Source organism: Stegostoma tigrinum, chromosome 45 (genome assembly GCF_030684315.1).
Source record: "Stegostoma tigrinum isolate sSteTig4 chromosome 45, sSteTig4.hap1, whole genome shotgun sequence".
Taxonomy (NCBI): domain Eukaryota; kingdom Metazoa; phylum Chordata; class Chondrichthyes; order Orectolobiformes; family Stegostomatidae; genus Stegostoma; species Stegostoma tigrinum.
In genome coordinates this window covers 4,545,280-4,610,024 of record NC_081398.1, presented here as the reverse complement: position 1 = coordinate 4,610,024, position 64,745 = coordinate 4,545,280, and the positions used below count along the sequence as shown (strand labels likewise).

The following is a 64,745-nucleotide window of genomic DNA, read 5'->3' as shown; positions in this document are numbered from 1 at the left end:
ACTTTCCAGTCGGTTTACAACAGCGAGGGATTGTCTTCTGTTTCCATTCTCAACGAGTTTGTGGAAAGAGAGCTGTCCCCTGACATCCCTCACTTGCCCAGGCTTCTTAATTCTGCTTCGAGTTTCCATTACCAGTGTTCCCTCATGGACTAGGATGCCTCTCAGCAGGGGAGGTCCATGCAGACCTACATAGCCAGCGCAGGCTCTGTTACATTTGGGGCAGCTGCTGGGTCGTACGAGAGAGGGATCGATGGGGTGTCACTGTGGTTGGCACTGCTCCTTTCGCTCGGCTTCAGTTTTTTCCTTCCCAGTCAGCGAGCCTGGAGGCTCCTGACCCCTCCACGGACGCCGCTGCTGCGCGCTGGACAGTCTCGGGCCAGCGATTCCCGGGCGGAATGCCACGCTTCACCAGTGAGGCCTGGAGGTTCTCACCAAAGCATTTCCTCTGTCGGCCTGGGCCTGTTTCGGAGCTTGGGGGCTGGAGAGAACCCGCTTGGGGAGCCTCGTAGCCAGCCGGCTGTAGCTGACCATGGATTGGGCAGTGCCTCGCTGCTGGGCATGGTGTGGTCAAGATGTTGGTGAGTCTGTTCCCTCTCTTTAACCCCCCCCACAAGAAGTGGGACTGCTGCAGCACCTTGAGATGCCAGGTAGGAGAATGGGAGCCACCACAGCTTTGTACACCACAAGCTAGGAGGCGCAGCTGAATTTTATTTACTGTCACGTGTATTTTGCAGTGAATAACACAGTAATAGACAGTGAGAAGTTTCAACAGCCTGGTGCCATTTTGGACAGTTTAATAACTGGAACAGTGTCTGTCATCGACTCCACTGCCTCCCTCACGAGTCCCGAGCCCACTCTCCACCGACACCCATGCCTTCCCCCACCTGCCTCCCCCACCTCGCCTACAATGGACCCTCCAACATGTTCTTCAGGTGCCATCTCTTCGTCTCTGGGCCCACCTCATTCAGCTTTACCAAGTGATTACGTTTACTTAATTTAATTCACAGGATGTGTGCACCGCTGGCCGGGCCCAGCATTTATTGCCCATCCCTAATTACCCAGAGGGCAGTTAAGAGTCAACCACATTGCTGCTGGTCTGGAGTCACATGGAGGCCAGACCAGGTAAGGATGGCAGTTTCCTCCCCTAAAGGGCAGTAGTGACCCAGATGGGTTTTGCCCCCAACAATCGGTTCAGGGTCATCATTGCACTTCAATTCCAGATATTTTAACCGAATTCAAATTCCACCAAGTGCGTAGCGGGATTCGAACCCGGGTCCCCAGAACATTATCTGGGTCTCTGGATAAGACACCTCCCCTGCTGAACCTCACTAACGTAGCATGAGGACATTGATTTTTCCCCGTTTGCCCTGCCCTGACTGTAAAGGTCCACGCTGTGAGGTCATTCCAGACCCTGACCTCAGCGGCCTGTGCAATCAGTGAATTAGCAAATATCTGCCCCCACCTCGTTTTATTTCAATTCTGAAACTCTCTCTTTGAGGGATAGTATGTGCCATGCACAGGGCTTCATGAAGGTGCAGCCAGGAACAGAAGGTGGGGAAATATCTCTGATCTCGTAGTAACCATATCCTCCTCCTGCAGCCTGTTTTAAAAGAAAAACAACAAAAAAAAATGCTCACGTTGAGCTATTATTGGCTCCAATTTGTCTAGTTGGTCACTGCCAAAGTTTCTCCTTAGCCACGAGCAGTTGCTGCTCCCCAGCTGAACACGTTCCCGATCTGTGTGGAGATGTGTATTCCTGCAGTCACTTTCTTTACACCAACTTTTGTACTTGCTTCATTTTAAATGTTTCATACTTCAATATATAACAGAATAAAGGACCTTTTTCCGACTACGTTATCTCTTGTGTCCATGTTCCCCTTGGTTCAAATATTTCAAAGATAAAGCCAAACCCTGGCTGGGTCTTTCTACATTCTAATTAATACAGTTACAATCTATTTATAATGCAGTGGATAGCTGACAGGTCATTGAGGCCAGAGTCCAAGCAATACAATCCAGAAGGAAGCCATTCAGTCTGCTTCAGCACCTTCAAGACCACAAAGGCAGCCATTCGACCCCTCAAGCCTGCTCTGCCATTTGATACTATCACAGCCTCTACTCCACTTTCCTGCCCACATTCCATAAGCCTTCAACCCATTGCTTGTTAGAAGATTCCGCTCTGTCTCCTTAAATTTACTCAACGTCCCAGCACTGCAGAGTAGCATAATTCTGAGGATTCATGACCGTGTGAAAGAGATAATTCCTTCTCATCTCTGCTTTAAATCTGCTGCTCCTTCTCTCCGAACTATGACCCCCCTTGCTCAAAGCCCAAGTGAGTTCTAAACCTCCCTATCCCTCACTGTCCCAGCCCACGCCGGCCATGTTCACAAACAGAACTAGCTCCCACCTGAGATAACGCAGGGTAGAGCTGGATGGACACAGCAGGCCGAGCAGGAAGGCTGACGTTTCAGGCTGAGAGCCTTCAGGAAAGGGGGTTCTGAAATAAATAGTGAGAGAGGGGGAGGCGGATAGAGGGGAAGATAGGTGGAGTGGAGACGGACCAGTCAAAGAGGTGGGGATAGAATCAGTAATGGTGAGTGTACTGTATTTGGACCATATCCCTCCAAACCTTTCCTGTTCATGAACTTATTTAAATGCTGTAATTGTACCAACATCCACCACTTCCTCTGGAAGCCCATTTCACACATGAGCCACTGTTTTTTACAATATAAAAATAAAGTTGCCCCTCATATCCTTTTTAAATCTTTACTCCTCTCACCTTAAAAATACGCCCTGGTTTCGAACCCCCCACGCCTTGGCGAAAGCGACCTAGCAGTTCACCTGATCTACCCCCTCGGATTTATTGGCGTCACTTATTCATTAATTTGTCATGTCTTCTTACAAAAATACAGCGAAAAGTGTCTCCGCTCTCCGGTGCCATTTTTGAACACAGAAACGTAGACCGAAACATGGAAATATAGAGGAGGAAAAGTAAAGAAATGATGTCCATCTTTACAGTTGCCTGCCATGGGCCCAGTGGTCAGGCACGAGTCCCCTTCGCTGTTCCCACTGGGATGTCCGTTGTCCCTGTTTGGCAACATCTTGCCTCCGGCGATGCCCTCGCCGATGCGGGTGCCACCGATGCCATGGGGGTACAGCACCAACCCAAACTCGACAACCTACCCCACCACGAGTCTGTTTATGTACAGCCCTGAGTTCAACGGTGCTGAATCCTGGAAAAATCACAATGTGGTTACAGAACAGTAGGAGGTCCATTTTCTCCACTTGCCATCGACAGAACTGATTTGTCTGATGTGGCTTTGCACCATGCACACCTCGCTTTAAACCCTGTAACCTTGCACCTTCTTCCAATTCAGATGGTAATCTAATTCTCCCTTGAGTTCTGTCTCCCTGCCTCCTCCATGCTCAGGCGGTGCGTTGCAAACCCTCATCGCCAGCAGGACGAGGCAGCCATCGTCTCACTATTGCCAGTTACATCCGATGCTCTGGTTCTCGATCCTTCCAGCGTCGGGGATTTCGCTTTCTCTCCTCTCCACTTTAACCAGGTGCCTTGTGATTTCTGAACACGAAATCTCAACGTAGCATCTCTGATGTTTAGTTTAACAACATCTTTCCTATGGCAGGGAGAACAGAGCAGAAGGGTAGCATTTCAAACGTGGCCCGACCAATGTACTGTTGCTACACTTTAAACTATAGCTAAGGTCCTGAAAAATTGTGGCTGACTTAAGCGACTTCAAGCAAATCGGTTTATTCGCACTAAAACCATTAGAGGCTTCCAGATACTGGGTGCTGAGTCATCACAAGTTTCCATTTTCCAGGTAGTATCCGCAGAGTCAGTGCATGAAGTTTTCTGCAAGGCGCAGTGCGTGATGCTGGAAAATCTGCGTCAGTATCCCCAACATCCCCTATGCTGCGTTCTCATCAGACAAACAGAGATTGTGCTACCCAGCACTTCAAGCCAGCTCCAACATTCAACATGATCGTTTTATTGTCTCGATCTGTTGCTATGACACCTCAAAGTGCAGTCCCACCGTGGGTAAACACTTTAGAAAGAATGCAACGTTTGAACCTTCAGCTTTATTTCTTAATTTCTGACTTAAAACTGAGAAAGTCTGTATCGTGTAACTTTTAAAGTTTGTCGTTCCCTTCTAACTTGTTGCTTGGCAACATTGAACACTTTCCACTTCTGCATTTGAATACGTGTGACAATCAAAATCCTGATCAAATTATGAAGCAGACCAAATCCCCTCAAAATTGTATCAGGGATAACGGGAACTGCAGATGCTGGAGAATCCGAGATAGTAAAGTGTGAGGCTGGATGAACACAGCAGGCCCAGCAGCATCTCAGGAGCACAAAAGCTGACGTTTCGGGCCTAGACCCGTCATCAGAGAGGGGGATGGAGAAAAGGTTCTGAAATGAATAGGGAGAGGCCTATCTTCTCGTCTATCCATCTTCGATCTGCCTCCCCCTCGCTCCCCATTTATTTCAGAACCCTCTCCCCATCCCCTTTTTCTGATGAAGGGTCTAGGTCTGAAACATCAACTTTGTGCTCCTAAAATGCTGCTTGGCCTGCTGTGTTCATTCAGCTCTACATTTTGTTGTCCCCTCAAAATGCATTCAGAGTTCAGTCCAGACCCTAACTTTTTCCTATTTTAAAGGTAAGTGTAACATTTTAGTCAAATTCAATTGGTCAAACTACTCAATATTAAGCAAAATGCACTTCATTCATAGTTAAAATACAGCAAAAATCAGAAGAAATTGGAATAACATAACACTGTTGGAAAACTTAACAGAATATTTGATTATTTAACTACGAAACTGTAGCTGCTCCATTATAGTAACATCCTGTAAATCACCCTTGGCAAAGGCAAATTTAGTAAAATTAGATTGTTTCATGTGCAGTTCTCCAGTCCAGGAAGAAAACCTATGAGAGAAATCTCTGCAAAAGAGAGAGAGTAGCAGGGAGAGATGGACTGCAGCTTCAAGACTCCAGCTTCAACTGCTACTGAATCACTAAAACTAAACATCCTGGTTCTGTGAGAGCTTGACCCCACTCGGCCAGGCTGCTTCTATTGTTACAACATTAAATAAAACAAAGGCCTCACAAGCTGTTTACTGTATTGGATTCAAATATACAGCTCGATATCTCTGTCTTAAAACCTCTCTTCAAAATCAAAACCGGGATAAAATACACCTGTCAAAGCCATAGTATTGTCACACTGTTTATGTGTGTATATGTACATAAGTAACAACATCATTTTTAACGTTTTTTTCTTTCAATCTGCTCAAATGTGTTCTGACACACCCTTGGAGCAGCAATCAAACCCAAGCCTACTGGTCCAGAGATAGGGACATTACTACTGCGCCAAGACATGATCATCCAACTCAGTCTATTGTTCACCCTATCACCTTTTGAATGCTTTAGTCCTAAGAGCTGTGTCTAACTCCTCCTTGAAAACATTCAGAGTTTGGGCCTCGACTGATTTCGGTGGCAGAGATGTTGTTTTATTCGTTCACGGGATGGGGAAGTCCCTGGGCAAGCCAGCATTTATTGCCCATCCCTAATCGCCCAGAGAGCTGTTACGGGTCAATCCACATTGGGTCTGGAGTCACATGTAGGCCAGGCCATGTGAAGGTGGCAGTTTCCTTCCCTAAAGGACATTACTGCACCAGATGGGTATTTCTGGCAATCAACAATGGGTTCATAGAGTCATAGACTCATAGAGATTTACAACACAGAGACAGACCCTTCGGTCCAACTTGTCCATGCTGACTAGATATCCTAGATAAATCTTGTGCCATTTGCCAGCATTTGGCAACTATCCCTCTAAACCCTTCCTATCCATGTCCCCATCCAGATGCCTTTTAAATGCTGTAACTGTACCAGCCTCCACCCCTTCCTCTGGCAGCTCATTCCATACACACACCACCCTCTGTGTGAAAAAGTTGCCGCTTAGTTTCCTTTTAAATCTTTCCCCTCTCACCTCAAACCCGTGCTCCTCTCGTTTTGGAGTCCCCCACCCTGGGGAAAAGACCTTGTCTATTCACCCTATCCATGTCCCCCATGATTTTATAAACCTCTATAAGGTCACCCCTCTGTCTGACGCTCCAGGGAAAATAGCCCCAGGCTATTCAGCCTCTCCCTGTAGCTCAAACCCTCCAACCCCGGCTACATCCTCGTAAATCTCTTCTGAACCCTTTCAAGTCTCTCAACATCCTTCCTACAGCAGGGAGAACAGAAGTTCACGCACTAACATTAGACTGTTAATTCCAGATTTCTGTTGAATTCAAATTCCACCATCTGATGTGGCCAAATTTGAACCCAGCTCCCTACAGCCCAGAATTCTACACTGTTGCTTGAGGACATATCCTCTCATTTTCAGACCTACCCAGCATCCTTAGACCAAGACCTGCTGGTTCTGAGCCCCCGCACCATTCCTGTCGCTACAAAATAAAAACCGAAAGGACTTGCAGATGCTGCAAATCAGAGAAAGAAACATAAGTCACTGGAAAAGCTCAGCAGGTCTGGCACCATCTGCGGAGAGAAATCAGGGTTAACATTTCGGGTCAGTTCTCAGGAAGGGTCACTCGATATGAAGTGTTAACTCTGATTTCTCTCCGCAGATGGTGCCAGACCTGCTGAGCTTTTCCAGCGACTTTTGTGTCTGTCTCTTGCAGTGTTTAATCTGTCTGGTCCTGCAGGATTTTACAGATTTCTATGGGATCTTCCCCAATCCCCATCCCCATTCCTTATGGGGCCTCACTATTAGATTTTCGTCCCACTAGCTCCTCTGTGAGGCTGCTTTTCTCTTGTTAAATCAATCTGTGACGGACAAATGCAAATGTTTTAATCAAACAACAACTTGAGCCAAAGATCCTGAGGTTTTGGACCATGAGTGATTGGACAGCGGGAGGGCGCTGCAACCCGACTGTTAAAAGGGCGGGTGTTTATTTCGTGGTTCGTCGGCGCTCACTCGCGGGCTGCGTGAGGCGGTCGGTTGGGAATTCGCGGCGCCATCTTGGAGCGGCCGGAGGCGGCGGCGGCGGCGGTTTGGGGGCTTCAGGTCAGTGCAGGGTCAGGGGTCAGGGGTCAGGCCATGTCCTTGGCTTCAGGAAACACACCCCCAAATAAACCAGGATTAACCCCCAAATAAACCAGGATTAACCCCCAAATAAACCAGGATTAATCCCCAAATAAACCAGGATAAACCCCCAAATAAACCAGGATAAACCCCCAAATAAACCAGGATTAATCCCCAAATAAACCAGGATTAACCCCCCAAATAAACCAGGATAAACCCCCAAATAAACCAGGATTAATCCCCAAATAAACCAGGATTAACCCCCCAAATAAACCAGGATAAACCCCCAAATAAACCAGGATTAATCCCCAAATAAACCAGGATTAACCCCCAAATAAACCAGGATTAATCCCCAAATAAACCAGGATTAACCCCCAAATAAACCAGGATTAATCCCCAAATAAACCAGGATTAACCCCCCAAATAAACCAGGATTAACCCCCAAATAAACCAGGGTTAACCCCCCAAATAAACCAGGATTAATCCCCAAATAAACCAGGATTAACCCCCAAATAAACCAGGGTTAACCCCCCAAATAAACCAGGAAATACACCCCCCAAATAAACCAGGATTAATCCCCAAATAAACCAGGATTAACCCCCAAATAAACCAGGATTAATCCCCAAATAAACCAGGATTAACCCCCAAATAAACCAGGATTAATCCCCAAATGAACCAGGATTAACCCCCCAAATAAACCAGGATAAACCCCCAAATAAACCAGGATTAATCCCCAAATAAACCAGGATTAACCCCCCAAATAAACCAGGATAAACCCCCAAATAAACCAGGATTAATCCCCAAATAAACCAGGATTAACCCCCAAATAAACCAGGATTAATCCCCAAATAAACCAGGATTAACCCCCAAATAAACCAGGATTAATCCCCAAATAAACCAGGATTAACCCCCCAAATAAACCAGGATTAACCCCCAAATAAACCAGGGTTAACCCCCCAAATAAACCAGGATTAATCCCCAAATAAACCAGGATTAACCCCCAAATAAACCAGGGTTAACCCCCCAAATAAACCAGGAAATACACCCCCCAAATAAACCAGGATTAATCCCCAAATAAACCAGGATTAACCCCCAAATAAACCAGGATTAACCCCCAAATAAACCAGGATTAACCCCCAAATAAACCAGGATTAATCCCCAAATAAACCAGGATTAACCCCCCAAATAAACCAGGATTAACCCCCAAATAAACCAGGGTTAACCCCCCAAATAAACCAGGATTAATCCCCAAATAAACCAGGATTAATCCCCAAATAAACCAGGATTAACCCCCAAATAAACCAGGGTTAACCCCCCAAATAAACCAGGAAATACACCCCCCAAATAAACCAGGATTAATCCCCAAATAAACCAGGATTAATCCCCAAATAAACCAGGATTAACCCCCAAATAAACCAGGATTAATCCCCAAATAAACCAGGATTAACCCCCAAATAAACCAGGATTAACCCCCAAATAAACCAGGATTAATCCCCAAATAAACCAGGATTAACCCCCCAAATAAACCAGGATTAACCCCCAAATAAACCAGGGTTAACCCCCCAAATAAACCAGGATTAATCCCCAAATAAACCAGGATTAACCCCCAAATAAACCAGGGTTAACCCCCCAAATAAACCAGGAAATACACCCCCCAAATAAACCAGGATTAATCCCCAAATAAACCAGGATTAACCCCCAAATAAACCAGGATAAACCCCCAAATAAACCAGGATTAACCCCCCAAATAAACCAGGATTAACCCCCAAATAAACCAGGATTAACCCCCCAAATAAACCAGGATTAACCCCCAAATAAACCAGGATTAATCCCCAAATAAACCAGGATTAACCCCCCAAATAAACCAGGATTAACCCCCAAATAAACCAGGGTTAACCCCCCAAATAAACCAGGATTAATCCCCAAATAAACCAGGATTAACCCCCAAATAAACCAGGGTTAACCCCCCAAATAAACCAGGAAATACACCCCCCAAATAAACCAGGATTAATCCCCAAATAAACCAGGATTAACCCCCAAATAAACCAGGATTAATCCCCAAATAAACCAGGATTAACCCCCCAAATAAACCAGGATTAACCCCCAAATAAACCAGGGTTAACCCCCCAAATAAACCAGGATTAATCCCCAAATAAACCAGGATTAACCCCCAAATAAACCAGGGTTAACCCCCCAAATAAACCAGGAAATACACCCCCCAAATAAACCAGGATTAATCCCCAAATAAACCAGGATTAACCCCCAAATAAACCAGGATAAACCCCCAAATAAACCAGGATTAACCACCCAAATAAACCAGGATAAACCCCCAAATAAACCAGGATTAACCCCCAAATAAACCAGGATTAATCCCCAAATAAACCAGGATTAACCCCCAAATAAACCAGGATTAACCCCCAAATAAACCAGGGTTAACCCCCCAAATAAACCAGGATTAATCCCCAAATAAACCAGGATTAACCCCCAAATAAACCAGGGTTAACCCCCCAAATAAACCAGGAAATACACCCCCCAAATAAACCAGGATTAATCCCCAAATAAACCAGGATTAACCCCCAAATAAACCAGGATTAATCCCCAAATAAACCAGGATTAACCCCCCAAATAAACCAGGATTAACCCCCAAATAAACCAGGATTAATCCCCAAATAAACCAGGATAAACCCCCAAATAAACCAGGATTAACCCCCAAATAAACCAGGATTAATCCCCAAATAAACCAGGATTAACCCCCAAATAAACCAGGATTAACCCCCAAATAAACCAGGGTTAACCCCCCAAATAAACCAGGATTAATCCCCAAATAAACCAGGATTAACCCCCAAATAAACCAGGGTTAACCCCCCAAATAAACCAGGAAATACACCCCCCAAATAAACCAGGATTAATCCCCAAATAAACCAGGATTAACCCCCAAATAAACCAGGATTAATCCCCAAATAAACCAGGATTAACCCCCCAAATAAACCAGGATTAACCCCCAAATAAACCAGGATTAATCCCCAAATAAACCAGGATTAACCCCCCAAATAAACCAGGATTAATCCCCAAATAAACCAGGATTAACCCCCAAATAAACCAGGGTTAACCCCCCAAATAAACCAGGAAATACACCCCCCAAATAAACCAGGATTAATCCCCAAATAAACCAGGATTAACCCCCAAATAAACCAGGATTAATCCCCAAATAAACCAGGATTAACCCCCCAAATAAACCAGGATTAACCCCCAAATAAACCAGGATTAATCCCCAAATAAACCAGGATTAACCCCCCAAATAAACCAGGATTAACCCCCAAATAAACCAGGGTTAACCCCCCAAATAAACCAGGGTTAACCCCCCAAATAAACCAGGATTAATCCCCAAATAAACCAGGATTAACCCCCAAATAAACCAGGGTTAACCCCCCAAATAAACCAGGAAATACACCCCCCAAATAAACCAGGATTAATCCCCAAATAAACCAGGATTAATCCCCAAATAAACCAGGATTAACCCCCCAAATAAACCAGGATTAACCCCCAAATAAACCAGGGTTAACCCCCCAAATAAACCAGGATTAATCCCCAAATAAACCAGGATTAACCCCCAAATAAACCAGGGTTAACCCCCCAAATAAACCAGGAAATACACCCCCCAAATAAACCAGGATTAATCCCCAAATAAACGAGGATTAACCCCCAAATAAACCAGGATAAACCCCCAAATAAACCAGGATTAACCCCCCAAATAAACCAGGATTAACCCCCAAATAAACCAGGATTAACCCCCCAAATAAACCAGGATTAATCCCCAAATAAACCAGGATTAACCCCCCAAATAAACCAGGGTTAACCCCCCAAATAAACCAGGGTTAACCCCCCAAATAAACCAGGATTAATCCCCAAATAAACCAGGATTAACCCCCAAATAAACCAGGGTTAACCCCCCAAATAAACCAGGAAATACACCCCCCAAATAAACCAGGATTAATCCGCAAATAAACCAGGATTAACCCCCAAATAAACCAGGATTAATCCCCAAATAAACCAGGATTAACCCCCCAAATAAACCAGGATTAACCCCCAAATAAACCAGGGTTAACCCCCCAAATAAACCAGGATTAATCCCCAAATAAACCAGGATTAACCCCCAAATAAACCAGGGTTAACCCCCCAAATAAACCAGGAAATACACCCCCCAAATAAACCAGGATTAACCCCCAAATAAACCAGGATTAACCCCCAAATAAACCAGGATAAACCCCCAAATAAACCAGGATTAACCCCCCAAATAAACCAGGATAAACCCCCAAATAAACCAGGATTAACCCCCAAATAAACCAGGATTAATCCCCAAATAAACCAGGATTAACCCCCAAATAAACCAGGATTAACCCCCCAAATAAACCAGGATTAACCCCCAAATAAACCAGGATTAATCCCCAAATAAACCAGGATTAACCCCCCAAATAAACCAGGATTAACCCCCAAATAAACCAGGGTTAACCCCCCAAATAAACCAGGATTAATCCCCAAATAAACCAGGATTAACCCCCAAATAAACCAGGGTTAACCCCCCAAATAAACCAGGAAATACACCCCCCAAATAAACCAGGATTAATCCCCAAATAAACCAGGATTAACCCCCCAATAAACCAGGATTAATCCCCAAATAAACCAGGATTAACCCCCCAAATAAACCAGGATTAACCCCCAAATAAACCAGGATTAATCCCCAAATAAACCAGGATTAACCCCCCAAATAAACCAGGATTAATCCCCAAATAAACCAGGGTTAACCCCCCAAATAAACCAGGAAATACACCCCCCAAATAAACCAGGATTAATCCCCAAATAAACCAGGATTAACCCCCAAATAAACCAGGATTAATCCCCAAATAAACCAGGATTAACCCCCCAAATAAACCAGGATTAACCCCCAAATAAACCAGGATTAATCCCCAAATAAACCAGGATTAACCCCCCAAATAAACCAGGATTAACCCCCAAATAAACCAGGGTTAACCCCCCAAATAAACCAGGGTTAACCCCCCAAATAAACCAGGATTAATCCCCAAATAAACCAGGATTAACCCCCAAATAAACCAGGGTTAACCCCCCAAATAAACCAGGAAATACACCCCCCAAATAAACCAGGATTAATCCCCAAATAAACCAGGATTAATCCCCAAATAAACCAGGATTAACCCCCCAAATAAACCAGGATTAACCCCCAAATAAACCAGGGTTAACCCCCCAAATAAACCAGGATTAATCCCCAAATAAACCAGGATTAACCCCCAAATAAACCAGGGTTAACCCCCCAAATAAACCAGGAAATACACCCCCCAAATAAACCAGGATTAATCCCCAAATAAACCAGGATTAACCCCCAAATAAACCAGGATAAACCCCCAAATAAACCAGGATTAACCCCCCAAATAAACCAGGATTAACCCCCAAATAAACCAGGATTAACCCCCCAAATAAACCAGGATTAACCCCCAAATAAACCAGGATTAATCCCCAAATAAACCAGGATTAACCCCCCAAATAAACCAGGATTAACCCCCAAATAAACCAGGGTTAACCCCCCAAATAAACCAGGATTAATCCCCAAATAAACCAGGATTAACCCCCAAATAAACCAGGGTTAACCCCCCAAATAAACCAGGAAATACACCCCCCAAATAAACCAGGATTAATCCCCAAATAAACCAGGATTAACCCCCAAATAAACCAGGATTAATCCCCAAATAAACCAGGATTAACCCCCCAAATAAACCAGGATTAACCCCCAAATAAACCAGGGTTAACCCCCCAAATAAACCAGGATTAATCCCCAAATAAACCAGGATTAACCCCCAAATAAACCAGGGTTAACCCCCCAAATAAACCAGGAAATACACCCCCCAAATAAACCAGGATTAATCCCCAAATAAACCAGGATTAACCCCCAAATAAACCAGGATAAACCCCCAAATAAACCAGGATTAACCCCCCAAATAAACCAGGATAAACCCCCAAATAAACCAGGATTAACCCCCAAATAAACCAGGATTAATCCCCAAATAAACCAGGATTAACCCCCAAATAAACCAGGATTAACCCCCAAATAAACCAGGATTAATCCCCAAATAAACCAGGATTAACCCCCCAAATAAACCAGGATTAACCCCCAAATAAACCAGGGTTAACCCCCCAAATAAACCAGGATTAATCCCCAAATAAACCAGGATTAACCCCCAAATAAACCAGGGTTAACCCCCCAAATAAACCAGGAAATACACCCCCCAAATAAACCAGGATTAATCCCCAAATAAACCAGGATTAACCCCCAAATAAACCAGGATTAATCCCCAAATAAACCAGGATTAACCCCCCAAATAAACCAGGATTAACCCCCAAATAAACCAGGATTAATCCCCAAATAAACCAGGATTAACCCCCCAAATAAACCAGGATTAATCCCCAAATAAACCAGGATTAACCCCCAAATAAACCAGGGTTAACCCCCCAAATAAACCAGGAAATACACCCCCCAAATAAACCAGGATTAATCCCCAAATAAACCAGGATTAACCCCCAAATAAACCAGGATTAATCCCCAAATAAACCAGGATTAACCCCCCAAATAAACCAGGATTAACCCCCAAATAAACCAGGATTAATCCCCAAATAAACCAGGATTAACCCCCCAAATAAACCAGGATTAACCCCCAAATAAACCAGGGTTAACCCCCCAAATAAACCAGGATTAATCCCCAAATAAACCAGGATTAACCCCCAAATAAACCAGGGTTAACCCCCCAAATAAACCAGGAAATACACCCCCCAAATAAACCAGGATTAATCCCCAAATAAACCAGGATTAATCCCCAAATAAACCAGGATTAACCCCCAAATAAACCAGGGTTAACCCCCCAAATAAACCAGGATAAACCCCCAAATAAACCAGGATTAACCCCCCAAATAAACCAGGATAAACCCCCAAATAAACCAGGATTAACCCCCAAATAAACCAGGATTAATCCCCAAATAAACCAGCATTAACCCCCAAATAAACCAGGATTAACCCCCCAAATAAACCAGGATTAACCCCCAAATAAACCAGGATTAATCCCCAAATAAACCAGGATTAACCCCCCAAATAAACCAGGATTAACCCCCAAATAAACCAGGGTTAACCCCCCAAATAAACCAGGATTAATCCCCAAATAAACCAGGATTAACCCCCAAATAAACCAGGGTTAACCCCCCAAATAAACCAGGAAATACACCCCCCAAATAAACCAGGATTAATCCCCAAATAAACCAGGATTAACCCCCCAAATAAACCAGGATTAACCCCCAAATAAACCAGGATTAATCCCCAAATAAACCAGGATTAACCCCCCAAATAAACCAGGATTAACCCCCAAATAAACCAGGGTTAACCCCCCAAATAAACCAGGATTAATCCCCAAATAAACCAGGATTAACCCCCAAATAAACCAGGGTTAACCCCCCAAATAAACCAGGAAATACACCCCCCAAATAAACCAGGATTAATCCCCAAATAAACCAGGATTAATCCCCAAATAAACCAGGATTAATCCCCAAATAAACCAGGATTAACCCCCAAATAAACCAGGATTAACCCCCCAAATAAACCAGGATTAACCCCCAAATAAACCAGGATTAATCCCCAAATAAACCAGGATTAACCCCCCAAATAAACCAGGATTAACCCCCAAATAAACCAGGGTTAACCCCCCAAATAAACCAGGATTAATCCCCAAATAAACCAGGATTAACCCCCAAATAAACCAGGGTTAACCCCCCAAATAAACCAGGAAATACACCCCCCAAATAAACCAGGATTAATCCCCAAATAAACCAGGATTAACCCCCAAATAAACCAGGATTAATCCCCAAATAAACCTGGAAATACACCCCCCAAATAAACCAGGATTAATCCCCAAATAAACCAGAATTAACCCCCAAATAAACCAGGGTTAACCCCCAAATAAACCAGGAAATACACCCCCCAAATAAACCAGGATTAACCCCCAAATAAACCAGGAAATACACCCCCCAAATAAACCAGGATTAACCCCCAAATAAACCAGGATTAACCCCCCAAATAAACCAGGAAATACACCCCCCAAATAAACCAGGATTAACCCCCAAATAAACCAGGAAATACACCCCCCAAATAAACCAGGATTAACCCCCCCAAATAAACCAGGATTAACCCCCCAAATAAACCAGGAAATACACCCCCCAAATAAACCAGGATTAATCCCCAAATAAACCAGGAAATACACCCCCCAAATAAACCAGGATTAATCCCCAAATAAACCAGGATTAACCCCACAAATAAACCAGGGTTAACTGCCAAATCGGACAAAAGATTAACTCCCAAAATAACTCCTAAATTTAACTAAGATTAACTTCCAAAATGTGTTCAGTTCTGGTCACCACAATACAGGAAGGATGTGGAGATCTGGAGCGAGTGAAGAGTTGGCGGGTATGAGCTACAAGGAGGGGCTGGAGAAACTCGGATTGTCGTCTGTGGAGTGGAGGAGGCCGGGGGTATACTTGGTAGAAGTCGATTAAAATTTGGAGATGCGTATGGTCAGATGTTTGATGGTCAGAATCTTTACCCAGAGCTGAAATGTTTAATGCTAACGGGCATGCATTTAAAATGATTTGGGAGGGAAAAATCCAAAGGAGATGTGAGGGGCAAGATTTTTTACACAGAGAGTGGCAGGAGTCTGGAACGCACTGTCAGTGATGGTGGTGGAGGCAGAGATGACGAAGGGCCCATCCCCATGCAACACCGTTCAAAGTTCTAACCCCCAAAATAAACCAGGAATAATTTCCTAATGACTCTCAAATTAAACCTAGATTATTCCCGCCCCACACCAAAATAACATGCAAATTAAACTGAGAGTAACCTCCGAAATAATCCTTGGAAGGAGTTCGGTTTGGGTTTACGAGAATGATACCAGGGGTTAAGTTACGAGGAGCGATTACACAAATTAGGCCTGTTTTCTCTAGAATTCCGAAAGTTAAAGGAGCCGGGGGGGATGAGGTCAATCTGGTCGATGTCTTCAGGATATGAACAGGAAGTGCCAGAGTAGTTGAAGATAAACCATTCTCAGCGTGTGGGCTTTCTATAACCCAGGGGCCCAGTCTGAGAATTGGAGCCAGTGTGCCCAGGAGAGAGATGTTAGGAAGCACTTCAACACACACAGGGTGAGGGAGGTTCGGAACGCTCGTCCAGCGTGGACGTTGAGTCAGTTGTTGATTTTAACTCTCAGATCGATAGGTTTTTGTTAAACAAAAGGGATTAAAGGATAGGAGCCACAGGCAGGAGTTTGGTGTCCGCTCCTGCTCCTGTTCTCGTTTTCCCCCTCCCTCCCTCTTTCTCTCTCCCGCTCTATCTCTCTCTTTTTCTCCAACGTGTCCTCTAACTCTGTTTCACTCTCCCCGACTCAGCTGTCGCCTTTCCTTGTGTTCTCTTGCCTTCCCCGACATAGGAGATAAACCCTGAGCTCGTATGATTCATCAAAGAATACACACACCAACTGAGGCTTTCTCTGGCTCTGTCCCTCAGTGAGAATAAACCCAGAAGGTAAATGGAAATGAGTCTTTAAAGTGTTAAATGGTGATCTACGTGGTTATGGTGCCATGCTGACTAATAGGTGAATTGTAGGGCCGTGCGACTGGGCTCGTAGCCCAAAGCCCAAGGCTAAACCTTCAGGTTCAAATCCATCAATGGCACCCATCTAATTACTAAAGTCTAGAATTAAAAGCTCCTCTTTGGAGCTGCTAAACTATCATTGGTTGTCGTAAAATCCCGCCTGGTTCGCTCATGCACTTTTACAGAGGGAAGACTGGGGTGGGTTTGCTGGTTAGTGCTGCTGCCTCGCGGTCAGGGACCCGGGTCCAATCCCACCCTCGGGCGACTGTATCTGTGTGGAGTTTGCACATTCTCTCCGTGTCTGCTTGGGTTTCCTCTGGGTGCTCCAGTTTCCTCCCACAGTCCTAAGATGTGCAGGTTAGGGTGGATTGGCTGTGCTAAATTGTCCCGTAGCACCCAGGGATGTGCGGGTTAGGGTGGGTTGGCCGTGCTAAATTGTCCCGTAGTGCCCAGGGATGTGCGGGTTAGGGTGGATTGGCCGTGCTAAATTGTCCCATAGTGCCCAGGGATGTGTGGGTTAGGGTGGGTTGGCCGTGCTAAATTGTCCCATAGTGCCCAGGGATGTGCGGGTTAGGGTGGGTTGGCCGTGCTAAATTGTCCCATAGTGTCCAGGGATGTGCAGGTTAGGGTGGGTTGGCCGTGCTAAATTGTCCCATAGTGCCCAGGGATGTGCGGGTTAGGGTGGGCTACCCGTGAAATATGCAGGGTTGCACTGGGGGGGAGGTGGTGTATTTGGGTGGGCTGCCCTTTTGCAGGGTCACTGCAGACTCAGTGAGCTGAATGGCCTCTCCCTGCATGGTAGAGATTCTGTGCCTAATTCTGCTGTTCCTACATATGGTTCTCGACCCACGGCTAATGTGGTTGCTGCAGAGGAGAGTCAGGGATGGGAAGGGTTTTTTGATTTGATTTATTGTTGTCACGTGTAGTGAGATATAGTGAAAAGTATTGTTTTGCGGGCTATCCAGACAAATCATACCTTACGTAAGTACGTCAGGGTAATAGAGCAGGATGCAGAATGTAACTACAGAGAAGGGGCTGAGAAAGATCAACTCTAACAGATGAGAGGCCCATTCGTAAATCTGAAAACAGCAGGGAAGAAGCTGTCCTTCAATCTGTTTGTAAGTGTTTTCAAACTGTTGTAACTTCTGCCTGATGCATGAGGGTGGAAGAGAGTGTAACTGGGGTGGGAGGGGTCTTAGATGATGTCGGCTACTCTCCCGAGATAGTGGGAGGTAGAGACGGAGCCAGTCGGTGGAAGGTTGGTTTGTGTGAGGGACTGGGCGGTGCTCGCACCTCTCCGCAGTTTCTTACAGCCCTGGGCAGAACAGTTGCCGTCCCAAACTGTACGGTGTATTTCTCTGGTGCATCTATAAAAATTGGTCAGAGTCCTTGTGGACACGCCGAATTTCCTTAGCCTCCTGTGGAAGTAGAGGCTTGTTGTACTTTCTTGACCGTAATGTCAATGTGGGTGGGGCAGGACAGACAGTTAGTAATAGTTATTTACAGGAACTTGAAGCTCTCGACCATCTCCACCTCAGCACCATCGATACAGATGCTCTGCTTCCTGAAGTCAATGACCAGCTGCTTTCGCTTTGCTGGCAGCAAGAGGGAGGGATTTTGCCTTTACACGGCGCAACTGAGCTCTCAATCTCTTTCCCGTACTCTGAATCCCCGTCATTTGAGGCCTGTCCCACCACAGCAGTGTCACCGGTGAACGGGGTTAGACTCGAAGTGGGCCACACAGTCGTGGAGTGGCCAGCACAGGTCCCACATGCCGTGAGCCGAATAGAAATCTATCTTCCCTGCCGTTTTCCCCGTAGCCCCTTGAAACATTTCGGACTTGCCCTCTCGAGCCTCAGTTGGACCTGCCTCTCTCATCGTGAGCGCGCTCTGGATCCCAACCGCTGGCTGCTACAAAAGTATATCCTCGCACTGTTACTGCTCCTTGAGTCAACCACTTAGCCAAGCGATGCCCACATCCCACAAATGAGTTAATTAAAATGTCATTGGTTCTGGGTGTATGAACAATTAAATAACCACAAACATTTTGTTTGAACCAGCAGCTGATGTACTGGCGCTCTTTAAAAAAAACTGGCAAAATTTATATACCTCGAATACTGCGAAGTTTACTGTATTATTCTCTCCCCCTTTTTATACAATTATTTACCCCAGCGTTAATATACTTACTGTTTAATTTTACAGCCGTGCAACATATCAACAGTTGAGTCAATTTCTCCTCAAAGACCAAAGTGTCCAAGTGGTCACCTGAGGGTGTGAGTGAGAAGGCTGTCTGCTGGTAAGTTTTGTTTAAGGCAAAGTTGAGTCATTATTTACATGATTTATGCTGTAACAGACCTCCCTGAAAGTGGAGCCGCAGGTAGACAGGGCGGTGAGGAAGGTGTTTGGGACGCTCGCCTTTATTGGTCAGTACGTTGAGTGTAGGAGTTGGGAGGGTCATGTTGCAGCTGAACAGGACATTGGTCAGGGCCACTTTTGGAATACTGCGTTCAGTCCTGGTCTCCCTGCTATAGGAAGGATGTTGTTTAAACATGAAAAAGATTTACAAGGATGTTGCTGGCTTTGGAGGGTTTGAGTTACAGGGAGAGGCTGGATAGACCGGGGCTATTTTCCCTGGAGTGTCGGGGTGACCTTATAGAGGTTTATAAAACTGTGAGGGGCATGGATAGGGTGAATAATCAAGGTCTTTTCTCCAGGGTGGGGGAGCCCCAAACTAGAGGTTTAAGGTGAGAGGGGGAAGTGAACAGAGGGGCAGCTTTTTCACACAGAGGGTGTATGGAACAAGAAGTGGTGGAGGCTGGTACAGTTACAGTATTTAAAAGGCATCTGGATGGGGACATGGATAGGAAGGGTTTAGAGGGATATGGGCTAAATACTGGCAAATGGGACTGGATTAATTTAGGAACAGAAACAAAGTTGCTGGAAAAGCTGGGCAGGTCTGGCAGCATCTGTGGAAGAGAAAACAGAGTTATCGTTTTGGGTCCGGTAACCCTTCCTGAGAACTAGATTAATTTAGGATGCCTGGCCGAGTTGGACCATAGTTTGTGAGCTGTGTAACTATGACTCTGTGTGTATACACGCTGCGTTATATGACAGAGGGCTCTTCGTTATCCAGAATGCCTGATGAACTCTCACCTTCCTGGCACCAGATTGTCTGACATTGTGTTTAAAAGGGGATGCTTTTGTCACTGAGTTTAATTCTTGTTTCTTTAGAGGATGGACTGAAAGCGCCGGGAGTAAGACGCGGGTGTGTGTGTGTGTGTGTCGAGTGGGAGGCCGCTATGAGCTCAGGGCCGAAGGTACGGACCCAGCCACTGGGGGCTTCAGCCATTCTGGGGAACCCCTACTCGGTCTTTGTGCTGAAAGAGGGCTACGCCTACACAGACAGTGACGGTAACACCCGAGCGGACGGCTCGATCACGCTGCTGAAGGGCCGGCACGCGGTTCTGGTGGACACCGGCACCCCTTGGGACAAGGATTACCTCCTGCAGGGCCTGCAGGCCCATGGGTTGGAGCCGGAAGGGGTCTCCTTCGTGGTCTGCACCCACGGCCACTCGGATCACGTCGGCAACCTCAACCTGTTCCCCGAGGCCACCGTCATCGTGTCGCGGGACATTTGCCGGCGCGGCGTGTACGTGCAGCACGATTTCGACGCCGGGCTTCCGTATCGGCTGGACGACGGCTTGGAGGTGCTGCCCACCCCCGGGCACTGCGCCGGCGATGTCAGCGTCCTGGTGAGGGGCACAGAGGAGGGCACGGTGGTGGTGGCCGGGGACCTGTTCGAAAGGGAGGGAGACGACGAGGGTGGGGCCGGCTGGCGGCTCCTAAGTGAAAACCCCGAGCTGCAGGCCGAGCAGCGCCAGAGGGTCCTGGCCTTGGCCGACATCATCGTTCCCGGGCACGGGCCGCCCTTCCGAGTGATAAAGGAGGCGTGAGCGTTGTGGTCGTGGTGGGGGGGGGAGCGGGGTGGGTGGGAGTGGCGACGGTGGGAACAAGGGATTGGCGCAAGATGGATTCTCGGGCTGACCCTCCCAGATGGGGGGTGGCGCTCGCGTGCTGGGTGTTTATCCCCCCACCATGTACTGGGTGTCCCCCCCCGCCACATGCTGGGTGTCAACCCCCCAACCACATGCTGGGTGTCAACCCCCCCAACCACATGCTGGGTGTGTCCCCCCCCCCCCACCACATGCTGGCTGTCCCTATCTGCAGCCCCCTCGACATTACTCCTCAGCCAGCTGCGAATGCTGTTCGGTGACTGAGCTGTAACCCAGGGATGGAACTGTACCCCCTCGATCCCCACACAGAACACAGCGCGGGAGGTCAGCACCGTCTGTGGAGATGATACAAGGTGCACACGGAGCGGGGCACAGTCTTTCTCAGATGATCCATTAAACTGAGGCCTCACCATTGGGTATAGCAGGCAGTGCTTTTGTGTTAGACTGTGAGTGTGTGTGAGAGAGAGAGTGTGTGTTTGTGTGTGTGTGTGTGTGTGTCTGAGTGTCTGTGTGTGAGAGGCAGAGAGAGTGTGTGTGTGTGAGAGAGAGAGTGTGTCTGTGTGAGTGTGTGTGTCGGTGTGTGTGTGTGTGTGTGAGAGAGAGAGAGAGTGGCTGTGTGTGTGAGAGTGTGTGTCTGTGTGTCTGTGTGAGAGAGAGTTTGTGTATCTGTGTGTGTATGTGTGTGTCTGTGTGTGTGTGTGTGTGTGTGTGTGTGTGTGAGAGAGAGAGTGTGTGTGTGTCTGTGTGTGTGAGTGTGTGTGTCTGTGTGTGTGAGAGAGAGAGAGAGTGTATGTGTCTGTGTGTCTGTGTGTGTGTGACCGAGAGAGAGTGTGTGTGTCTGTGTATGTGTGTGTCTGTGTATGTGTGTGTCTGTGTGTGTGTGTCTGTGAGAGAGAGAGTGTGTGTGTCTGTGTGTGTGTGTCTGTGAGAGAGAGAGTGTGTGTGTCTGTGTGAGTGTGTGTGTGTGAGAGAGAGGGTGTCTGTGTGTGTCGGTATGTGTGTGAGTGTCGGTATGTGTCTGTGTGTGAGTGTGTGTGTGTGTGTGTCTGTGTGAGTGTCGGTATGTGTCTGCCTGTGAGTGTGTGTGTGAGTGTCCGTATGTGTCTGTGTGTGAGTGTGTGTGAGTGTCGGTATGTGTCTGCCTGTGAGTGTGTGTGTGTGTCTGTGTCTGTGAGCGTGTGTGTGAGAGTGTCGGTATGTGTCTGTGAGCGTGTGTGTGTGTGTGAGTGTGTGTGTGTCTGTGAGCGTGTGTGTGAGAGTGTCGGTATGTGTCTGAGTGTGTGTGTGTCTGTTTGTGTGTGAGAGTGTGTGTGTGTGTGTGTGTGTGTGTGTGTGTGTGTGTGTGTGTCAGTGTGTGGGTGTGAGTGTCAGTGCTGGTATGTGTTATCTTGTCGGCTTTGTTGTGATGAGCAGTGTTTGGATGGGGTTTTTCTCTTTACAGTGTGCTCTCGGATCGCAGGCTATCTGTGTGCAATGTTTGTCACCCATTCTTTTAAATACCCTATAGCTGGGGTGCAGGTTAGCTCAGTGAGCTGGACGGCTGGTTTGCAATGCAGTGTGACACAAACAGCACAAGTTCAATTCCCAGGTTAGCAAAGTGTGGAGCTGGATGAACACAGCAGGCCAAGCAGCATCTTAGGAATTCTAGGCCTGAAATGTCAGCCTTCCTGCTCCTCTGATGCTGCTTGGCCTGCTGTGTTCATCCAGCAGGTTACACCTGGTTATCTCAGATTTTCCAGCATCTGCAGTTCCCATTGTCTCAGGTTCAATTCCCATCACTGGTTGAGGTTATCATGAAGGACTGTCCCCCTCACTCGAGGTATGGTGACCCTCCTTTCTGTCTCTCTCTCTATATGTCTGTGTGCGTGTCTCACTCTCTCTCTCTCTATACACACACACACACACAAACACACACACACACACACACACACACACACATATATATGTGTATCGCTCTCTCTCACACTCATAGAACAGTCTTTGGTCTGGTGGGATGACAGTGATTCTATTTTCTTTTTCTTTTGTTATTATTGGAGAGGGAATGGCCTGGTGGTATTATCACTGGACTGTTAAACCAGAGACCCACATTACATTCTGGGGACCCAGGTTCGAATCCCACCACGGCAGATGTTGGAATTTCAACTCAATAAAATACCTGGAATTAAGAATCTAATGATGACGGTGAACCCATTGTCAATTTGGGGGGAAAGCCCATCTGGTTCATCAGTGCCCTTTAGGGAAGGAAACTGTAATCCTTACCTGATCTGGCCTCCATGTGACTCCAGACCCACAGCAATGTGGTTGACTCTTAACTGCCCTCTGGGCAATTAGGGATGGGTAATAAATGCTGGGCCTAGTCAGCGACACCCTCATCCCATGAATGAGTAAAGAAGAAAAAAATATTTCCCTGGAGAAGTTGGGGGTGAGCTGCCTTCTTGAACCACTGCAGTCCCATGACGTGCAGGGGCACCCACACAGCGCCGTCAGGGAGGGGAGTTCCAGGATTCTGACCCAGCGACACTGAAGGAACGGCCGATACATTTCCAAATCAGGATGGGGAGTGGCTGGGGTGGGGAGTTATGTTTGGAATAGAGGAAACTTGCGGGAGATTTAACTGAGATGTATAAAATTATGGATGACCTAGATATAGTGGACAGGAAGGAACAATTTCCCTTAGCGGACTTCAGAATTTTCTACCTTCTGCCCTAGTAGAAGGGGGTGGAAGAGATAATAAACTGGGGTAGGAGGGGTCCTTGATGATGTTGGTTGCTTTCCTGAGGCAGTGGGAGGTAGAGATGGGGTCAGTAGCTGGGGGGCTGGCTTGTGTGATGGACTGGGGCTGTGGTCACACCTCTCTGTGAGTTTCTTGCGGCCCTGCGCAGAGCAGTTGCTGTACCAAGCGGGGATGCAACCAGACAGGATGATTTCTGTGGGGCATCTGTAAAAACTGGTGAGCAGAGAGGGAGTATCTGGTCGTGGGGGGATAGATTTAAAAATAGACCGCAGAGCGGTGAGAGAGGAGTTGAAGAGACAAATTTTCAGCCAAAGGCCAGTGAGCATCTGGAACTCAGAGAGAAGCCCTCTGTGTGTGTGTTTACAAAGTATTGGATGCATGCTTGAAGTGCTAAAAACCCACAGTGCTGCAGGCTTGAGTGGGATTACTTGTATTGCTAGGGGGCTGAATGGCCTCTTTCCCATGTTGCCAATTTATAGGTGCTCTGCAAATGAATCCAGCGCAGAGTGGGAGTGGCATTCTCATTGGGCTGTACCTTGTAACTTTAAGCATCAGCTTGGTCCAGGTGGAATGTTCTCAGTGGCAAACTACGATATACCTCCGAAAATCTGATGCAGAGCTTATCTGTAGTCAGGAAGATGCTGATAAACCTCCCGGAACATAAATACATCTGGAAATGATGAACCGCTGAAGGATCAGTGACCTATGCTCAGAGTACAAGTCCAATGAGAATGCTATCAGCCCTGGAACGCTCATATCAGCATTTATACCCATCTGTGCATTTAGGTTGGAATTTCCTTCATTGCCTGACCGATGTGTTTCTTAACAGAGTCGTAAAATCATAGGCCTACAGTACAGAAACAGACCCTTTGGCCCAACCAGTCCATGCCGACCATGTTCCTAAACCGAACTAGTCCTGCCCGCCCACTCCTGGCCCCTATCCCTCCAAACCTTTCCTATTCATGAACTTATCCAAATGTCTTTTAAATGTTGTAACTGTACCTCTGCATGGGGGAGGGGATGGCCTGGTGATTTATTACCAGGTAATATTCTTCAAATCCTACCACAGCAGATCGGGGGTATGAATTCAATGGAAAATATAAGGAATTAAGAGTCTAAATGATGACCACGAACCGATTTGTCAATTGTCAGAAAATGCCATCTGCTCACGAATGCCCTTTAGGGAAGGAAACTGCCATCCTGACCCGTTCTGGCCCACATGTGATTCCAGACCCCCTGCAATGTGGGTGACTCTTAACTGCCCCCTGGGCAATTAGGGGATGGGCAATAAATCCTCTGAATGAATTACTTCTCAAAATCTGCCTCTTCCTCGGGAAGTTAATCCCACTCTGCGTAAAAAAAATTGGTGCCACTCTTTCACCTCTCACCTTAAAAACGCGCCTCCTTGTCTCTAAATGCCCCACCCTAGGGAAAAGACACTTTAGCCTGTGAGGCTAGTGAGTCCTTCCAAAGGCACTGCACCTCAGATGGGAGACTCTCCGGGGGTTGTGGGCGTTGGTGAGGATCTCAGATCCTTCCGGGGTTGAAGCACTCCGTCACATCTTTCAAGACAGTCGAATTGAAATTAAACCTCAAGCTCCGCGTGAGAACTAGGAGCAGGAGGAGGCCATTCAGCCCATCAAACTTGCTCCACCATAACCCTTCAAGCTGTCACCAAAAGTCTATCTCCTCCTCAAATTTACTCGCAATCTCTGGCACCATCACACTCTGGGGGAGGGAGTTCCCTCAAGAGAAGTCCCTGCGGTAAACCTGCCACCGCTAATGCCAAAACTGGGAAACGACCTTTCCCTGCCCGCTTTCCGAACGCGGGACGGGACGCTGGCACCCGTCGATGGTTCCATGCCCCACGAGCGTTTAAGAGCTACCCGGTCTGGCCTATGTGACTGCCTATTATTTAGCCTCTGAGCGAATCGGACCAGCGACACCCTCATCGTGGGGGGGGACTATTAAAGAAGTAATTGAGGTCAGGGTAACAAAGTGTGGAGCTGGATGAACACAGCAGGCCCAGCAACATCTCAGGAGCACAAAATGCTGCTTGGCCTGCTGTGTTCATCCAGCTCCACACTTTGTTATCTCGGATTGTCCAGCATCTGCAGTTCCTGTTATCTCTAATTAGAGGTCAGAATAGGCAGCTCGAGGGATGGCGCTTAAATAAAAAATTAAACCCAGAAATTTGTTGAGAATCCTTTCAAGAATTACTCGATTATACACACCCAGGCAAAGGATGAATCAGTTTGATGACTGCAATGCTTTCATTATAGTTCATCAGATAATTAGCATGGCCTGTATAAAGTGTATTAATTGCTAACTATCTGAAAGATACTATCTCACAACGAGATTATAACACACCATTTCAAAATAGCCCTTGTAACCACTGAGATAGGAAGAACTGCAGATGCTGGAGTCGGAGATAACTCAGTGAGGAGCTGGATGCACACAGGAGGCCGGGCAGTATCAGAGGAGCAGGAAAGCTGACGTTTCGGTTCTGAACCCACCTTCAGAAACACAGGTTACGACAAACCACGGACTCCCCGCTCAGCTGTTCACTTCCGCGGAGTCTGTGGACCATGGACATATCAGTTGTGGGTGATTGCACTGCTTTTTTGGTTACTTGGAAAATAAAAGCCTTTTGTTATGGTTTGGGTTGCACCTCAGCCCCACATTTGATGACCTTTGGGCGCTCTGTGTGGAGGGTTGAGGGATGTTAGGAGGATCTCCTCGTGGCTCTGCTCCTGGGCCTGGTCAGCCTGGGCTACAAACAGGTCCAAGCAGCAGGCTGTGGAGTAGGGTGGGGGGGGGGGGGGTCATCTCTGCTGACTGCCTGCCCCTCCTCCGCGGTTATGTTCGAGCCCGGGGGACCTTGGAGAGCAAGCATGTGCTGTCCATTAACGCTGTTAATCCCTTCAGAGAGAGAGAGGTGGGCAGCAGGGGATATACAATGCTTTATCCACCCTTCCAACTGTGTTTTCATTTTGTCCGTTCCCCTCAACATTGATGACGTGCGTTGCTCCTGAACAGAGCAGGTGATGGCCCAGTGGTACTATTGTTAAACCAGAGGCCCAGGTAATGTCCTGGGGTCCCAGGCTATGGGAGACGGTGGAATTTGAATTCAATAAAATAACTGGAATTAAGAGTCTAATGATGAGCGTGAACCCATTGTCGATTTTTGGAAAAACCCATCTGGTTCACTAATGTCCTTTAGGGAAGGAAACTGCACTCCCTACCTGGTCTGGCCTACATGTGACTCTAGATCCACAGCAATGTGGGTGACTCTTAGCTGCCCTCTGGGCAATTGGGGATGGGCAAGAAATTCTGCCTGGCCAATGATGGCCTCATCCTGTGAATGAATTGAAAAATATAATGTTTTATTGGGGGTGGATAGTGTTTAAGAAGGAAATAAAACCAGACTCAGGAAGTTTTTGGTCGTGGGGAAGTTGCTGTGTTACTCATTAACAGCCGTGTGTCCCAGCTACAAGGTGCACTGCAGAAAGTCACTGAAGAATCTTCCGAGCCCACGGTCACGTCCCTCTGGAAGGACAAGCGCGGCAGATACATGGGAACACCAGACCCCACTGCAAGTTCCCCTCCGAGCCCCTCCCCATCCCGACTTGGAAGGATATTGGCCGTTCCTGCAGTGTTGCTGGGTCAGACTCCTGGAACTCGCCTCCCTCAGGGCACTGTGTGGGGATCCCTACACCACACGCAACTGCACCTCACCCCCACCTTCTCCGGGGCAGTTAGGGACAGGGCAATAAATGCTGGGTCCAGCCAGCGACATCTGATTCCCACGAGCAGAAATGTCCCAAAGTAGCAAAGGGAAGGCCACAAACAAAAGGAAATGGTGTTTATTTCTCCAAGAATGGGGGCCTGAAACTGCCAAAGGCAGATTATACTTGCATGTGTGGGTGCAGTGTGCACACAGCTCGAACCCTCACAGTTAGAAAAAAGGATATAGAGACGCTGGGGAAGATATACAGAAGATTTGTGAGGGTGACCCAAGATCCGAGGGAATTCCCCGCAGTGCGCAAGGGGGCAATTTGTCCAAGACCAACACCCCAAAGAGTGTACCACCCCTATCCCTGTAATTCTAACGGCCAATCCACCCTAACCCGCACATCCCTGGGCACTACGGGACAATTTAGCACGGCCAACCCACCCTAACCCACACATCCCTGGGCACTATGGGACAATTTAGCACGGCCAATCCACCCTAACCCGCACATCCCTGGACACTATGGGACAATTTAGCACGGCCAATCCACCCTAACCCGCACATCCCTGGGCACTACGGGACAATTTAGCACGGCCAACCCACCCTAACCCACACATCCCTGGGCACTACGGAACAATTTAGCACGGCCAACCCACCCTAACCCGCACATCCCTGGACACTATGGGACAATTTAGCACGGCCAATCCACCCTAACCCGCACATCCCTGGGCACTATGGGACAATTTAGCACGGCCAACCCACCCTAACCCGCACATCCCTGGGCACTACAGGACAATTTAGCACGGCCAACCCACCCTAACCCGCACATCCCTGGGCACTACGGGACAATTTAGCACGGCCAACCCACCCTAACCCTCATATCCCTGGGCACTACGGGACAATTTAGCACGGCCAACCCACCCTAACCCGCACATCCCTGGGCACTATGGGACAATTTAGCACGGCCAACCCACCCTAACCCGCACATCCCTGGGCACTACGGGACAATTTAGCACGGCCAATCCACCCTAACCCGCACATCCCTGGGCACTACGGGACAATTTAGCACGGCCAACCCACCCTAACCCGCACATCCCTGGGCACTACGGGACAATTTAGCACGGCCAGTCCACCCTAACCCGCACATCCCTGGGCACTACGGGGCAATTTAGCACGGCCAATCCACCCTAACCCGCACATCCCTGGGCACTACGGGACAATTTAGCACGGCCAATCCACCCTAACCCGCACATCCCTGGACACTATGGGACAATTTAGCACGGCCAATCCACCCTAACCCACACATCCCTGGGCACTACGGGACAATTTAGCACGGCCAACCCACCCTAACCCACACATCCCTGGGCACTACGGGACAATTTAGCACGGCCAACCCACCCTAACCTGCACATCCCTGGACACTATGGGACAATTTAGCACGGCCAATCCACCCTAACCCGCACATCCCTGGGCACTACGGGACAATTTAGCACGGCCAACCCACCCTAACCCGCACATCCCTGGGCACTACGGGACAATTTAGCACGGCCAACCCACCGTAACCCGCACATCCCTGGACACTATGGGACAATTTAGCACGGCCAATCCACCCTAACCCACACATCCCTGGGCACTACGGGACAATTTAGCACGGCCAACCCACCCTAACCCGCGCATCCCTGGGCACTACGGGACAATTTAGCACGGCCAACCCACCCTAACCTGCACATCCCTGGGCACTACGGGACAATTTAGCACGGCCAATCCACCCTAACCCGCACATCCCTGGGCACTATGGGACAATTTAGCATGGCCAATCCACCCTAACCTGCACATCCCTGGGCACTATGGGACAATTTAGCACGGCCAACCCACCCTAACCCGCACATCCCTGGGCACTACGGGACAATTTAGCACGGCCAATCCACCCTAACCCGCACATCCCTGGGCACTATGGGACAATTTAGCACGGCCAATCCACCCTAACCTGCACATCCCTGGGCACTATGGGACAATTTAGCACGGCCAATCCACCCTAACCTGCACATCCCTGGGCACTACGGGACAATTTAGCACGGCCAATCCACCCTAACCTGCACATCCCTGGGCACTACGGGACAATTTAGCACGGCCAATCCACCCTAACCCGCACATCCCTGGGCACTACGGGACAATTTAGCACGGCCAATCCACCCTAACCTGCACATCCCTGGGCACTACGGGACAATTTAGCACGGCCAATCCACCCTAACCTGCACATCCCTGGGCACTACGGGACAATTTAGCACGGCCAATCCACCCTAACCAGCACATCCCTGGGCACTACGGGACAATTTAGCACAGCCAATCCACCCTAACCCGCACATCCCTGGGCACTGTGGGAGGAAACCAGAGCACCCAGAGGAAACCCACGCAGACAGCAGGACTGGCAGAACCCGTAGCTGTTTTCTCTGCACTGTTGCTCCCAGACCTCCTGAGTTTCTCCAACAATTTCCGGGATTTTTCTCCATGTGTAGTTATTTTGACAGGGCAGCTGCTGAAGAGATACCCCTGAGGCAAGGTCCCACAATATGAGCTCACGAATAAACCCGGTGGGGAACTCCGAAGGAGCCTATATGTTCTGCGAAGGTGGGTGTGTCTCAAACACAGAAGGGACAAGGTGAGGTATATTTGAACGCATGCTGCATTGATAAAGGAGGGGCAGCTGGGTGGAGCAGAAACGCTAGCATGGAGTAGATGGGCCGCATGGCCGATTCCTGTGTTGGGGACTGGCGGGTCTGTCGGGGAGATGTGCACGGGAAAATGTGCCAAGTGTATCGGGGCTTCCTTGTACCCATTGGCATTCAGCTGCATCGTGGCAAACCTCCTGTTGTTCTTCCCCAACTTTCAACTGGACTATGTTCAGGCCCCTTTGAGAGACCTCACCCTTGGGCGATTCATACTATCCGGTTCAAACCTGCCATTGAGTCACCTCCTCCGCTAGACTCGCCAAGAATGAGGAAAGGGCGTGTGGGTGTTTTCTGGTGCACTCGGAACTGTTATGTCTATTACGAGGACGTATTGTTATTTTAAGGCGATTGGAGGAACGTGTAGGAGTAGGTTCTTTACACAGAGAGGGGTGGGAATGCAGTGGTAGTGGAGTCAGACACTTTAGAGACTTTTAAGAGACTCTTGGATAGGCACATGGAGGATAGTAAAATGTAGGGTACGCAGGGTAGATTGATCTTAGTGGGATAATAGGTCGGCACAACATCGTGGGCCGAAGGGCCTGTACTGTGCTGTACGGTTCTATGCTCAGCACAGGGGGAGTTCCGCCTAACTGCGCCGTGAGCTCAACCCGAGAGCATGTTAATCGTTTATGGGGCCGGGAGCATTGATCGCTTTTATCTGCAGGTTCAAGGTTTTCGCTCTGCAACCTTTCCACGTAATGCATCTGTCTGGTAACTGACATCCACCACCAAATGCAGACGAGCAGAGCAAACAGAGATAAGAAAGGAGAGAGAGAAAAAAAACCCTGCACAGTGCCCCATACCACTCACCGCTGACCTAATTTGGAAGCCATTTATCTGTTAACAGGAAATGTAACCACCCTATCGCTTATCAAAGCCCCGTGCTGTCCTGGCACTATAAATCCCCAGTAGCTTAAGCGTCTGGCTGCTCATTTTGGTGCGGACGCAGGACCAGCTCTGTCGGGGAGATGTGCACGGGAAAATGTGCCAAGTGTATCGGGGCTTCCTTGTACCCATTGGCATTCAGCTGCATCGTGGCAAACCTCCTGTTGTTCTTCCCCAACTTTCAACTGGACTATGTTCAGGACACCGACAAATTGACGCCGGAGGTGTTGCTCTTTGGAGGGATCTTCGGAGGCGGGATCATGGTGAGAGCTTTCCTTCGTTCTCTGTCTCTAGAGAGGACCGCGGTTCTTCCAAACGGAGGGCAGTTGTTAGATTGGAGAGGGTGCAGAAAAGATTTACCAGGGACTCGAGTTACAAGGAGAGGTTCGGAACACTTTCACGCTGAGGGGGTGGGGGGGGGGGGGGTGACCTTACAGAGGTTTGTGAAATCATGAGGGCACCAATAGGGCGAATAGCAAAAGTTGCGCCCCATACCCCCCAACTAAGGTGGGGGAAGTCCCAAGCCAAAGGGTGTATTTTTAAGGTGAGAGGAGAAAGACTTAAAAAGGTTCTGAGGGGGTGTGTTACAGAAAACCAACTGCCGGAGGAAGTGGTAGGTATGGACACAGCTGCAGTGTTTATCATCTGGAACAGGAACGGTTTGGAGGGATATGGGCCAAACACAGGTCTAGGAGAGCGAGCGGAGTTTGGAAAACCAGGCGAACCTGGATGAGTTGGACCCAAAGGTGTGTTTTCGTGCTGGATGACCCCCGGGTCCCCATAATGCCATCTGGTTAAACTAGATCTGTGACAGCAAACAGTCTAAGGGCGTGAGAAATCAGTTGTGAATAACGGCTTTTCCAATTGCCCAGAGATTCACACCCACCTTTGCGAGCATATTTTGCAAATTAATCAGGGAGCGAAATGACAGGGCATTTAAAAATGTACCTTTCTCTAAAGACACCTGTCAGTCCCACCAATTTTCATTTATCCTGTTAATCCTGGGGAAGGGTACAGCAGGCTGATGTAAGCCAAGGGCGCTCGACAGGTCTGTATCGCGTGGGATTTGGCAGCACAGTTTGGAGAGCACTTTTGATTTATTATTGTCACATGTGCCGAGATACAGTGCAAACTTTTGTTTCGCATTCTATCCAGGCAAATCATACCTGACGTAAGTGCCACAAGGGGAACAGGGCAGCGTTTAGTGAAGGAGTTAACACCTGGAGGGGTACGGGCCGGTGGGGAGATCGATAGGGTTGTATTTTCGAAGTGAAGAGAAATCTCTTTTGGGACCTCACTCCTCTGATCACAAGATGTGCCTGAGGCATGGAGGACACAGAGTGAGATGACGCTGCCAGTAGAAGGCATGTCATTTCATTTGAACCCTGTGCTTCAGCCCCTACACCCCCTCCCTATCTCTGTCACCCCCTCCAGCCCCTACACCCCCTCCCTATCTCTGTCACCCCCTCCAGCCCCTACACCCCCTCCCTATCTCTGTCACCCCCTCCATCCCCTACACCCCCTCCCTATCCCTGTCACCCCCTCCATCCCCTACACCCCCTTCCTATCCCTGTCACCCCCTCCAGCCCCTACACCCCCTCCCTATCTCTGTCAGCCCCTACACCCCCTCCCTATCTCTGTCACCCCCTCCATCCCCTACACCCCCACCCTATCCCTGTCACCCCCTCCAGCCCCTACACCCCCTCCCTATCTCTGTCACCCCCTCCAGCCCCTACACCCCCTCCCTATCTCTGTCACCCCCTCCATCCCCTACACCCCCTCCCTATCCCTGTCACCCCCTCCATCCCCTACACCCCCTTCCTATCCCTGTCACCCGCTCCAGCCCCTACACCCCCTCCCTATCTCTGTCAGCCCCTACACCCCCTCCCTATCTCTGTCACCCCCTCCATCCCCTACACCCCCTCCCTATCCCTGTCACCCCCTCCAGCCCCTACACCCCCTCCCTATCTCTGTCACCCCCTCCAGCCCCTACACCCCCTCCCTATCTCTGTCACCCCCTCCATCCCCTACACCCCCTCCCTATCTCTGTCACCCCCTCCAGCCCCTACACCCCCTCCCTATCTCTGTCACCCCCTCCAGCCCCTACACCCCCTCCCTATCTCTGTCACCCCCTCCCAGCCCCTACACCCTCTCCATATCCCTGTCACCCCCTTCAGCCCCTACACCCCCTCCCTATCTCTGTCACCCCCTCCCAGCCCCTACACCCTCTCCATATCCCTGTCACCCCCTTCAGCCCCTACACCCCCTCCCTATCTCTGTAACCTCCTACACCCCTCCCTATCCCTGTCACCCCCTCCAGCCCCTACACCCCCTCCCTATCCCTGTCACCCCCTCCAGCCCTTACACCCCCTCCCTATCCCTGTCACCCCCTCCAGCCCCTACACTCCCTCTCTATCTCTGTCACCCCCTCCAGCCCCTAAACCCCCTCCCTATCCCTGTCACCCCCTCCAGCCCCTACACCCCCTCCCTATCCCTGTCACCCCCTCCAGCCCCTACACCCCCTCCCTATCCCTGTCACCCCCTCCAGCCCATACACCCCCTCCCTATCCCTGTCACCCTCCCTATCTCTGTCACCTCTTGCAACCCCATGCACCTCCCCCCCATCACTGCCCCCCCCACCACCACAGTCCCACATGCCTCTAATTCTGATCACCTCACTTGTCTGGTTGTGGTCCTGCTTCCGAGCTGAGCCCCAGTAAGTAACATTCCCTCTGCACACCCCTCCGCCTCGCTGTCCTCGTTATCCTCCCCTAACATCTCCCCATACGGCTCAGGGTCACATTCGGTCAGACGGCCATCAAGGGGACGTTCGAGTCGCTATTGAAACGCAAGATGCTGGCGGCACATGGTGAGCTGTTTTCAAATGTATTGAAAGCTGCATCAGATGCCATCTGGGTTGGGGGGATGTGCTGGGTGGGAGGGTGATAAAATATGGGAATAAGTGAGGGAAAACCACAATCTGATCATGAGATGGCGGGAACTGCAGATGCTGGAGTCGGGAATAACACAAAGTGTGAGGCCGGAGGAACACAACAGTATCAGGCATCATCAGAGGAGCATGAAAGCTGACATTTCGGGCCTAGACCCTTCATTTCTGAAGGAGGGTCTAGGCCTGAAACGTCAGCTTTTGTGCTCCTGAGATGCTGCTTGGCCTGCTGTGTTCATCCAGCTCCACACTTTGCTATCTCGGATTCTCCAGCATCTGCAGTTCCCATTACCTCCGTCGCCACTCTCTGTAAGGGCAGTGGGGTGTAATTTTTACCCAAGAACCCATACCTAGGCACTGCTGGACCTAAGATGGTCATGAGTACATATGACAACAAAACTAATTTCTTTATTCATTTCTGGGTTGTGGGCAACTCTGATTCGGCCGTCCCTCGTTGCCCCCCTTGAGAAGGTGGGGGTGAGCTGCCGTCTTGAACCGCTGCAGTCCATGTGCTGCGGCTTGACCCACAGTGTCCCGAAGGGAGGGAATTCCAGGATTTTGACCCAGTGAAAGAACGGCTGATATATGTCCAAGTCGGGATGGGGAGGGGCTCGGAGGGGGATGTGCAGGGGGGTGGTGTTCCCCTGTACCTGCTGCCCCTTGTCCTTCTGGATGGAAGTGGGTTGTGGGTTTGGAAGGTGCTACCTGAGGGTCTTTGGTGAATTTCTGCAGAGCATCTTGTAGATGGTACACACTGCTGCGACTGAGCGCCGGTGGCAGGAGGGAGTGGGATGTTTGTGGGTGTGGTGCTAGTCGAGTCTTTTTACGCTGTGCAGGGTGTTAGTGAGACTGGAGCTGGAATGCGGTCCACAGTTTTTTCACTTAGACATGGATTTCCACTGGCAACAGTTTGGAGAAAGTTGACTGAGCTAAGACTGCGAGAAATAGGCCATTCGGCCCATCGAGGCTGTTCATGGCTGACCCGACATTCTTCACTTTCCTACCCTATCCCACCCTTTACCCTGATTCCCTCACCGATCAAGAATCTCTGTCTCAGCCTTCAATACCCACAGGGGCTGTGCTCCCTCAGCTCTCTGTGGCAAGGAGTTCCAAACCCTCTGGGAGAAAGGTGCCCCCTTTATCCCGAGACTGTGCTCTCTGGTCCCAGACCCTCCCACAAAGGGGAAAACATCCTCTCAGCATTGACCCTCTCAACCCCTTAAGAATCCCACATGTTTCAGGGAGATCCTCTCTCATTCTTCGAAACTGCACTGAGTCCCAACATGTTTAGCCTTCGCTCGTAAGACACTCCTTCCATCTTGGGGACCATCCTGGTCCATCTCCGAACTGCCTCCAATGACATGATACCTTTACTCAATAAGGGAGAGCAACACTGCTTGCAGTAACTCAGATGTGGTCTCCCCAGCACCTTGCAGCTTGCCGTAAGACTTTCCCAACTCGTACACTCCAATCCCCTTAAATAAGGGCCAACATTCCACGACCCTTCCCGATTCCCTGCCATGTATGCTAGGCTTGCTGAGTTTTGTGCACTGAGATTAGAATGGGGGAGAGGTTGGACGGAGGGGGACCATGCCTATTGGAATTTCAGATTGAGATGTGATCTTCCCGAATCATGGAAGAAGGGGAGGGACATGTGGAGATGTTGAGGGAGGTGTCTCCCATCACAGGGGAGTCGAGAGCTAGCGGGCAAAATCTTCCCTCTAAGGCTAGGGTAAGGAGAGATCTCTTCTCTCTGAGACCCCCTGTTTATCCTTTGGAACAGCAGAGGCTGGGCCATTGAGCAAAGCCAAGGGTCATGTCAGACAGATTTGAGAGTTGTGGGGAACAGGTAATGAAGTGGCCATAATCCGAGTTTAATGTCAGGATATAGGAGCAGGAGTAGGCCAAAGGATCTATTTCTTCCTCGCTCATATGCCCACCCATGCCCGCAGCACCCCACCACCCCCCAACCCTGATGTTCTCGGTCATTTGGCGGAACTGGTCCTCACCCTCAACAATTTTTCCCCCAAACCCTCCCACTTCCCTCAAACCAAGGGGGTGGCCACAGGCGCCCGCATGGGTCCGAGCCGTGCCCGCCTCTTCGTAGGATTCGTGTCCCTCTTTAACAACCACCCCCATCCCTCGCCTCTTCGTCCACAATATTGGTGACTGCATTGGCATGGCCCCGTACTCCCACGAGGAGCTTGAGCACTTCATCAATCTTCCACCCTCCCCGCAAGTTCACCAGGACTATTTCCGATACCTCCCTCCCCTTCCTCAAACTCTCCATCTCCATCACCCCGGAAACCGGCTCACCATTGACATCCATTTCCAACCCGCTGACTCCCAGAACTAACTCGACCACACGTCCTCTCACCCACCCTCCTGCAAAAATTCTATCCCCATACTCACAATTCCTCCACCTCTGCTCTATCTGCTCATAGGATGAGGCATTCTACTCCAGGACCTCCCAGGTGTCCACCTACAATGCTTTAGAGACCATAGTTTCCCCTCCTCTGTCATTAAGGATGCCCTCAACTTCTGCTCTCAAACTCTCTCACCCCAACAACAATAAGGATAGATCCCGTTGGTCCTTATGTAATACTCCACCAACCTCTGAGTACAACACATAATCCTCTGACATTTCCACCACCGAAAAGATACCCTCCTCCCCACTCATGTCCACTTTCTGCGGGGACCCGTTTTCTCCCCCGTCAGCTCCACACTCACCACCCATCCCTCCACCACAGCCAGTGACTTGCCCTGCAACCACATGAGGCGCTACTCCTGCCCCTAGACCTCTGCCCTCACCTCTGCCCAAGTCTGGCAAAGATTCGCTTGCACTTCATCCAACCTCATCTACCGCATCTGTTGCTCCCTCCCCTGTATCGATGAAACCAAAGGCAGACTCAGTGACTGGCTTGTAAAGCATCTACACTCTGCATGGGCCAACCAACCCGACATTCCAGTTGCCACCCACCACCCTACTCCCCTTGTGATGTGTCCATCCTTAGCCTCCTCCACTATCAGAATGAGGCCCAGATGTAAACAGCACCTGATATTTCGCCTTGGGAGCTGACAGCCCAACGGCCTGAATATTGACTTCGCCAGCTTCAACATCTCTCCTCCTCCAACCTGTCCATCTTCCCACTCCCCTAACCACTCCACCCTTCCCATTGACCCACCACAATAAGCCCTTACCTGCATCCACCTATCTCCATCCCACACCCCCAGTCCTGCCCTCCCTCCCTCGATTTATTTATGGGCTTCCCCCCACCCCCACAAGTCCTGATGAAGGGATTCAGCTCGAACCCTTGACTTCCTTGCTCCTCCTCGGATCCTGCCTGTGCTTTCCGCTCCCCCGATCGCCTTTATCAACTCTAACGACGCTAACATCCAGCATCTGTGGCCCTCACTGTCCCCAAGCATGAGGGGGCCCTTCGGTCCATCGAGCTTGCCCCGCCATTCTGTAAGGCCGTGGCCCATCTTTTCGTGGACTCAGCTCCACTTACCAGCCCGCTCACCCTAACCCTGAATCCCTCTCCTGCTCAAATCTTTGCCTGAAACTGCATCACCGGGCGGGGAATTCCACAGACTCACAACCCAATGGGTGAAGAAGTTCTTCCTCAATTCAGTCCTAAATCTGATCACCCCTTATTCTGAGGCTCTGACCACCCCCCCATCCCGTTCCAGTTTCGCTCGCCAGTGGAAACAACCTCCCTGCTTCTATCTTATCAATTCCCTTCAAATTGTTACATGTTTCTGGAAGAAACCCCTGCCCTCGTTCTTCTGGATTCCAATGAGAACAGGCCCAATCCACTCAATCTCTCCTCATAAGCCAACCCAGTCAGCTCTGGGAATAACCTCCCGAAGGGTTTGATACTCTCTTATGTCGTTCTCCTTCTTTCTGATGTTGTCTTGTTCCTGTCCTCAAATGCTACTTGTTTTTCACACAGTTTGACATGAGCTGGGGGGGGGGGGGGGGGGGGGGGGGGGGGGGTGGGTGGGTAGCGGTCAGGCAAGGAAAGGGCAACTAAAAGACACAACTTAGACTTTGACATCCAGTTATCACCAGGCAAGATTTTGCAGAGTGAACACCAGAATTAATCTGTGATGACTAGCCATTGGAACGAAAGGCATTTTATGGGAGTTACTCAACCTCCGACGAACCCTCTCTTTCAGCTTTCTGCGGTTTGCCTAAAGTTGCACCATCCTGGGAAAACAGGAAGCTGCAGTGTTACACGGTGGCTCAGTGGTTAGCGCTGCTGCTTCACGGGACCTGGGTTCGATCCCACCCTCAGGCGACTGTGTCTGTGTGGAGTTTGCACATTCTCCTCGAGTCTGCATGGGTTTCCTCTGAGGGTTCCAGTTTCCTCCTACAGTCCAAACATGTGCAGGTTACGGTGGATTGGCCGTGCTAAATTGTCCCGTAGTGCCCAGGGATGTGCAGGTTAGGGTGGATTGGCTGTGCTAAATTGTCCCGTAGTGCCCAGGGGTGTGCAGGTTAGGGTGGGTTGGCCGTGCTAAATTGTCCCGTAGTGCCCAGGGATGTGCGGGGTAGGGTGGGTTGGCCGTGCTAAATTGTCCCGTAGTGCCCAGGGATGTGTGGGTTAGGGTGGATTGGCCGTGCTAAATTGTCCTGTAGTGCCCAGGGATGTGCAGGTTAGGGTGGGTTGGCCGTGCTAAATTGTCCCATAGTGCCCAGGGATGTGCGGGGTAGGGTGGGTTGGCCGTGCTAAATTGTCCCGTAGTGCCCAGGGATGTGCAGGTTAGGGTGGGTTGGCCGTGCTAAATTGTCCCGTAGTGCCCAGGGATGTGTGGGTTAGGGTGGGTTGGCCGTGCTAAATTGTCCCGTAGTGCCCAGGGATATGCTGGTGAGGGTGGACTGGCCGTGCTGAATTATCCCGTAGTGCCCAGGGATGTGTGGGTTAGGGTGGGTTGGCCGTGCTAAATTGTCCCGTAGTGCCCAGGGATATGCTGGTGAGGGTGGACTGGCCGTGCTGAATTATCCCGTAGTGCCGGTTTGGGCAGATTGGCATTGGGATATCTTGAGTTGTAAGGTTGGTCTAGGAGCGTGGGAATGTCTTCGGAGGGTCGGTGTGAACTGGATGGGCTGAATGGCCTGCTTCCATGCTATAGGGATGCTGTGATCAATCGGAACGCCAACATCATTCTGGAATAACTTGGGCGGCTCGTCGTGGGGTGTTTTCTGTCGTTCCTATCAGTAAAGCGAATTCTTTGCTTCACTTGAACATCCTTCCCTTCTTTGTCGTGGAACCTTTACGATCCAAGAAGAGGGCTCTTCAACCCACTCAGCTCAGCCTGGAACAGGCAAGAACACCATTTGTAATCACTGGTACTAAATAGTATCAAATGGTGCAATGAGCTTTCGAGAGGCACGAGTCAAAACGCAGACTCCTGGTGATGGTCATGCCCTGGGTTTACAATGTGGGCAAGATGGTTTCAAATCCCACCAGGGCATGTGGTGAAATTTGAATACAATTAGGCAAAAAAACCCTGGAATTAAAAGTGTGACTCATTTTCGGCTGATTGTCACTTTCTGTTTTTCGGGAGGGGGAGTCTTACCCTTTGGACTCATAGTCAATGGAGTTGACTCTTACATGCCCCTTTGGGAAGGGGCAATAAATGCTGCCCACCCATCAGCATTCTATAATGTTGTACCCACAACAGCACACCACACTCCTGCTGATGTGTAACATGCATCTCGCACAATTTCAGTGTCATTTCCCTTGTTCCTGTAACCTATGCCCCAATGATGACAAACCAAGAACTCTGACCTGCTGTCTTCTCTTCGTCTGTGGCTCCAGGTCTTAAGCAAATAATGTTCATTACCTGTGCATCGTTTAGCAACACGATCCATTTCCTTCTTTCAACAAAACAGCTTTATGACCCATGGTGTTTGAAGACATCTGCCATAAGAAAGCAATCAAACAGTAATAAATGCAGATAGCAAGACCTGCCGGTGCTGGAGTCAGAGATAACACAGCACGAAGCTGGAGGAACGCCGCAAGCCAGGCAGTATCGGAGGAGCAGGGAAGTTGACGTTGAAATTCTGCAAGAGGGCCCCGACCCGAAACGTCAGCTTTCCTCCCCCTCTGGCGCTGCCTGACCCTGCTGTGCTCCTCCAGCTCCACACTCTGTGTTATCAAAGAATAACAAATGATTTTCCATAACCCTTGTAATTCATCACAATACGAGATATCAATCCTCTAGACCGCCCAACGATTTCTTGGAGCAAGAAATTTCTCCGAAAGACGGTCTGACAATTTCCCGTCTCTGACCCCAGCCGAGCTTTTCCATCAGAAGAACAAAGTGTGGAGCTGGATGAACATAGCAGGCCAAGCAGCATCTCAGGAGCACAAAAGCTGACGTTTCGGGCCTAGACCCTTTTTCAGCATCTGCAGTTCCCATTATCTCTGAGCTTTTCCATCAGCTTCTGTTTGTGCTCCTGACAATTGGCCACTTGCTCTCAGAGCCTTGTTGGCTATCCTGAGTTTCGTTTTACAAATGGATTCATTTGTAGGGTCTTGCCGCACCGGAAACAGGCCCTTCAGCCAACCTGACCAGGTTTCCCAAACTGAACTAGTCCCACTTGCCTATTGTTGGCCCATATCCTTCTAACCCTTTCCTTTCCATTGGGTCAGCTCTGGTGTGTTTCATTCCCAGTCAAAATTCCCAACTGGTTTCTTGGATGCCTGATTATTTTATTATTTGCAATGGCCTGACCCAATAAGTTGGTCATTGTTGATTCACGGTGACTCCTGACCTACTCTGCTTAACGGCTAACCTCTTGCAGTTCAAGGCCTGAAAAGCCTGAATACCAATCTGGAATTTGCCTCCTTTTACTGAGCCAAGTGAGCCAATCAAACGCCACAGCACCGCTTCACGTCACCCCATCGACATACGCATGAGGAGAAGTGGGACCATTCATCCCCTCGAGCCTGGTGTCCCATCCCATAGGGTCAGTTGGTGTTTGCAAGTTCCACATTCCCACCGCTCGTAACCTTTGAACCCGCGCCCCCCGACACCTTAAAATGTTCAATGAGACACAGAAAGCGGCTGAGGTCAAAATGTTGAATGTTTTGAAGAGGGGGTTTGATATGGTTCTTGGGGTGAAAGGGGATCAAAGGGAATTGTGGTGGGAGGTGGTAGGAGAAAGTGGGGCCAAAGGATTGAGTTGGATGATCATCCATGATCGTATTGACTGGCAGAACAGCCTTGAGGGGCTGAATGTCCTAATCCTGAGCCGCTTTCTTTTCCTGTATAATTCCGACACAATTCACTCTCATGTTCCTACCAGCTGGTTAACAACTCTTTTAACATTCTGGTTAGAAATGCCTGATTAAAACGCCCTGTTTGAGTAAATCGCAAATCCAGTGACTTCCCAAAGCCTATTCCTTTATCACGTCCTATCTGTTGTCTCATTTATGCCTTTATTCATGGAAGACTTGCTCAGCACCAAAGTTATCTCCCTCGATAATACAACCAGACTCATAAAGTGGCTCACTGTACCCATTCCAGCCACAACAATGCACCTGGTCTTTGCAGTGATTGCCATGGGATGTCAGCCTCAAATCCCCTTCCCCTGCCTTTATTTAGAATTTAGAATTTAGAATTCACAACGCAAGCAGCTTGAGTACGACCTTTATTGAACTGGGTGGGACAGCAGGCTCGAGGGACAGAATGGCCTCCTTTGGCTCTTCATCTGATGATGTGGTATAGGCCCATGGAACTTGCACCATACCTTTTGGTGAAAGGATAAATTTAATCCCTGATTCCTTATCTGTATAAAAATCCGTCCGTCTCAGGCTGTCTGTTGAACTAACTCTATCACCAGGTCACCCTGTATGGTACGAGGCACTAACTCAGTTAGCTCTGAGCCAGCTCTCAGAGAAAGCATAATCCTCCTGTCAGCCAGGGCTCCCTGACTGGAGGAGGCTAACCGCCCCCCAATCGGGGATCTCACAGCAACTTGGCCGAGGCTCCAATGCACAGCACGAGGTTTCGGGAACAAAACGATGGGAGCAGCTGCCAAATCAAAATGGTCAGGGGACTAGTACAGATGGGGCCAAATGGCCTGCTTTTGCACAGTCACGAATGCTGCTACCGCACATCTCCAGGCAAGGCGTGGCTCAGAGATAGGGACGCTACTCATTGCACCACAAAAACCCTCATAACTGAAACAGGAACAGACTGCATTAAACCCCCAACTCCAGATTCCATCCCCAACAGCGTTGCCAAACTGGGAATCTACAGACACTGTAACGAGTTTTGAGAAGATTTGTAGCTCAGGTTGAGGTTCTGGATGTGAGTTTGCTCGCTGAGCTGGAAGGTTCGTTTTCAGACATTTCGTCACCATTTTAGGTAACATGATCAGTGAGCCTCCAACGAAGCGCTGGTGTTATGTCCCGCTTTCTATTTCTCTGGTTAGGTTTCCTTGGGTTGGTGATGTCATTTCCTGCATTAGTGATGTCATTTCCTGTTTTTTTCTCAGGGGGTGGTAGATGGGCTCCCAATCAATGTGTTTGTTGATGGAATTCCGGTTGGAATGCCATGCTTCTAGGAATTCTCGTGCGTGTCTCTGTTTGGCTTGTCCTAGGATGGATGTGTTGTCCCAATCAAAGTGGTGTCCTTCCTCATCTCTATGTAAGGATACGAGTGATAATGGCTGTAACTTTACTCAACCCCTTGGCACACTGTCTCTCGTAATATCTTATCGCAAAGCCCATAATCAAACGATGCATCTTTCACCTTGATCTTTACACAGTGTAACATTATAATCAGCAGGCCATTAATGGAAAGAAGTTAGGGGCGTGGAGAAGTTTGGGGTGGGGGGGTGCACACAGATACATCCCCGTAAATCGTACGATTTTGCAGTCCGAAGGGATCTGTCATTTCTGCACCAGCTCCCGAAAGAGCTGGCCCTATCTCTGTAGCCCTCTAAACCCATCCCTTTCAAACCCGATACCCAGCTCACTTTGAGATTTTGCACCGATTCCAATGCCGCAGCTCTCTCGGATCGCGCGTTCCAAATGCTCATCTTTCTCCTCGTCTCGCTCCGAGCCCTGTCGTGCCGACAGTCGTGAAAGTGGGACCGAGAACAAGCAAAACAAAATTTTGCTGGAGGTCAAAGCGGGTCAGACAGCATCAGTGGAGAGAGAGCAAGCTAATGTTTCGAGCCTAGCTGACTCTTCATCAGAGCTGATATGTGGTAGGCGGGGGGAGTGGGGCAGCATTTATGCTGTAGTTTGGGGGGAGGGCGTTGCAGGATGTTGGGGGAGAAAGGTTAGTTCAGATTAAGTGATCGGAATGTGAGAATGGCAGGAGAACGGTGTGTCTAGCCGGCAGACTGGGAGGAGCGGGCAGTCCCCCTGGGGTGGGGACAGGAGAAACAGGACACGGTGACACAGAATGTAACAAGTAAAGCTCAAAGAAGACAAGGAATGGAAGTGGGTTCATAATCAGAAGGTGCTGAGCTCAATATTAAGTCCAGAGATAGCAGGAACTGCAGATGCTGGAGAATCTGAGATAACAAGGTGCAGAGCTGGATGAACACAGCAGGCCAAGCAGCATCAGAGGAGCAGGAAGGCTGGCTTCGCAGTGGGGTTAAAATTGTTTCAGAGATAGGAGGAACTGCTATATTTTTCTGAAGGGTCTAGGCCCGAAACGTCAGCCTTCCTGCTCCTCTGACGCTGCTTGGCCTGCTGTGTTCATCCAGCTCTACACCTTTTATCTCATTAAATCCAGTCTGAGGATGAGATGTGGTTTGTCCAGTTTGCACTGAGATTCACTGGAATGCTGCAGCATGCCGAGGATAGACCTGTGGGCATAGGAGCAGGCCACTGTTAAAAATGATTGACTTATAGGAAGGCCAGGGTCTTGCTTGCTCGTGGACCGGAGATGTTCTGCAGAGCAGTCGCCCAGTTTTGGTTTCTTCAGTGTTAGAGGTGGCCACGTTGGGAGCAGGGAACATCAGACTGGGAGGGGGGTACCGGTGAAGTGCTGCTTTGCCTGGAACGACCCCTAGTTACCGACATACTAGCTGGTGGGAACAGAAGGCAATGGAGACCATAAGGAATGCAGATGCTGGAAGCCGGAGTCTGTAGGTGTGAAGCTTGAAAAGCACAGCAGCATCAGAGGAACAGGACAGGTTTCAGCACGAAACATCGACTTTCCTGCCACAAAAACAAAGTTGCTGGAAAAGCTCAGCGGGTCTGGCAGCATCTGTGGAGAAGAAAGCAGTTAACGTTTCGGGTCTGGTGACCCTTCCTCAGATGCTGTCTGACCTGCTGTGCTTTTCCAGCCTCACACCCACAAGGAACAGAAATTGAATACCCTTCCTCATCCCTGTCAAATTTGCTCTTAATTTTGAACACCTCAGTGAAGTCACCTCTGCGCCTTCCCTGCTCCAAGGAGGATGAGGCCAAATTTCTCCAATATTTCCTGTTGACGAAAGCCCTTCATTCTAGGAAATCTCCTTTGGCCAGAGCTGAACACAACACTCCCAATAAAAACCGAAAGAAGCGCTGAGGCTGTAAATCAGGAGCAAAACTGAAGTTGCTGGGAAAGTTCTGACAGCATCGGTGAAGGGAAAAATTCAGAGTTAACGTTTCGGATCTGGTGACTCCAAATGTGGGTCCGAGCGATGATTTGTAGCGGGGCTGCATCCCTTCCTTGCTTTTATACCCTATGCCTCTCTAGAAAACCCAAGTCTTCTGATTCTGTTTCAATTTGCCTGGTCACCTTCAGAGAATTATACACCCTGGCCACGATCTCACTGAATGGTGGGATAGGTTTGAGGGGCTGAACAACCTCCTCCAGTTCATTTAATCCTGGACAAGGTGGAGAAAAATAAGGGGAGACTTGGGAGGGAAGGGCCATTGACTCTGCTTCTCTCCGCAGATGCTGCCAGACCTGCTGAGTTTCTCCAGCAATTTCTGATTCTCGTTGGAGATCTCGCAGAGATGCCGAGAGTAATGAGTCAGCTCCCAATTCAGTAAACAAGTCTCCGTGACACTGGTTTGAGAAGGGATCCAGGCTTTTTTGTGGTCCGCCTGTGTTAAACATTAACATCTTATCACAAAGTCAGGCATTAAAAGCAGCCCTGCAGAGATGCAAATATGACTGTAATGCAAAGTGTGTGTCTGAGCACAGCTTCTAAAGTGGCCAGTGGGACTTTCCCCAGGAAGAAGGGAATATTCCTCTAAAGCCGTTTCAGATTTAGTAGGAGCTGCCGATGCTGGAGAATCTGAAATAACAAGGTGTGAAGCTGGATGAACGCAGCAGGCCGAGCAACATCAGAGGAACAGGAAAGCTGGCGCTTCGGGCCGAGACCCTTAATCCTGCTCCTCTGATGCTGCCTGCCCTGTTGCGTTCATCCAGCTCTACACCTTGTTATCTCCATTCCTCTACAGCCTGTGTGATTGGCAAAGTTTCCCTGCCTTCGAGGAAGGTGCTATTGTGGTAAAGGCCAATAAGAAATGGGGAGGCCATTCAGCCCTACCCCCTCCACCAAATCGTGTTCAGCTTCCCAAGAAGATCACCTTCTGTGACTCCACTTTCTTGAGGTCAACCTCCAGCAGAAGCACTGGGGACAGAGTCAGTGAAAAGGAAATTAAGTTTGAACAGAAAAACAATGAAAAGAAGCTACGAACAGGGACCTGTTGAACCTGTATTCAAGTAGATACATGTTTTGGATCCCCTGGGAGCTTAGAGAGCCTTAATTTTTTTGTTTGGCTATTCATTCACCTCAAGGGATAAATCTATCTCTTGCCTGTCCTTAATTGACCCCTTGAGAAGGCATTGGCCAACTGTAGAGTGGGGTTCACAGCCCTTTTCCCACGGCAACAGCCTCAGCCAATCAGAGTCAATTTTACTAACCAATCAGCTGAGGTATACACAGAGGCGATCATTTGGAATTTTGGCTTTCTTGCGGGTGTCCTGATGAAACTTCTCGAGGCACGCACCCTTTCTCAGCAATGCGGAAGAATTGTTTTAGGGAGGCAGAGTGGATGTGGCGGGGCCCGATGGCAATCCCTTAGGAATTTGTCTGGTCGGACAGAAACAAACTGAGACCGGAAAAGGACCCACTCTTTTCTTGGAGCCTGGTCGGCGGATCAATTTGCAAGAATGCCTCAGAAAGTGATCCATACTGTAGGACAGGAGGGCGCCGATTGGTCGGTCAGGTGGACTCTGCTAAGAAGAGCTATTGCTGGAGAGGACGCAGCAATGAACAATTGACAGTTAACTGCCGAGCTTTGACTTAAATTGCCCAACTCATAGAAACTGCACAGCAACTCACCAACTCAGAGAAGATGGGGCCTGGTTTCTTGGAAGAATGACCTGTAGAGGCTATAATCATATGATAGGCAACTTTTCTCAAGTGTGTCAGGAGTATCATAATCATAAAAATCATAAAGCACAGAAACAGACCCTTCGGCTCAACCAGTCCATGCCAACGGTAATCCCAAACTAAACCAGTCCCCAGCTGCCTGCTCCTGGCCTATATCCCTCCAAACATATCTTGTTCATAACTTATCAGTTTTTCCCTCTATCTATGTTCCTCTGTAAACAGGTCGAAGGTCTGAATCCCATGAATTCTGTTCCCTGCACCGAAACATCAGAGGGAGGCTTGGCAGTAAACTGTCAATCGCTAGCATTAAAACAGTCCCTTTAAGAGTGCAACCCGAAATCTGGTTGTTTCGATCTTTGACACGATGTCGTCTCAAAAGCTCGCTTGTGTGTTTCGACTGTTTCATTGTCTTTTTCTTGACAATTTCTCCCGACAGATTTTGTTTCCAGCGATCCACATCCATGCCACAGGAAGCAGAGGTTGCTGTGCAAATAGATGTGGGGTAAGTTCCCAGACTCCCTTTTCCACACTCCTGATTATCAGAAAGGATGGGAAGGCATGTGAGAGGGCCAGGGAAGTGGGAGAGGATGGGGAAATGGGTAACAAAATTCACAAGAGTGACAGTAAAACTGAGAAGGGAGTGTTGGTAGTGCCATTAAACAGGATATACAAGCTGGTGAAATACAGGTTTGGACTCAATGCAAAGTCTGGAATTTAGAAGCAGGAACGTTGGTTAATGCTGAAGCACAGTAAGAACTGCCCAGGCTGGAGTCAGAGATAACACAGTGAGGAGCTGGAGGGACACAGCAGGCCAGGCAGCATCAGAGGAGCAGGAAAGCTGACGTTTCAGGTCGGGAGACTTCTTTGCCTCCCATGGTTCCCACCCTCAGGCAAGTGTGGATGTTGCACTTCCTCCCCCCTCCCCATCTCTGGGCGCATTCCCTCCAGATGCTCCAAGTTTCCTCCCACGGTCTGGAGACGCACAGGTGAGGGTGGATTGGCCGAGCTCAGTGTAGAGTTACAGGGGTGGGTCACGCCTGGGTTGGGTGCTCTTCAGAGGGTCAGTGCGGACGCAATGGGCTGAATGGCCATCTTCCACTTTGCGGGGATTCTGCCCTATGGTTTCTGTGAATTGCAGAAAGCTAGTACACAGTGTACTGCAAGTATTCCATCATTCCCCTTACTGGTTATCCATCAGGGTGTCTCTAGGCAGAGTGGCCAGCTTTTCTGGAAGAGTGGGTGTGGGCTTGGGGTAACGGGGTTCGAGGGGCAACAATTCCAATTGATTTTTGTGAGCAGGTCTAATGAAAAAAAACGGCAGAGGAGCAAATTCCTGGCTTACTCTTGTGCAAACTGTCTGAGAGGCAAAATGGATAAAAGAAGCATAGGGAAAACAGTCAAAATAAGGAACAATCCCTTAAATTATGGGGCATTATTCCCATCCAGATGCCCTTTAAATGCTGTAACTGTACCAGCCTCCACCACTTCCTCTGGCAGCTCGTTCCATACACGCACCACCCTCTGTGTGAAGAAGTTGCCCTCAGGTCCCTTTTAAGTCTTTCCCCTCTCACCTTAAACCTATGCCCCTCTAGTTTTGGACCCCCCCCCCCCCCACCCTGGGGAAAAGACCTTGGATATTCACCCTATCCATGTCTCTCACGATTTTATAAACCTCTATAAGGTCACCCCTCAGCCCCTGCCACTCCAGGGAAAATAACCCCAGCCTATTCAGCCTCTCCCTGTAGCTCAAACCCTCCAACCCCGGCAACATCCTTGTAAATCTTTTCTGAACCCTTTCAAGTCTCACAACATCCTTCCTGTAGCAGGGAGACCAGGATTGAACGCAGTATTCCAAAAGTGGCCCTGACCAATGTCCTGTACAGCTGCAACATGACCCTCCCAGCCCCTACACTCAATGCACTGACCAATAAAGGCGAGCATCCCAAACACCTTCCTCACCGCCCTGTCTACCTGCGACTCCACTTTCAAGGAACTATGAACATAGAACATAGAACATTACAGCACAGTACAGGCCCTTCGGCCCTCGATGTTGTGCTGACCTGTCATCCCAATCTGAAGCCCATCTAACCTACACTATTCCATGTACGTCCATATGCTTGTCCAATGACGCCTTAAATGTACCTAAAGGTGGCGAATCTACTACCGTTGCAGGCAAAGCGTTCCGTTCCCTTACTACTCTCTGAGTAAAGAAGCTACCTCTGACATCTGTCCTATATCTTTCACCCCTCAGTTTAAAGCTATGCCCCCTCGTGCTCGCCGTCACCATCTGAGGAAAAAGGCTCTCCCTATCCACCCTATCTAACCCTCTGATTATTTTATATGTCTCAATTAAGTCACCTCTCAACCTTCTTCTCTCTAATGAAAACAGCCTCAAGTCCCTCAGCCTTTCCTCGTAAGACCTTCCCTCCATACCAGGCAACATCCTAGTAAATCTCCTCTGCACCCTTTCCAAAGCTTCCACATCCTTCTTATAATGCGGTGACCAGAACTGTACGCAATGCTCCAAGTGCGGCCGCACCAGAGTTTTGTACAGCTTCACCATAACCTCTTGGTTCCAGAACTCGATCCCTCTATTAATAAAAGCTAAAACACTGTATGCCTTCTTAACAGCCCTGTCAACCTGGGTGGCAACTTTCAAGGATCTGTGTACATGGACACCGAGATCTCTCTGCTCATCTACACTACTAAGAATCTTACCATTAACCCAGTACTTTGCATTCCAGTTACTCCTACCAAAGTGCATCACCTCACACTTGTCTGCATTAAACTCCATTTGCCACCTCTCAGCCCAGCTCTGCAGCTTATCTATGTCTCTCTGCAACCTACAGCATCCTTCGTCACTATCCACAACTCCACCGACCTTATTGTCATCTGCAAATTTACTAACCCATCCTTCTACGCCCTCATCCAGGTCATTTATAAAAATGACAAACAGCAGTGGACCCAACACCGACCCTTGCGGTACACCAGTAGTAACTGCTCTCCAGGATGAACATTTCCCATCAACTACCACCCTCTGTCTTCTTTCAGCAAGCCAATTTCCGATCCAAACTGCTATATCTCCCACAATCCCATTCCTCCGCATATTGTACAATAGCCTACTGTGGGGAACCTTATCGAACGCCTTGCTGAAATCCATATACACCACATCAACCAGTTCACTCTCATCTACCTGCTTGGTCACCTTCTCAAAGAACTCAATAAGGTTTGTGAGGGACGACCTTCCCTTCACAAAACCATGCTGACTATCCCTAATCAATTTATTCTTTTCTCGCTGATTATAAATCCTATCTCTTATAACCTTTTCCAACACTTTACCAACAACTGAGGTAAGGCTCACTAGTCTATAATTACCAGGGTTGTCTCTACTCCGCTTCTTGAACAGGGGAACCACATTTGCTATCCTCCAGTCATCTGGCACTATTCCTGTAGACAATGACGAGTTAAAGATCAATGCCAAAGGCTCGGCAATCTTCTCCCTGGCTTCCCAGAGGATCCTAGGATAAATCCCATCCGGCCCAGGGGACTTATCTATCTTCACCCTCTGTTGGATTTCTAATACCTCTTCCTTGTGAACCTCAATCCCACCTAGTCTAGTAGCCTGTATCTCAGTATTCTCCTCAACAACATTGTCGTTTTCTAGAACCTGCGCTTCAGGGTCTCTCTGTTCGGTGACACTCCCCAGGACCTCACTGTTAAGTGTGTAAGCCCTGCCCTGATGTGCCTTTCCAAAACGCAGCACCTCACATTTATCTAAATTAAACTCCATCTGCCACTCCTCGGCCCATCGGCCCATCTCATCAAGGTCCTGCTGTCCTCTGAGATAGTCTTCCTCATTGTCCACTTTGTCACCAATATTTATGTCAGAGTCCTACAGCATGGAAACAGACCCTTTGGCCCAACCAGTCTGTGCCGACCATAATCCCAGACTAAACTAGCTCCCACCTGCCTGTTCCTAGCCCTCCAAACCTTTCCTGCTCATGTACTTATCCAAATGCCTTTTACACATTATAGCTGTACCCACACCCACCACTTCCTCAGGCAGCATTTTCCACTCACAAACGTTCTGCAAACTTACGAACCCTGGCTCTTTGATTCACGTGCAAATAATTTATATAGGTGACGAAAATCAGTGGGACCCATCACTGATCCCTGTCGCACACCGCCAGTTGCAGGCCTCCAGTCTGAAACGCAACCCTCCATCCCCGCCCTCCTGGAGGGTGTCGGGCTTCCTGAGTGCTGTTGGAGCTGCTCCCATCCGGGGCAAGTGGAGAGCATCCCCTCACCCTCCTGACTTGTGCCTTGTAGATGGTGGGACAGGCTTTGGGGGGAGTCAGGAGAAGAGTATTCCCAGCCGCAGGCCCGCTCTTGTAGCCGCTGTGTTTACATATCTGGACAAATTGAGTTTGGGGTCAGTGGTAATCCCTCGCACGATGATTGTGAGGTATTAATATGCCATGAAATATCAAAAGGAAATTGATGGGTTCTGAATTTTATTTTTGACATATCCACTGCCTCATACTTCTATGGAATCGGTGGATAATATGACACTTTATCAGCCCAAACCTGGGTATTGTCCAGATCTTGTTGCATTTGGACACAGACAGCTTCAGTATCTGAGGGCTCACGAATGTTGCTGAACATTGTGTGATCATCGGCGAGCATCCCCACTTCTGACCACCTAATTGCAAGCCAATGAGAGGGCTCACTGCTTAGATCCCTGCGTTCGGCACTGTCGATTGCTCACGGTACAAAGTTGAGAGACCCAGATCCTCACGCTCCCACCTCCCCCAACCTGCGCACCCCTCGACTCAGTAGCGAGGCCAGACTGGCCGACCCTTCCCACCCACCCCCTCCCTCACCCCCTATTACACACCACACTTAAGCACCGGCCTGTGCAGGTTCCAGGTCTCAGGAATTGTGCGGGCAACCCCATCAGCAGGAAATTGTAACATGATGCATCCGATAGAAACCCACTTCTGTGTCAGAGAGGTCCCCAACTCAGGAAACCAGCCCGCTCTGCCCCCTACCAATTGAGTGTCAGAAAGTAGTGCTAAGCGCCAGGATCTCCTAAAGTCTTCGAATGGTCTCATCAACCTGCCTGCTGGCTGCTCTTTCTCAGATGTTCCTCTCCATTGCGTTTGCTGGCATGGGAGTGCTGGGCTCTGCGTACTGCCTGGTCGTCTCTTCGCTGGGCATGGTGAATGGGCCAATGTGTCGGACTGGAGTCACCAACTGGACACGGCCTTTCTACGTGGAATCAGACGAGTTGGAGTTGACGTAAGATGCGCGGGTGGGCAGTGCCAGCTTAGACAAAGATCCCATTTCAAAGAAGGGCAAAGGGAGGGGAGGGGGCTAGTTTCCAAACAAAGTACCCCCCCCCCACCCCCACCTCACTCCTCACTCGCCCGAGGTGCCCTGGCCCATGTTGAACATTCTGGGGAACCTGGAAAAATTTGTGATGATGCTTCTTCTTTCAAGGTCTGGCTATTCACAAAATTGGCCGCCTTGACTCCCATACCGACTCAAGGGCGAGAACCCAAGCGTAACTTGTCAATAGTAAGTGCTTTGGGGCATTCTGATGCCATAAAAAGAAAACACAATATATGTGTGTTTTGTATCCTCATGCTGCCATCGTCATGTCAATAGTTATGTTTAGCAAACACGATAGACAACAAGGAAGGCTGTTCCTGCGTCAAATTAAGGCCGTAAAAAGAAGGAACAACAGAAGGACAAATGAGAAGTAGACCGCAGGAACAGGCCCTCCAAGCCTGTGCTGACCATCATGCCCTGACTAAACTAAAAATAAACCTTCTGCCCTTATTTGGTCTCTATCCCTCTATTCCCTCCCTATTTGTGTAATGTTGCCAATGTGCCTGCTTCCACTGCCTTTTCTGGCATTCCAGGAACGGAGGAGGACTGAGAGAGGAGGAGGTGAGTGAGAAAAACACTTGAAAGTCCCGAAGACAGTCAAGGCTGGGCAGGTCAGTGATTGAAAGCTAATTTGCATTCGTCCAACAGAGAGAAGCTTAGACAGAAAGTAGCTGAGAGGATGACTATAAGATGTTGATGCATCCTACATCTCCCTCAATCTGGAGCTTGCAACAAATCACCAAGGTGCATCAAAAGGAAAGAGACGATCTTTCACCAAGCTTACAGCGCAGGCCATTCAGCCCTGTGCCATAGTTTAGGCTACCTCTGCCCACCATCTCATCCTGGGTGGCTCAGCGGTTAGCGCTGCCGCCTCACGGGTCCCGGCTTTAATTCCCACCCTTGGGCGACTGTCGATGTGGAGTTTGCACATTCTCCCCGCGTCTGCGTAAGTTTCCTCCGGGTGCTCCGGTTTCCACCCACAGTCCAAAGGTGTGCAGGCTGGGTGGATTGGCCGTGCTAAATTGTCCCGTAGTGCCCAGGGATGTGCGGGTTAGGGTGGATTGGCTGTGCTAAATTGTCCCGTAGTGCCCAGGGATGTGCGGGTTAGGGTGGATTGGCCGTGCTAAATTGTCCCATAGTGCCCAGGGATGTGCGGGTTAGGGTGGATTGGCCGTGCTAAATTGTCCCGTAGTGCCCAGGGATGTGCGGGTTAGGGTGGATTGGCCGTGCTAAATTGTACCATAGTGCCCAGGGATGTGCGGGTTAGGGTGGATTGGCCGTGCTAAATTGTCCCGTAGTGCCCAGGGATGTGCGGGTTAGGGTGGGTTGGCCGTGCTAAATTGTTCCATAGTGCCCAGGGATGTGCAGGTTAGGGTGGATTGGCCGTGCTAAATTGTCCCGTAGTGCCCAGGGATGTGCGGGTTAGGGTGGATTGGCTGTGCTAAATTGTACCATAGTGCCCAGGGATGTGTGGGTTAGGGTGGGTTGGCCGTGCTAAATTGTCCCATTGTGCCCATGGATGTGCGGGTTAGGGTGGATTGGCTGTGCTAAATTGTACCATAGTGCCCAGGGATGTGCAGGTTAGGGTGGATTGGCCGTGCTAAATTGTCTTATAGTGCCCAGGGATGTGCGGGTTAGGGTGGGTTGGACGTGCTAAATTGTCCTGTAGTGCCCAGGGATGTGCGGGTTAGGATGGGTTGGACGTGCTAAATTGTCCTGTAGTGCCCAGGGATGTGCAGGTTAGGGTGGATTGGCCGTGCTAAATTGTCCTGTAGTGCCCAGGGATGTGCGGGTTAGGATGGGTTGGACGTGCTAAATTGTCCCATAGTGCCCAGGGATGTGCAGGTTAGGGTGGATTGGCCGTGCTAAATTGTCCCGTAGTGCCCAGCGATGTGCGGGTTAGGGTGGGTTGGCTGTGCTAAATTGTCCCGTAGTGCCCAGGGATGTGCGGGTTAGGGTGGGTTGGCTGTGCTAAATTGTCCCATAGTGCCCAGGGATGTGTGGGTTAGGGTGAGTTGGCCGTGCTAAATTGTCCCGTAGTGCCCAGGGATGTGTGGGTTAGGGTGGGTTGGCCGTGCTAAATTGTCCCGTAGTGTCCAGGGATGCGAGGGTTAGGGTGGATTGGCCGTGCTAAATTGTCCCATAGTGCCCAGGGATGTGCGGGTTAGGGTGGGTTGGCCGTGCTAATTTGTCCCATAGTGCCCAGGGATGTGTGGGTTAGGGTGAGTTGGCCGTGCTAAATTGTCCCGTAGTGCCCAGGGATGTGTGGGTTAGGGTGGGTTGGCCGTGCTAAATTGTCCCATAGTGCCCAGGGATGTGCGGGTTAGGGTGGATTGGCTGTGCTAATTTGTCCCATAGTGCCCAGGGATGTGCGGGTTAGGATGTGTTGGCCGTGCTAAATTGTCCCATGGTGCCCAGGGATGTGCGGGTTAGGATGCATTGGCCGTGCTAAATTGTCCCGTAGTGCCCAGGGATGTGCGGGTTAGGGTGGATTGGCCGTGCTAAATTGTCCCGTAGTGCCCAGGGATGTGCGGGTTAGGGTGGATTGGCTGTGGGAAATGCAGGATTACAGGATAGGATCAGATGTTCTTTTGAGGGTCGATAGGCCGAATAGCCTCTTTCAACACTGCAGGGATTCTGTGGTCAAATACTTCCATTCCTTGACCTTTTTATCATTATCCATGATTCCCCCCCTTCCTCTGGCATGCCCATAAGGACTCCTACCAATTTTTATGGATGCACCATAGAAACCATTCCATCCAGATGCATCACAGCTTGCTACAGCAAATGCTCTACCCAGGACTTTAAGAAACTACAGAGAGTTATGAACTCAGCCGAGTCCATCATACAAACCAGCCTTCCATCCATTGACTCTGTCTACACCTCCCTCTGCCTCAGGAAGGCAGACAATGTCATTAACAGGCCCTCCCACCCTGGTCATAATCTGTTCCATTGGACAGAAGATATAAAATACACAGACCGACACATTTCAGAACAGCTTCTTCCCCGCTGTTATCAGATCTCTGATCTAACCACACAAATTTCAAACTTAATGTTGGTTTGCTCTTTGTGCACCATCTCTGCAGCTGTAATATTGTATTCCCCAGTCCCTGACAGTAAACAAACAAAAAACTTGCTAGGAAAGGATGTTGTGAAACTGGAAAGGGCTCAGAAAAGATTTACAAGGATATTGTGAGAATTGGAAGGTTTGAGCTATACGGAGAGGCTGGGGCTCTTTTCCCTGGAGCATCAGGGGCTGAGGGGTGACCTTATAGAGGCTTATAAAACCATGAGGGGCATGGATAGGGTGAGTAGACAATTTATTTTCCCCCAGAGTAGGGGGGTCCAAAACTAGAGGGGCATAGGTTTAAGGTGAGGGGGGAAAGATTTAAAAGGGACCTGAGGGGCAACTTTCTCACACAGAGGGTGGTGCGTATGTGGAATGAGCTGCCAGAGGAAGTGGTGGGGGCTGGTACAGTTACAGCATTTAAAAGGCATCTGGATGGGGACATGGACAGGAAGGGTTTAGAGGGATATGGGCCAAATGCTGGCAGATGGGACTGGATTTATTTAGGATATCGGCATGGATGAATTGGGCTGAAGGGTCTGTTTCTGTGCTGTTTGACTCTAAAACTGGGGAATGCTGGAGACCAGAAACAAAAATAGGCAGTGCTGGAGAAACTCAGCAGGTTTGGTAGCATCTGTGGAGAGACGGGTTTGGAACAGAGTTACCGTTTCGGGTCCCAGGATGTTCTGAACGTGTTCTGGCTCTGTTCCCTCTCTCCATAGATGCTGCTGGGTCCTGCTGAGATTTTCTGGAAAAATAACCCACTTTTGATGAGGGAGGCTGAACCCAAGGTAAGGCAGACAGAGTGAGGGTTTGTGGGGATAGGTCCGTGTGGAGCATTACCAGCACTGAGCACCTTCCTGTGCTGTAACCGTCCTCATTTTCTGGACTTTGACGCACGCTATGCGGAAGACTTTCATACTGTGATGGTTATTTTGTCTTGTTTATTCTTTTTGAAGCGAGGTTGTAAGGCAGATATATCTACCAGTTATCAAAAACCGCTAGAGCTTTTGAGACCTTGGGGTTTATTTTAACTAAAAAGTTGGAACAATAAAAGCAGCCAGGCTGGGTGTGCCTATCTCTGACGCGCCGAGGTTTCTAGTTTTGTTTTAGTTTTTAGGTTTAGCTTTAAGCTAGTGTGGGAAGAAAAAGTTGTCTTTTCTCCTCTCTCTGCTACAGCTAGAAACTGGGGCTCCTCGCTGCTGGGTTACCCATTTTTCTCAATTTGCCTTTGTGCCAAAGGGGTGTGTTCGTTGGATGTTTAATTAGTAATAGGTATTATATCTATTATCCTGTTACTATTTCCAACAGAGTTAAGCTATTCTAAATTCCTTTTTGCATTTTTACGATGGTGCTTTGCACAACATTGAATAGTTTGAATAATCAAATTGCATCTTGAACACAGCTCTTCACACTTGCCTTAATAATAAGAAGAATAGTTAGGGTCTAAGCTACCTTTTAAAAATATTTTGAGGGTGCCTGTTCTGGTCCACGGCAATAAGCTTAACCTAGAGTGCCATTTCTACATCCCACAGCGATAAAAGTTATCTCTTCCAATCCGAGACCTGGGACAAGGTGTGTGAGGAGCCGAAAAACATCATCGTCTTCAACGTGGTCCTCTTCTCCTTACTGATAGGATGCAGCAGCATTGAGCTGGTGCTGTGTCTGCTTCAGATGATCAACGGCCTCTTCGGCTGCATCTGCGGAACGTGTGGGAAGAGGAGACCGGTGGGTTTCAGGTGTTTCACATGGCAGCGTTGACCGAAAGAGACAGCATGATTTGCGCACCCAGGCCCACGCTGGCCCTCCGGGTGGCTCCCAGTGAGATGATGCTGGATTAGCGACCCAGACCGCTGCTCTCGGTCCACACATTCAAATCCCACGAGAGCAGCCGGCAGAGGCCGCAGTTCAATTCAATTCGCGAATCCCCAAACCGAAAGCGAATCTCAGGAATTGTACCACTGAATCCCTGCGGTATGGAAGCAGGCTGTTTGGCCTATTGAGTCCATGCTGCCCCCTTCTGAAGAGCATCCCGGTCAGACCCTCAGTTCTGAGGGAGGGTCACCGGACCGAAACGTTAACTCTGTTTTTCCCTTCACAGATGCTGCCAGACCTGCTGAGCTTTTCCAGCGACTTCAGTTTTTGTTCCCGATTTACAGCATCCGCAGTTCTTTCGGTTTTTACTCTCTTGAATGAGTGGGAAAATTGTGGCGAATTTACCTGCTTAAACATCCTATCCAAACCACTCATAAATGTATTTACTTCTATCAGCCAGCCCCTCAGCCAGGGACATTACAATGAAAACAATCTAAATTTGTCCACATCAAGCAGATGTTCACCACATCTGCTAAAGTGGTATCCTGCATCCGCTGTACCCAGTGTGGCCTCCTCTACATCGGGGAAACCAAGCGGAGGCTTGGGGACCGCTTTGCAGAACACCTCCTCTCAGTTCGCACTAAACAACTGCACCTCCCAGTCGCAAACCATTTCCACTCCCCCTCCCATTCTTTAGATGACATGTCCATCATGGGCCTCCTGCAGTGCCACAATGATGCCACCCGAAGGTTTCAGGAACAGCAACTCATATTCCGCCTGGGAACCCTGCAGCCCAATGGTATCAATGTGGACTTCACCAGCTTCAAAATCTCCCCTCCCCCCACCACATCCCAAACCAACCCAGCTCATCCCCACCTCCCTAACCTGTTCTTCCTCTTACCTATCCCCTCCTTCCACCTCAAGCTGCAATCTCATCTCCTACCTACTAACCTCATCCCACCCCCTGACCTATCCCCTCCCTAACTCCCCACCCAAACTCACCTTTACTGGCTCCATCCCCACCTCTTTGACCTGTCTGTCTCCTCACTACCTATCTTCTCCTCTATCCATCTTCTATCTGCCACCCCTCGCTCCCTATTTATTTCAGATAGACCCTCCCCTCCCCCATTTCTGAAGAAGAGTCTAGGCCCAAAATGTCAGCTTTTGTGCTCCTAAGATGCTGCTTGGCCTGCTATGTTCATCCAGCTCCATACCATGTTAGATTAAATTTGTCCAAATCTCCTTATGCGCTCCAATCCAGACAGTGTTCCATTCAACTGCTTCTGCACCCTCTCCAAAGCCTTCACATCCTTCCCGAGGATCTGTGCACAGTACTCCACATGCAGCCTAACTAAATCAGAGACAGTAAGAACTGCCGAGGCTGGGTTCAGGGATAACACGAGGTGGAGCTGAGGGATACAGCAGGGTCAGGCAGCATCAGAGGAGCAGGAAGGCTGGCGTTTCGGCCCGTCTTCAGAAAACTAAAGCTAACGAATGTTGTGTGAAGATGCGGCTGTTCTCTTCGGAGGAGAAGAGGCCGGTTTGACAGCAGTGTTCAAAATCAAGAAGGACGTGGGAAGTGTCGAGAGGGAGAGGCTGGAAGGTGTGAAATGAAGGGAGCACAGGCCTGAGGTGGCTGGCTATGGGCTGTGAGAATGCAATGCTTGAGAGCATGTGTGTGTGTGTGTGTGTGTGTGTGTGTGTGTGTGTGTCAAGGCTGATTCAAAAATAGCTTTGAGAAGGGGAATCTGAAAAGGAGGGGGTTGTGAAAGAAATTGGCAGGGGGATGGGGAACATTCGAGGTGCTGGATAGGCTCTTCGGCAACACCGTGACCATCATGCACACTCCTGTTCACAGGGTCCTGTGTGAAACGCAATGAGCTGGGGAAGATGTGTACTGATCTATTGAGGCCAGTCGTGCAAGGACTTCCCGCAAAAGAAATAATTCACCTTTGCCTTAGGCTCGGGTCCACCAGCTGACGATTCTGCACCCCCACTCTTGACAAGAAGGGTCCCTCCTTTCCTGCGTTGAACATACTCGTGTTTGCACAAGCCCTTTGGAAGTGTTTGTATTTTTAAAGCAGTTCTTAATAAATCAAAGATCAGGACATCCCTTACTCCATGCACGGTTTCTCTCCAGCATGTCTGGGGTTTGTGTTCAGTCTTTAGCAGATGGTGTTAGCAAAAGGTATTGATATAAAATCTTGCCCAGTTTGGTTCAGTGCTGACTGAGTCAACATTATCCCATTCAGCGAGCAACTTAACATGTGGTTAAAGCCACCACAAACTTACCCAAGAGTCATTCACAGGCCAGTGGGGGTTTGTTCTCACCGCGCCTCAGGCAAGGGGAGAGATTGACGGTGTATCCTCACAGGAATTGAGCCCATGTTCTTAGCAGCATAAACCAGCTGACCCATGGGCCAGGAGAGCACCCAGCGCATGGTACTACAGGCCTGATGGTTCCCACTGGGTGCCCCCTTCCCTGCCCACAGGGGCTGTAGCTGCTGCTGTAACCAGCACAGTTATCCATCGCACGTCGCCCTGGGGAGGGGCGCAGCAGCCCTTCCTGTGAGCCAGGAGTCCCACCTTTAAATCCCACCTGGCCCTGAAGTGTACCCTAGTAAATCTGAGCTGGTTAGTTAAGAAAATATTCCAGATTAGAATGCAGAGCGGTACAGTACAGGAACAGGCCCCTTCGGCCCACCTTGTCATTGCGACCATGAGGCCAAATTATGCTAATCCTTTCTGCCTGCCATTGGTCCATATCCCTCCAATCCTTGCATATTCATGTGCTTTTATCTAAAAGCCCCCCAAGTGCCCCTATTGTATCTACCTCCACCACGATCATGGGTAGCGCGTTCCTGACTCCTACCACTCTCTGTGTAAAAAACCTGCCCCACGCATTTCACAGACCCTTCGGTCCAACCAGTCCACGCCAAACATAATCCCAAACTAAGCTAGTTCCACCTGTCTGCTCCTGGTCCAATTCATGTACTTATCCAAATATCTTTTAAACATTGAAATTGTACCCATTCATCTCCTTTGAACTTTCCCCCTCCCACCTGAAATGCTGGCCCCTTATTATTAAACATTTCAACTCGGAAAAAAATTCTGACCATCAACCCTGTCTACGTACCTCGTAATTTTATAGACACCTATTGGGTCTCCCCTCAGCCTCCGCTGCTCCAGAGAAACGCCCCTGAGATTTTCCAGCCACTGCTTATTGCTCACACCCTCTAATCCTGATAAACCCCTTCTGCACCCTCTGCGAAGACTTCATATCCTCCCTGTAATGGGGTGACCAGAATTGAAAGCAGTGCTCAAAGTGTGGCCGAACGCTGGTCCATCTTTCACTTGTTTTCTTTGGGTTGGAGGAGTATCAGTGAAGGGAGAGCAAGCTAATGTTTCGAGTGTAGACGACTCCTCATCAGAGCTGGTGTGAAGTGTGGGGGGACGTCGCAGCAGCATTTATACTGTAGTGTGGGGGTGGATGCTGGGCGAGGAATGGTGTGGATAGTTCAGATTAAGTGATCGGAGAATGGCAGGAGAATGGTGTGTCTAACTGGCAGACTGGGAACGGTGGACAGTCCCCCTGGGGTGGGGAGAGGAGAGACAGAACACGGTGACACAGAATGTAACAAGTAAAGCTGAAGGAAAGGCAAGGAATGGGAGCAGGTTCATAATCTGAAGGTGCTGAACTCAATATTAAATCTGAAAGGTTGTGAAGCGAGATAATGGGAACTGCAGATGCTGGAGAATCCAAGATAATAAAATGTGCGGCTGGATGAACACAGCAGGCCCAGCAGCATCTCAGGAGCACAAAAGCTGACGTTTCGGGCCTAGACCCTTCATCAGAGAGCAGGTTGCGAAGCGCCTGTTTTGAAGATGAGATGTTGTTCCTCCAGTTTGCGTTGAGATTCTCTGGAACACTGCAGCATGCCGAGGATAGAGAAGTGGGAATGCCAACAGGGAAATGCGGGAAGGCCGGGGCTCTGCTTGTGCACAGACCGGGGATGTTCCATAAAGTGGTCACCCAGTCTGGGTTTGGTCTCTCCAACATAGAGTAGGCCACGCTGGAGTGCAGCAAATACCATACACGAGATTGGAGGAGGTGCAGGTCAAGACTGTTTAGGGCCTCGGGTGGTAGGTGGGGAGGAGATCTGCACCGTCTGCAATTACATGGGAAGGTGCCGGTGGGAAGGGGGATGATTTTTGTGGCTTCCCAGGGATGCACAGATTCAAATCCCACACCGGTAAATTCAATACAGAAGTCTGCAAGTGAGAACTATTCTCGGTGATGATTTCTCTCTTGAAATCGAAAGGTTGAGGGATGATCTGAGCAGTTCACAAAGTTATGACAGAATTGGTCGTCAAGAGTCTTTTTCTCAGAGAAGGAATTGTCAATAACTAGTGGACATAGGTTGAAGGTAGAAGAGGGGAAGTTTAAAAGGGATAAAAGAGGAGCTAGGTGGACACAGCAGGCTAGGCAGCATCTTAGGAGCACTTTGCAGAACACCTACGCTCAGTTTGCACTAAACAACTGCATCTCCCAGTCGCGAACCATTTTAATTCCCCCTCCCATTCCTTAGATGACGTGTCCGTCATGGGCCTCCTGCAGTGCCACAATGATGCCACCCGAAGGTTGCAGGAACAGCAACTCATATTCCGCCTGGGAACCCTGCAGCCCAAAGGCATCAATGTGGATTTCACCAGCTTCAAAATCTCCCCTCCCCCCACCGCATCCCAAAACCAGCCCAGCTCGTCCCCACCTCCCTAACCTGTTCTTCCTCCCACCTATCCCCTCCTCCCACCTCAAGCCGCACCTCCATTTCCTACCTACTAACCTCATCCAGCCCCCTTGAGCTGTCCGTCCTCTCTGGACTGACCTATCCCCTCCCTACCTCCCCACCTATACTCTCCTCTCCACCTATCTTCTTTTCTCTCCATCTTCAATCCGCCTCCCCCTCTCTCCCTATTTATTCCAGAACCCTCACCCCATTCCCCTCTCTGAAGAAGGGTCTAGGCCCGAAACGTCAGCTTTTGTGCTCCTGAGATGCTGCTGGGCCTGCTGTGTTCATCCAGCTCCACACTTTGTTATCTCGGATTCTCCAGCATCTGCAGTTCCTACTATCTCAGATACAAGTTTAAAAGAGATGTGTGAGGCACAGAGGGTGCTAAGTGCCTGGAATGTGCTGACGGAGGAGGTGGTAGAAGATAAGGTGCATCTTGACAGATAGATGACAAAGTAGGGAATAGAGCGACTCAGTCTGCATAGAGGCGAAATGTAATTAGTTTAGAACGGCATAAGCTGTCGGGGGGCTCAGGAGAGATTTACCAGTTTGTTACTGGGAATGGAGGATTGGAATTATAAGGAGAGGTTGGATAGGCTGGGACTTTTTTCACTGGAGCATAGGAGGCTGAGGGGTGACCTTATAGCGGTTTATAAAATCCTGAGGGGCATGGATAGGGTGAATGGCAGGTGTTTTTTTTCCCCAGGGTGAGGGCATTTCAAGTCTAGGGGACACATTTTTAAGGTGGGAGGAGAAAGATTTTAAAACGTGGGGGGGGGCAACTTTTGTTTTACACAGAGGGCAGTCCATGTGTGGAATGAGCTTCCTGAGGAAGTGGTGGATGTGGGTACAGGTACGACATGTAAAACATATTTGGATCTGGCAGCTCATTCCACACACGCACCACCCTCTGTGTGAAAAAGTTACGCCTTAGATTTCATTTAAATCTTTCCCCGCTCACCTTAAAACTATGCCCCTCTAGTTTTGGACTCCCCCACCCTGCAGAAAGGACCTTGTCTATTCACCCTATCCATGCACCTCAGGATTTTATAAACCTCTATAAGGTCCCCCCTCAGCCTCCGACATTCCAGGGAAAATAACCCCAGGCTATCCAGCCTCTCCCTGTAGCTCAAACCCTCCAACCCCAGCAACATCCTCGTAAATCTTCTCCACACCCTTTCAAGTCTCACAACATCCTTCCTGTAGCAGGGAGACCAGGATTGAACGCAGTATTCCAATAGTGGCCCTGACCAATGTCCTGTACAGCCACAACATGACCGTCCCAACTCCTACACTCAACGCACTGACCAATAAAGGGGAGCGTCCCAAACACCTTCCTCACCGCCCTGTCTACCTGCGACTCCACTTTCAGGGAACTATCAACCTGCCCCCCAGCGTCTCTCTGTTCAGCGACACTCCCCAGGACCTCACCATGAAGTGTATAAGTCCTGCCCTGATCTGCCTTTCCTGCTGTTGTATTCTAATGAATGCCTACCTGCCATTTACCTTACTAGCTGCCAATTGAACCTAATGAGAATCCTGAACTAGGACTCACAAGTTCCTTTGTGCTTCAGCTTGCTGAAAATTTACCCCGTTTAGAAAATACTCTCCGCTTCTGTTTTCCTACCAAAATGCATAACCTCACAATCCCACATTATATTCCACAGTGGATGCAGCTCAGCTCAGCACAGCAACGGTTGTGCCCAGGGCTGTAAGAAACTGCAGAGGGATGTGTGAGCACAGCCCAGTCCATCACACAAACCAACCTTCCACCCACTGACCCCATCTCTACCCCCCGTTGCCTCAGGAAGGCAGCCAACATCGAAGACCCCCCCCACCCCACAACCCTGGTTATAACCCCTTCCAACCTTCTCCGTCAGGCAGAAGATACAAAAGTTTGAATACACAAAGCATCAGATCCAAGAACAGCTTCTTCCCTGCTGTTATTAGAATCCCCTATCAAGTTTTAAACTTAATGCTGATCGCACTGTTTGTGCACCTTCTCTGCAGCTGTAACATTGTACCCCTCGCTCTGTTCTATTACCCTGATGTGCTTTGTATGCTATGATCTGCCTGTACTGCGCGTACAAGAAAACTTTTCACTGTGCCTAGATACATGTGACAATGATAAATCAAATCAGTTCAACACTATGCACTCTCATGGCCAGTTCAGGTCCTCCTGCGACCTCCCTGCTTCCTCAACACTTACCTGCCCTTCCACCGACCTTCGAGCCATCTGCAAAATTAGCAACAGTGCCCTCAGTTCCTTCAGCTGGGTCATTAACCTACAAAGTTAATGTATACCATCCTTGGGCCCTTTCCCTACGGCCCTGCGATTTTCTTTCTCCTTTCGGGCGCTTTCGAAAATGTTTGAATTTGCCGCCATCACCGTGCCAGGCTGAAGTACCCCCACGCCCTCGGTGGGAACCCTGCTTTCGGTCATCTCACCTTTAGTTCGCTTGTCAACCACCTTCCAACAGCCACCCTCTGAAGAGCATCTCACCCAGATTGGTAAAGCCGTCGTTTTGTCTCTCTAATCCAGGTGCCTTCCGCTGCTGCGGAGAAATGTGGCACACCAGAAGTCCCGAGCATCTGCACGAAAGCATGAAGGATTGCAACATAATCCAACTATCATTACCAACCCATGGTGCAAACGTGTGTCGCATCTGATATGTTGGTTCCACAGCTGTATCAAAATTTAACTCCCTCGTAACGCTGAGGAAAAGTGATAAACTGTGGTTTAAGGAAGACGGACGTTGACTCAGAGAATTGAGAGAACGAAGATAAGGAAAACTATCACCAGGGATTGTTCATATAACCCCGATTGGAAATCAAAGTGCAGGTACAGGGGAGGTGATAGTCTAGTGGTATTGTTATTGGGCTGTTAACACAGAGAGGTCAGATAAGCGATGTGCTTCTGAGACTTTATAAGGCTCTAGTTAGGCCCCATTTAGAATACTGTGTCCAATTTTGGGCCCCACACCTCAGGAAGGACATACTGGCGCTGGAGCGTGTCCAGCGGAGATTCACACGGATGATCCCTGGAATGGTAGGTTTAATGTATGATGAACGGCTAAGGATCCTGGAATTCTACTCATTAGAGTTTAGAAGGTTGAGGGGAGATCTAATAGAAACTTACAAGATAATGTATTGTTTAGAAGGTGTGGACGCTCGGAAGTTGTTTCTGTTAGGCAGGGAGACTAGGACCCGTGGGCACAGCCTTAAAATTAGAGGGGGTAAATTTAAAACTGAAATGAGACGACATTTCTTCAGCCAGAGAGTGGTGGGCTTGTGGAATTCATTGCCGCAGAGTGCAGTGGAGGCCGGGACGTTGGATGCCTTTGAGGCAGAGATCGACAAATTCTTGATCTCAGAAGGAATCAAGGGCTACGGGGAGAGTGCAGGGAAGTGGTGTTGAAATGCCCATCAGCCATGATTTAAATGGCAGAGTGGACTTGATGGGCTGAATG

General features: G+C 49.2%; 2 protein-coding genes across 4 annotated transcripts; both read left to right on the top strand.

Moving 5' to 3' along the window:
* Positions 1-6,987: 6,987 nt before the first annotated feature.
* Positions 6,988-20,774, top strand: mblac1 (metallo-beta-lactamase domain containing 1). Of its 3 annotated transcripts, XM_048524266.2 has the most exons (4): positions 6,988-7,083; positions 16,632-16,726; positions 18,998-19,091; positions 20,027-20,774. In XM_048524266.2, the coding sequence occupies exon 4, from the start codon at positions 20,095-20,097 to the stop codon at positions 20,746-20,748; it is 654 nt and encodes a 217-aa protein (XP_048380223.1). In that variant the 5' UTR covers positions 6,988-7,083; positions 16,632-16,726; positions 18,998-19,091; positions 20,027-20,094; the 3' UTR covers positions 20,749-20,774. The 3 variants fall into 3 exon arrangements, with proteins under 3 accessions (XP_048380223.1, XP_048380225.1, XP_059498537.1); XM_048524268.2 differs by lacking the exon at positions 16,632-16,726 and having other exon boundaries at positions 7,013-7,083; XM_059642554.1 differs by lacking the exons at positions 6,988-7,083; positions 16,632-16,726 and adding an exon at positions 17,761-17,913.
* A 9,950-nt stretch (positions 20,775-30,724) lies between these two features.
* Positions 30,725-58,588, top strand: LOC125448752 (transmembrane 4 L6 family member 1). The gene is made up of 5 exons (XM_059642601.1): positions 30,725-31,152; positions 46,646-46,711; positions 51,353-51,510; positions 56,206-56,398; positions 58,344-58,588. The coding sequence occupies exons 1-5, from the start codon at positions 30,973-30,975 to the stop codon at positions 58,353-58,355; spliced, it is 609 nt and encodes a 202-aa protein (XP_059498584.1). The 5' UTR covers positions 30,725-30,972; the 3' UTR covers positions 58,356-58,588.
* The last annotated feature ends 6,157 nt before the right edge of the window (positions 58,589-64,745 follow it).

Excerpts from the sequence above, each read along its gene's own strand:
- LOC125448752 (XM_059642601.1), top strand. The coding sequence starts at position 30,973 with ATGTGCACGGGAAAATGTGCCAAGTGTATCGGGGCTTCCTTGTACCCA. Across the intron at positions 31,153-46,645 it reads TCTTCGGAGGCGGGATCATG|ATTTTGTTTCCAGCGATCCA; the intron begins GTGAGAGCTTTC and ends TTCTCCCGACAG. Across the intron at positions 51,511-56,205 it reads TCAGACGAGTTGGAGTTGAC|CGATAAAAGTTATCTCTTCC; the intron begins GTAAGATGCGCG and ends TACATCCCACAG.
- mblac1 (XM_048524266.2), top strand. The coding sequence starts at position 20,095 with ATGAGCTCAGGGCCGAAGGTACGGACCCAGCCACTGGGGGCTTCAGCC.